We start from the raw sequence: 71,204 nt of genomic DNA, 5'->3' as shown, positions 1-71,204 counted from the left end.
GGGATCTGGTGATGCTTGGGAAGCCTGGCCCAGGTCCTTGGGCTCACCTGCAAGAACATGTCCTACTTAATGAAAAAGGCGGAGCAGTGGATACAGGCCCTGTTGTAAAATGAGAATATGGCAGCTCATTTGGTGCTGTAGTAGAAGGAGAACAGAACAAACTAGACTACTACCCCAATCAAATGATGCCAGCAAAAAAATCTCAGTGAATGGAGACATGAGGCTTACTATGTCAGCCAACAGACATTGGGAAGGTAACATCACCCTTAGATCAGTGAAATCGGCAGCATTTCAGAACTATCCTAACCACTTGGACAGAACCCTCGGAATTTGTACACATTGAGACTCTGGGTTGATGTAAGGTGGCAATTCCTCATCCCTGGGGACTGGGATGTTTGGAAAGTTGTAAATGGTTTCCCCCTTTGTCTCTCCCCTTCCCCCAGAAACAATAACAACAAAAATAGCAAATTTGGAAACAATTAGTTCACCTAATTTTCCCTAAACCTCGATCCTTCCCGCCCTGATCAATCGTGTAATCATTATTTAAAATAAAAAAAAAAAGAGGTGCATACCAGATAGAGGAAAGCAGAAGGAGAGAATGGCACTTAATTGTAGGTCAAGAAACTACGACTTTATGCTGAGAGACCAGTGAAATATGAAAGTTTTTTTTTTTAAATGGACAGTAGCTTGATCCCAGGGCTATTTTAGGACATTAATCTAACAATGACATGTGAAATAGACCAGCTGGGGAAATGTTGGAGCAGAAAGGCCAACTAGGATGGCATTAGATGGGTAGGGTTGAAGATTGGCCATGAACTGGATCAAATGGCAAAAGAGAAGGGACAGTGGGGCCAAATGGACAGAGGCATGGGTGCAGGTGACAGACAGCAGGACCAGATTCCAGCAGACAGTGTGTGACCAAGGGAGAAACACTGACAGGAGGCAAGGGACTGCCACAACCCTATAAGGCACTGGTGTTATCTCCACTCAGTGATCAGTGATCAAGGATAACAGATTCAGGTTGATCTGTGTAAGATTCATCCTGGGACTGCCATGGGCTTCGATTTCTTCATGTCTTCATCTGGAAAATGGGAGTGATGGGATGTGAGAACCCTATAACCAGGCATGGTGTGCAGGTGCAGTGAAGCCACTGTCTGCAACAACAGCATCCTATATGAGCATCAGACTGAATCCCAACCTCCAATCCATCTCCCTACTGACGCACCTGAGAAAGTGTGTGGACCTCTGCCACTCACACAGGACACCCAGATGGAGTTCTTGGCTCCTAGCTTTGGCCTGGCCCTGTCCCAGCTGTGGAGTGAGAAGTGAACCAGTGGCTGGAATTGCACTTTCTCCTCTAACTCTGACTTTCAAATCAATCAATCAATCAATCAATCTTCAGAGAGAGATTAATTTCAGTGCTCATACCAGGTGACTCTTTGACGAAGAAAACAAAAGTAGAATGGCAAATCCTATAACTAGTTAGGCTTTGGTGACAGGAGTGGGCTGGGAAGGAGTGCCCTTTTCGGAGGACACATATTCCTGGACCTGGGTTATCGGATAGAAACCAGAACCACAAGGAAGGACCACGCTCGGGGAAGAACACCTGCTGAGGTCAGTGTGGACCAGTGCAGCGGGAGGAGCTGGCAGGACACGCAGGCGGCGCCCAGAGGATCACGAGGACTCCCGTCTGTGAAGTCACACTTGTGCTCACTGGCATCTGTCCTGCCTCGTCGCTTTGTGTAGCTTCCTCTCCTTTACTCTCCCTCCTTTCCTTTCCCCTCTCTCCCTCTACCTCTCTGGCCTGGCCAGCCACTACTGCTAATGGGTATTTAGAGAATGAACCAGTAGATAAAGCATCTCTTTCTCTTTCTCACTCTGTATCTCTCTGACTTTTGTACAAATAAATAAAAAATTTAAAAAAAAAATGTTTATGGGCCTGGTGCGGTAACCTAGAGGCTAAAGTCCTCATCTTGCACACACCAGGATCCTATATGGATACCTGTTCTAATCCTGATAGCAGCTCCACTTCCCATCCAGCTCCCTGCTTGTGGTCTGGAAAAGCCTTGGGACGCTGCACCCATGAGGGAGACCTGGAGGAACTCCTGGCTCCTACCTTCAGATTGGCGCAGCTCCGGACGTTACAGTCACTTGGGGAGTGAGCCAATGGATGAAAGATCTTCCTCTGTCTCTCCTCCTTTCTGTATATCTGACTTTCCAATAGAAATAAAATAAATCTTTAAAAAAATTAAAATAAAATAAAAAGAATGTTTATTTCAATGTGCCAGAGTGATTTTACGTAATAGTAAAAAAAGAAAATAGAGGTTGAATTTTGTGGGGTTCTTTCATCTTGTATTTTTTTTTTAATTTTTAATTCTGAATTATGTGGTATAATTTCGTACAGGCTGGGATTCCTCCTGAAACTCCCACCCCGACAGATTTTCCCTGTTTTATTACAATGGTGTAGTCCTTCATGAGGAATCATAATTCTACCAGTCTCTTATTTAAGTGTACCCCGACATTGTTGGTACAGACAATGTCAGACAGTCCAGCATCCATTGTTGTGGGTTTTTTAAAATTTTCACTTTTCTAATAATTAATTTCTGCCAAATTCCACAAAAGCATATAATCATGACAGATTGGAAACAAAATAAAATACTGACTCATCATCACAGATAGCAGGAGAAGCACTGGGTGTACGAATGGAAAGCACTTCAAACTGTTTAATAAATGTTAGCTAATAACCATAGCACTGTGTGCTGACAAATGGAGCTTTCACTCCAAAGATACATGTCGCTGCGATTTATCTTCTGTGTCATTTTAAGTCCATCCTCAATTCTATTAACTCTCTCCCACAGTGTAAGCCACTGAAGGAATGGCTGCCATCCTTCTTACTCATCCATCATACATTATCAGATGCTAAATATTTTAACTGCAGGGGTCTGTCAGCTCAGTGCACAGCTACTCTGGAATCTTACACAATGCCCCAGCTGCCTAGGGTTGGTCTCCCTCACTCATCCCCAGCAAGGCAGACACCCTGGAACACAGAATCCCCATCCACCACCACCCCAGGCCACCAGAAGCCTTCCTAGGAGGAGGGCCAGCATCCCCTCCCTAAGGGACAATGCTACTTGAGTGCCTAAGCCTTCAGGGTCCTCCCAGTACCTCCTCACCCTTGTTTGATGAAGCAATGGAGACTGAGATTTCAAACAGGCCAGACACGAATGCTGAAACGGCGATTCCTCTCCCTGATTCTAGGTGAGCGAGGCCCTGACTCACTGCTCCTCCGTGTCAATGTCAGCCCTCTACCCTCTGATCTGAGTCCTGTGAGAATGTCCCTGTGGCCTTTAGGATGATCAAAAGCACAGGGAAGAGCTGCCTTCACAGCCAGAACATCTAACACAGATTCCTGAGACCATGCTTGGCTCACATGGCCATGCACCAACAGAAGCATCTAGAGCAGTAGGATGTGAGTCCTTCCTTCGAGAGCCTTCCGTCTTCCCAGCTGGAGCTGGGGCTGATCTTTGAAGAGGCAGGGCACGGGGCTCACATGCTTCCTCTTTATCGGAGCTGGGGATGCCCCTCACCCACTTTATCTTTCACATGATATTAAAATTTCTTTACCCCAGAGGAATGCAAGTAGATACCTTTTGTTAAGATCTCATTAAAGCCTGCTCTGGCATGTAATAATTTGTTAATAGATGGTAGTACGATTTGGCTGCAATTGGGTTTTCTTTCATATCTTCTTAGCTCTTATAATTGTGGCCTATCTCCAGGGTATTTTGGCTGTCACTGAACTGTGACTGATGCTAAAGCCACTGCATGCCACTGGGTGAGCATCACACATTGATTTCAGGAAATAGATGTCTCATGTGTTTCCTTCTTTCCCTTCTTCCTGTTGCAAACTGCTTCGTCCAAGGAAAACACAGCTATTTCTATACAACCAGAACTAATTCCCAGATATTTTCCCTACCCAGGGTTTGGGGGTGAGTCCAACAGCTAATTGGGGTCTCTTCCTCCAATTGCATCCACCACAATCACCAATGCAAACTGTTTAGATTAAATAAGAAAAAGTGCATTCTAAGTGTTCAATCAAAAGGCTTTGGCTGATTGAATGCTAAGCAGGGAGGGGTGACTCTGGTATCATTTTAAACAGTGACCCTTTCAGTTGTAGCACTGCAGAAGATGGATCAGACACAGGTAAGCCCAGAGGCCGGGATACTGCTTATTGTTGGAGAAGTACAAGATAATACACGCATAAACTGAGCCAAGGTTAGAGCTATGGGATAGAAGGAAGGGGTCTGGAACGGAGATAGTGAGAAGGTTCAAGATTTTGTAGGTAGATATTGGAACACAGGGAAGAAGAAGAAGCTGTCCGAGAAAGTTCTCAGGCTTGGGGTTTAAGCGATCAGATGGATGCTGAGGCCCGTATAAACAATACGGGTAGAAATGCAGGCCCTGAAAGGAAATCTGATTGAGTTCATTTTGGGCTTGCCAACTCAGTCCTGGATGGAGGACCCTGAACTCAGACTGTTGGCCTTACAGTTGCTTGCAGAGCCTGGATGATTAGAGAGTATTGACATCCAAGACTGAGTTCCAGCAGGTTCCAGCCTAGTAGCTGAAATGGGAGCATCCAGAAGCAACTAAGAGAAGAGAGAAAAGCCAAGGACTGAGCAGCACAGAAGGATAAGCTGACATCTAAGAGTGGGGAGTGGGCCCGGCACGGTGGCGCAAGTGGTTAAGGTCCTCGCCTTGCACACCCGGGATCCCATTTGGGCGCCAGTTCTATCCCAGCAGCCCTGCTTCCCTTCCAGCTCCCTGCCTGTGGCCCAGGAAAGCAGTTGAGGACGGCCCAAAGCTTTGGGACCCTGCACCCGTGTGGGAGACCCGGAAGAGGCTCCTGGCTTCGGATCGGCATAGCATTGACCATTGCACTCACTTGGGGAGTGACTCATTGGACAGAAGATCTTCCTCTCTGTCTCTCCTCTCTCTATATCCGCCTTTCCAATAAAAAAAAAAAAAAAACCTAATAAAAATAAATCTTTAAAAAAAAAGAGTGGGGAGTGACCCGAAAAACTGAGTACAATCTTGGAAACTGTGTGACACCCCAGGGTTGTAACATCTCTGTATCCTGTTTTTTCCTGGTGGCAGATAGTGACCCCAGGCTTGTCTATTAAGACAGCAAAGAGGACAGATGATGAGCTCAGTAGTTAGACTTATACAGAAGAGGTCTCAGAAGATGAGTATGTGAGACATCTGTGAGAGGCTAGGAGGACAGGTTTGTCCCTGGAGGGCTCTGGGATATGGGGAGGGGAGGCAAGGCCCTGGGAAGCGGGTTAGGAGAGATGCAGGGAAGAGCATGTCCAGCCTCAACCAGCCACCACAACTGATGGCTTCAGATTCCAAGGCAGTGCCTACAGGGTTTCCCGTTGTGACAGACATGCGTGGTGGTCCCATGAGTAACTGAGAAGCATTCCGTGCCCCTCTCAAAGGATGGCCTGGAGACCTGGAGAGAGAAGAGTTGGGTTCACCCCACCCCAGAACCTCCTTGACTTGGAAGAAAGCATCACATGAAGACCCTTGTAAGTGCATCACTTGACCTTTATGGACAATTCTTACCCAGGGCGCATGGGACGTACCTTAGCTCTGCAAACTCCAGGATGATCCTATACTTCTACCTGTTAAACTAACCTTTACAGGACTGTGCCGCAGGCAACAGCTGTGTGCAAACTCACCATTCCTTATCTCTCTAGAAGTACACCTCATCTACTCTGTACTTTGTCTACATTCCTTTTCCCTCTACTCTGTTCCAGCAGCTCCCGCTTTCATCCTTTCTTCCACCATAACTTATTCACAGGACAGATTTTCACACCAACTGTGCTGATTACGCACCACATGACCGCCATACACAGCTGTGACAGTTGGCACCATGTAATTCCAGAGTCATATGTGACACTTCCAGGAGATATCTTTCACTGGACAGAGGTAAATATCCCACTTGTTCCAAGTGTATCTTGGTAGGCAATGGCGATTAAACTCAATGCCATGTTGCCATTAAAAACGTTAGTTGACATGATGTTGAAAGTCCTGGGTCAGCCATGTTCCTGAGCCACCCTCTACCTTCAAAGCTTTTCTTCCCCACCAAAGTTGGCTTTCCCACAGAGATTTTTGCTTACAGTAGAATCACTGTAGCTCATTGAACCTGTGGAAGTTTCTACCTCCAAAGTAAATAACTGGCAAAAGCAAATCCAGCTCTTTGGAATACAAATCCTGCCTGGAAAAAATTTTTTAAAAGATCTGTTTTATTTTAATTGGAAAGTCAGATATATAGAGAGGAGGAGAGACAGAGGAAGATCTTCTGTCTGATGATTCACTTTCCAAGCAGTTGCAACAGCCAGAGCTGTGCTGGTCCGAAGCCAGGAGCCCAGATCCTCTTCCAGGTCCCCCTCGTGGGCACAGGGTCCCAAGACTTTAGGCCATCCTTGACTGCTTTCCCAGGCCACAAGCAGGGAGCTGGATGGGAGGCAGGGCCGCTGGGATTAGAACCAGTGCCCATATGGGTTCTCAGCATGTGCAAGGCAAGGACTTTAGCTGCTAGTATACCGCACAGGGCCCCTACCTGGAAATTTTTGAACAACAGCTCACTTGGCTACAGAGGCACACAAAATGTGATTTTGTTCATGTGTATTTTCCTAGAAGCTAATAAATGGGCATTATTTTGGAATGGACATACCCTATTACTCAGTTTTGTCCCAATATCACTGGCAAAAAAAAAAAATCCATTTGCTGCCTTAGCAAACAGCTGAATTCATTATGTCCAGCTTCATGAATAATACCTTGACGAATTCCTGTTGACATAGACAGAATGCCAGTCTCCAAGGAACGACAGGGCTGCCAGAGAAGGCAGCTGGGCCTGCCATGGTCTCTCCTGCAGCTCATATGCTGTCCACTACCCAGAAACCGCCTGCTGCTGTTGATCAGGTGATGGATGCCCACTCATGACACCTCATTATTTCTGAGACAAGGAGAGAGAAAAAAGGGACCCCAGGAAGGAACCATTCTCAGCTGAGGTTGGGAAGAAAGGTGCTGCTCAGCAGAGGATGGAATCTGTTGAGTTAACCACACCTGCCATCACCCAGGACGCTGCAAATGAATCAGTGATGAGCCAGGTACACGCGGCAGTCACTGACTCTCAGGCTGAATGGGCTCGCTGCTGGACAGCTGGTCTCCTAACTCCCTTGGGGCAGAATCATCCACACCCCCATACCAGCCTGCGAGGGAAGGCCTCCCTAGACTACAATACAGTCACCTCGTCGCTCCCTCTACAACTTGTGGAACATACTTGCCAAGGGTTCCTGGATTTCAGGGGTGACAACACTGGAGAGAAACAGCACCCTGAGACTTCCAGGCAAACTCTCTTCAAGAGAGGCAGCTTTGCCCTGTGACAGACATGACCCTGCAGAACCACCAAGGCAGGTTCCTTGGCCAGCCCTTGTATCCCTTGCTGCATCCATTTTTCTGACAATTCCCAGATTCCACAGAAGGGAAGTGGAATCTTCCCACCACTTTTCTCTACAAAGAGCTCATTGTCACAGTGTACATTAGTTTTAAGGTGCAGTTCCCACCAGGTATGTCCCTATTGGCTCTCAGCAGGAGGAAGAAGTTGCATTTTACGCTGTCATCCTTGAGCTCCAAGCAAGCACAGCCTCAGCTCTTCTCTAAAAACCAAACCCTTCAACTGCATGTAACCACCCCTCCTTTGTAACCCCATAACAATTTATACTTCTTGGTCACTTCATTCATTCATTCTTTCCCTAGTATCTACTGAGCTCCTACTATGAATGATTCAGGAACAGTTCTAGACAATAAAGACACAATTCTGAACAACACAGGTAATACTTTAATTTCATGGTCTTACCAACTAATGGAGGGAAATATTCCATTAAAACGTTCCACCAGTCACTGCTGAGAACAAGGACCAAAACTCTTAACTAGAGAAAGAAGAAACAGTTTCCTATCTGGATCGTCAAATTCAGCCTTGGTTCAATTTAAATCGAGAGGCTTCGGAGGCATTGAAAGGAATCTCCAGCCTGATGAGCAGTGCTCTTGCTGTTGCTCCAAGTGCCTCCCGGAAGTGTCCAACCCCCTTCTTCGTCAATCAAAATCTGTCTCATAAAAGCACAGCTGCTGGAGTAGTGCCTAGGTGTGAATGCCCGAGTGTCACCTTTTAGTTATTTTCAGACAGGTTGAAAAGGAAGTTACTGAAGCTGTGTCTTGTGATCATGTCGTCCATTACCATTGGGTGTGTTCTGCCCGAGAAGTGCCACTGTGGTGAATCTCCAGTGTGGGGGAAGCATCAGGCCCTCTGCTCTTCGTGGATATCCCTGGGAAAAAGCTTTGCCGGTGATGCGTGGGCTGGATACTGGGACTGGTTGGGTTGAACTAGGCTTCAATGCCCAGTGACATATATGAGAGCTCAATGGGACGTGGGACAGACTGGACCAGTCTGCCGTACATACTGGCAAGCACGAGAACCAGGGCAGGGGGTGGGCCTGGTGGGTGATTCCAACTAGATTGCAGCTCCCACTGGTTTGTGTGAGGGCAGAGTGTGTGGTGGGCACAATCAGCCTGGACTGCAACATCCAGTTGTTTGTGTGGAAGACAGGGCTGAAAACAGAACTGACCCAGCTATTGCAAGCACCAGCATATGCATAAACTGATTGGGATGACAGACTGTGTAGGGTCCTGTATTGGCATGCATACAAGAATCAAGTCTTGGATCACCTCAGACAAAGCTTCTCTGGGGATCCCTCTAACTGAACTGCTGATCTCAAAAACCCAATCAGGAAGACAACTGCAGGTTCCATGGTCTGACCATGGAGAGCAGCTGTCAAAGCTGAGCCTCCTCAGAAGCTCAGACGGAGCAGCGGACAGCATATCCAGGTGCACATGGAGGCTATGGCAGTACGTTGGAGTCTGCAGAGGACACCTGGTACCACAACAGAGGACGGAGGACAGAACAAATCAATCAACTACCCTAGCCAAGTGTTGGCAGTGAAAACCTGGGCAAACAGAGACTCTAAGGTGGACTATGTCAGCCAGTGGATTCTGGAGAGATTTCATCATGCTTGGAATGGCGAGACTGACAGCAATTCAGAACTGTTGGACTATCAAAACCATTTGAGCAGGAGCCTCGGAGCATGCCCCACATCGGGGACCTGGGGTGGGTGGAAGGCTGGGTAGGGCTTCTCCCTTTCTCTCTTCCCTATCCCAGATACAGAAAATAATAATAATAATAATGAAACAATGATCTTACCCACTTTCCTGTAGCCCTTGATCTTTTCTGCCCTAATCAACTATGTAAAGATTTTCAAAATAAAATAATTAGAAAAAAAAAGTTTTGCCGGTGGAATCCACTGGCAATCCAAGGCAGTGCACTGAATGACTGTCCATTCACAGCAGCCCTGGGGTCCTCGGTGACCCTGTGCCAGTCCAGAGGCTGTGCAGCCACCACTGGGATAAGGTTTTGCACTGTGAACTTTGAAGATCAGTCGGTAGTTACCCTGGTCACAGTGGATAAAGATAAGAAAAACAATCGATTCAGTGATGGAACGGTAGATCCTGCAGGATGATTCTTTGCTGGTACCCTGGCCAAGAAGATGGCCCCAGCAGTGCTTGAGTGGCACCAAGGATCCCTGTACGTCCTCTTTCCTGACCATCAAGTGAAAAAGGACTTTGCTCAGGTGGACAACTCCAATGGTTTGGATTGGTCCCTAGACCATAAAATCTTCTATTACATTGATAGCTTGGCCTGCTTGGTGGATGCGGGACTGATCTCCAACAGCTAGAACATTTGCAAGATGGAGAAAGAGGAACAAATCCCAGGCAGAATGTGTACTGATACTGAAGGGAAGTTTGGGGTAGCTGTTACAATGGAGGAAGAGTGATCTGCTTGGGTCCTGAAACAGGAAAAAGACTTCAAACTGTAAAGTCGCCTGTGGACAAGGCAACTCCACGTTGCTTAGGAGGGAAGGACTACTCTGAACTGTATGTGACCTGTGCCCGGGATGGGCTGGACCTCAACAGTCTTTTACAACAACCTGAAGCTGGTAGAATTTTCAAGATAACTGGCCTGGGGATCTAAGGAATCGCTCCCTGTGCTTATGCCAGAGGAGTGACAGGTATTGCTTCGTGCCAGAGGAAGCTTTAGAGACAACAGAATTCTGGGGCCAAAATTGCAGTCAGTCAGTAAAATGAAGAAAGGAGATAGTTAACAAGACTAAATTGCAATCTCACATTTTTTTTAAAAAAAAAAGTATGGCCTTTTTAATATGCAATGATAACATACTATGAGACCATTTGTAACATGCAAAGCAAAAAAAAAAAAAATTGTTCTAATATCCCCCAGCCTCTTGATTCTTTAAAAATTGTTTGAGAGGGTGTGGAAGTGACAAGTGGGACAACTGCTACTCTGCATTCCATAATCAACATCCCTAAGGCTTCAAAATAAAAAAAAAAAAAAACCCACTAAAAAAGGGGGAAAAAAGCACAGCTGCTTACCCAGGAATAAGAGCAAAAGCCGTCTTGTTGCAATAATTCATACCAACATGTGAATGGCTAATTATGCCACAATCCTCAAAGTGTTTTTGACTTTTTATAAGAGCTTCTTCACTAACTCCAAAGAGCTTGTAGATTCAAAGGCCTCATTTTATGGGGAAGGAAGACAAGCTAGGAGAGGCTTCTACTTGGCTGGAAGCTGGAAACTGCCCAAGGACAGGCCGATCTCAGGCTTGGATGCTTGGTGACTTAGACCAACCAGTCTGATCAATATTTCCGGATGTAAGCAGAATGGTGAGATCAAAAAGGGCCAAAGCAAGGGCACAGAAGCAAGGTAAGTGAAGAGAGAGCAAAGACAGGAGCAGAAAAGGAGGAAGGAAGGAAGGAAGGAAGGAAGGAAGGAAGGAAGGAAGGAAGGAAGGAAGGAAGGAAGCCAGAGGGCAAAATAAGAAAGAGAACTAAACATGCTCCGAATTTTGGTACACTTTCCAGTTGCTTTTGCTGTCAAGGCTCTCAGAGAAACTATAGCCAAAAGGAATTTACTTCCAATAAAACTTCTAAGTGCCAATGAAAATGCAGCCAGAGATAGTGAGCCCTAAGGAAAGATATTGATCAAAGCCATTCATTTCTGTTTTGCAGCATGATGCCAGTGAGTGGCAAGGAGGACTGGTCACAATCAAACAGCTTCCCCGAGGGACACCCCATGGTCATCTTACAGTCACAGGAACTGAGGGACTAACCCTGGTAGGGTTATAAAAATAGGATTACTGTAGGTTCCATATAAACAATCTCACCAGTGGAAGGCCACTGTGGAATTTTCCACTGAGGCCGAATTAAAAAGAAAACTTGCAAAGGAAGTAGAAGTCAGAAGGCGGGGCCACCAATTTTCTCTAGTGTGTCTGGAGATTAGGGAAGAAAAGTGAAGCAGCAGCTGGTTGTGGCCACAGGCAACCCCAGAGCCCAGATGTCCTAGATTCCAGAGAGATGGATCCAGAGTTCTGAGTGCCAGAACCCTTGAGCAAGAATGAGCCTAAGGCACCCAGAGCAGCTGGCAGCCTTTTGGCCAAGGTACCTCTCAGGTTGCATAAGCTGTGCACGGTGTGAACAGCCTGTCCTAGACAGAGGTACCAGAAATAACCACTCAGCTCCATCCCCAGTGAAATCGTATGCATTTAAGCTATCACTTCCCTCTGAACAAGCCTTGAGGCTAAGGTGCCTTCAGAATCCTGACCCTCCCACTTACCGCTTCTGTAACTGCCTCGTTGCTGTAATCCTCCATTCCCTCTGCTGTGACACGGGGGTAGGGAGGAATCTCTTCTTTCTCCCATTGAATGAGTGTTTCCTTTTTCCAGTCCTCTCTCACTCTACATGTTCCTGACTCTTCATCCCGACCCTATAGGGGCAGGAGTATTATTGCCTTCACAGGTGAGGATGACCTTGAGGAATCGACCACAATCTGCCCCAGGTCAAGGAGCCGGTAGCGATTACCCCCAGAACTGGCCTCCTCCTGGGCAGCTTCGCTGGTGCAGCTGGGGTAGAAGAATGGTAGGACCTTTGGGTGCTGGGGTTCAGCGGAGGAGCCCCGTCCTGCCTCATCACAGTAGGTAATAAAATGCACAAGGACTTTTCCAGGGGCTTGTTTGCTTGATTTTGGCGCGCATAGAATTATCCTAAGCATACAGATGGGGAAAGACCAATTTCAGTACCCACACCTCCAGCAACACAGAATTCTAAGGAGCAACCATTTGTCAGCTTCCTTGGTTCCTCCACAGGACAAGGGCAATGCCAAAACCTGGTCCCTGCTTCAGCTTTGGAATTCAACCCCGCCAGCTTATGCGAACAACAGGAGTGCCTTCAGATGGAACATGTTCTCTTTTTATGAAACGATTTAATTAGGAGCAATTTTCCCATCAGCTCAGTTGTCAGAGCAGGGCTGCAGCAGCCGCTGAGACCGCACTTGGCCAGGCCTTCTGGCTCCCTCCTTTCTGCAGCCGCCTCTAGGAGAAGCTGGGCAAGCGACAGACCTGGCCTGTAGGCCATTGTGAGACGTCTTGAGAGTTAGCTGTCCCAGGCTATGCTGCCCCTATTTGCAGGCAGGCTTTCCTGCACGAGGACTTTCCAAGTCTGCCTTGTGGGTTCCCCTTGGCGCCCCTTGCCCCCCAGCCAGGATCTCCCGCAGCCCCTGAAGTGAATTTCAAAGGGAACCCTGCTGGAAGTGTGTAACTCTGAAGGATATTTGGAGCCAAAGACAAGTGGAAGGTTCAATCCAGAGGAGGCTAGGGCTCCTGGAAACATTTTGGAATTGCTCTAGAAATCAGAATCAAGAAAATCAGAATGCTTCAATGATGTCCGTGTGGAGCAATCTGATTGTGACACTGTCAATATATGGCACTTTGTCACGGACAGATGCCCTGCCCCTCCTCCCTCCCAGACTTGAGGGTAAGAGGTGACAGTTCCCCAGAGGCCAAAGGCAACTTACCCTAATTTTCCTAGAAGGAAAGGATCAAGGATGAGATTGAGATGATGGTCTGAATGTATTGCAAAAACCATGATACAGTAGGTTAAGCCTCAGCCTGCAATGCTGGCGTCCCATACGGGCACTGGTTTGAGACCTGGCCACTCTATTTCCAATCCAGCTCAACGCCAATTAACTTGAGAAAACAGTGGAGGATAATCCAAGCCCATGGGCCTCTGCATCCCTGTGGGAGACCCAGAAGAAGGTCCTGGCTCCTGACTTTGGAATGGCTCAGTTCTGGTTGTTGTGGTTATTTGGGCAGTAAACCAGTGGATTATAGATGTCTTGTTCTGTCTCTTTTGCTTTCTGTAACTGTTCTTTTCAAATAAAAATAAGCTAATTTAAGAAACAAACAAACAAACAGGCCTGGCGCGGTGACCTAGTGGCTAAAGTCCTCGCCTTGAATGTGCCAGGATCCCATATGGGCACCAGTTCTAATCCCAGCAGCTCCACTTCCCATCCAACTCCCTGCTTGTGGCCTGGGATGAGACCTGGAGAAGCTCCTGGCTCCTGGCTTTGGACTGGCTCAGCACCTGTCGTTGCGGTCACTTGGGGAGTGAATCATCAGATGGAGGATCTTCTTCTGTCTCTCCTCTTCTCTGTATATCTGACTTACTAATAAAAATAAATGAATCTTTTAAAAAAAGGAAAGGCTGAAAATACTAGACAAAGCTGGAGCTTGCTTTACAAATCCTTTTTTCTCTAAGCAAACCGTAGTCACAATTCTTTCTACTCAGTTACATAAGGTGAGAGCGGAATTGTAATATTTCTGAGGGAAATATTCACTCCGATTGCTTAAAGCACCTCTTCTGTAATTCAGTGATTTAGACCTGTGTTTACAGAACACCCGCGGAGACCTACAGTGGGTGTGCTATCAATTTAGTGTGCTGAGTTCAGCACTTTTTTTTTTAGATTTATTTATTTTTGTTCGAAAGTCAGATATATACAGAGGAGGAGAGACAGAGAGAAAGATCTTCCATCCAATGATCCACTTCCCAAGCAGCTGCAATGGCTGGAACTGAGCCAATCTGAAGCCAGGAGCCTGGAGCCTCTTCTGAGTCTCCCACACGGGTGCAGGGTCCCAAGGTTTGGAGCCATCCTTGACTGCTTTCCCAGGCCACAAGCAGGGAGCTGGATGGGAGGCAGGGCCGCTGGGATTAGAACCAGGACCCATATGGGATCCCGGCACATGCAAGGAGAGGACTTTAGCTGCTAGGGTATTGTGCCAGGCCCAAGTTCAGCACTTATTAAAAGGAAATAATCATATAAGAGAGAAAAGGACATAACCCAGTTTGTGACCGAGGCTGTCAACACTCACTCACTGGGGCCCCGTGTAACCTCACCCCTGAACAGGAGTTGTGGCATCAGCAAACCCAGATTCTGACCTTTGCTTTTCTATAACAATGTGACCTTCCTTAAACACCCCTTTTGTTATCTAGTCTAGGAAGGTCTCAGGTCAAATGCTGAGCTTCTGTGAGTCTATAAAATGTGACATACACAGGGCTCAGCGGCAGAAGTCCTTGCCTAGCACCTGCGGGATTCCCAAATGGTTACCAGTTCATGTCCTGACTGCTCCACTTCCCATCCAGCTCCCTGCTTCTGGCCTGGGAAAGCAGTGGAAGACGGCCCAAGAGGATAGTCTCCCCTGGGAGACCCAGAAGAAGCCCCTGGCTCCTGGCTTCAAATTGGCTCAGCTCCAGCCATTGAGGCTACTTGGGGTGTGAAGCAGAGGAAGATCTTCCTCTATGTCCCTCCTTTTCTCTGTAAATCTTTCTGGTGAAGATAAAATAATCTTTTTTAAAAAAATGTAAAATACACATTCCTACAAAGAGGTGCGACATCCTTAGGTCAGCCAGAAAGGGCTAAGGGTGCCTGCGATGAGCTGTGCTGCAGCTTCTTGTGATGGCGCGCAGGTGAATGTGCAAGCCTCACCCAAAGAAACCCTTTAAACCAAATCACTGCTGGCTTTACGGAAGCAATCTATCAAGTCAGGCTGACCTGACAGAAATACACGTCAAAAACAAAATCTGGCCACAGTAACTCATTTGTGGCCCAAGCACCTCATCTCCTTGAAACTACAAATATATCAAAAAAATGCCACCCCGGGGGGTGCCACACTTGGCCACTCACGCGACGGTCCCCAGCCACACCCAAAACGGTGTTTCCCATTCACACAGAGGGTGTGAGAGCAGGAAGACCCCCAGTCTGTGCCCAAGCTCCCTGCATGATGGTGGTTGGATCAGTTTACAAGGAGCGCATCTGTTCACACACTGCACTGTGCCTGTGAAGGCGTTTTGCTATTGTATGTTGATCAAACAAGGAATAACAAAAAAAGAGGATTTTGAAGAACATACAGATCTGAATTTAACAAATCATGAATTGTGGGCCAAAGACAATGCACTGCCTGTATTTTTTTTTTAAAACAATCATTTTTTTACGTATTTGAATGGCAGGGTGAAGACAGAGAGAGAGAGAGAGAGAGAGATGTCTTCCACCTGTTAATTTGCTCCTTCAGTGGTCACAATGGCTAAGGTTGGCCCAGGCCAAAGCTAGGGAGCAGCAGTGCCACACTGGGCGCCCACGCAGGTGGGGGGACGTGAGCACTTGAGCCGTCCACTGCTGCTTCTCAGGCACATTGGCAAGAAGCTGCATTGGAAGTGGCAGAGCAGGAACTTGAAGTGGCACTCTGATTTGGGGTCCTAGTGCCTCCGTTGACCCCCACCTATTATGCCACATCACCAACTCCCATTTCCTGCTTCTGAAAATTGAAGTTGATTGAATTCAGTGCCCCCATCATTGTCCGTGGCTGGTTCTGGTCCACAGCTGTGGAGCTTGTGCCAGGGACTCGTAGGCCCCACAAGGCTCAGGGATTCTCCTGTGGGCCCTTCCCACAGAGCTGGCTGTCCCTGGCTGGACAGCACCACTCTCACTGGATCACTGAGGATACCGAGGGAACGGAGAGGAGATGGCTTGCCCAGGCTGTGGTCTCTCCTGCCCTGTTGCTCACCCTGAGTGACAACAGCTCACTCCCAAGATTCAACACAAGGAGTTGAATCTTCCCAAGGAGCCAGGAAGCCTTCCCGATTCCCTCTCTCACCCTCCCGTGTAGCTGAGGAAGAGCTGAGGTGCCTGAGCTCGGAGCTGGAGGGCACTGTCCTGTCTGCTTACCAGTGTGTGTCCATTTCAAGGAGTGACAGGTCTCAGCACGTGCCATGACTTAGTTCACCTTGGGCTCACGTACCTCCAAGCTTTTCTGGAGAATCGTGCCACAAGCCCCGCTGCTCAAGAGGCCTTGCCCAGGGGCCTCCTATGACAGAGGCATACATATTAAGGGGCAGTGGGTAGAACTGCAGCAATCTGGGTGAGTGTGAAAGGAGCAGAGGACACCACAGGGTGCGAGGCACACCTGCCTGAGTCCTAGGGAGAAAAGGCTACAATAAGAACAGAACGGCTTGCTCCCCAGCAGGGGTGTGGCAGGCACCATACGGCATGGGGGCTGCTCTGCTGCTTCCGGGTGACTTCACAGGCATATGTGGTCCCTCAAATAGAATGCGGCACAGCAAGCCAGAGCCGAGCTAAGCCATGGTGCTGCTGAGATCCCACAGGCTTTCTGTGTACCCTCTGGAGGTCCTGCAACCTGCAGGGAAGAAGACGAAGCCAACGGAGCTGACCCTGAGAAGTGCTGTTTATGGATCCCACGCTGGTACAGCAGGTGGCAGTAATGGTTCCAAGTGATATGTCACCTGCTTGGCTCTTTTGGGCTTTCAGTGTCCTCAAAGTGAATTTGGGCTCTTCCCAGGCCATACTGTCAGAGGTGGACAGTCAAACCTCCAGCACTGCACCACTGAGTCCATCAGTGCTGGCTTATAGTCACTCAACACACCACGCCACTCAATACTCATTGGAGCAGATGGCATTGGTCCAGCCAAACCAAACTTGACTGAGATCCAGCGTAACGGCCTCTAGTCCATGAGGGAAAGAGCAAGGCAACATACATTTGTTTACTAACCAAGAACAGTCTCCAAGCAGGAATCCCTGACTCGTAAATTTAGGACTTTGCCTAAGTCAGAGAGAGCCAAATCATCTCACTCTGTGAGGGCGCTTATTTCCACTAAGCTAAAGAATCCACTTGAGGGCCAGGTGTGACAGCTTAACTGGCTAATCCTCCACCTTCAAGTGCCACAACCCATATGGGTGCTAGTTCACGTCCCAGTGTCCCAGCTGTTCCACTTCCCACCCAGCTCCCTCTTTCTGGCCTGGGGAAGTAATAGAGGATAGCCAAAAGCCTTGGGACCCTGCACACACGTGGGAGAGCCAAAAGCCTGGCTTTGGATAGGCTCAGCTCTGGCCATTGCAGTCATCTGGGGCATAACCAGCGGATGCAAGATCCTTGTCTCTCTTTCTGTAAATCTGCCTTTCCAATAAAAAGAAATAAATCTTAAAAACAAACAAACAAAAAAACTAACGCTTGAAGGTATAAAGATGGCAACAGAGCAAAGGGAGGAAGAGCAGTCAGTATTTGCAGTGTGGACCGGTTCACTTCTGAGTCCAGCAGTACAGACGGTGGCTTTCTTTACAGGAGAGTGACTTCTCACTGAGAGTGGAGCAGTGTGCCAGGAGAAAGGATCCAAAGCTTAAAACTAAGCTAAAACTGGTCCATCCACCATTTCCTAGCATGCCATGGTGGTTAGGCAGACTCACTAGTGAAGAGAAGGGCCCCGAGCCTGCTGAGGGAAAGGGCAATCTGAGAGGACTGCCAAGTTGCAAATTACTTTGTCCAAGAGGAATTCAAATAAATTCTCACAAATGGAAAACATAACCCCAGAGTGCCTGACCTGATAGCCACGCAGGACATCAGCCAGTCTTGGTCTTTGCAAACCTACTGCCCTTGTTTCCTCTTAATGATCAGACAAAAAGAAGGAGAAAAAAAGTCTTTTTTGTTTTCTCCTGTGATTTGGCTTTGATCTTTGACAACATATCTGTGTGAGAATTATGGTTTTAATAGCGCATGGAAACCTACTGTTCTAAAATTCACCAGGGGCTTCCCTATTTAGAATGATACATTCTTGGTTTAAAAAAAAATTGAGAAGCAGAAAGCGCTCCCATGCATTGGTTCATTGCCCAAATGCCTGCAACAGACGGGGCTGGGCTGGGAACTCGATCCTGGCCTTGGCGACAGCTGTCACTGCTATCTCCCTGACCCGCATGGGCAGGAAGCTGGAGTCCAGGCTGGATCTGTGAATCAAACTGAGGCATCCTGGTGTGGGATGTGAGGGTCTCCATGGGCATCTTAACTACAAGGCCAAGAGTCTGCACCTAATTACATGTCTTACTCAGTGTATCCTAACGAATCAGACTCATCTGGCTTGCATTTTTCAGCTAGCAGATTAGACAAAAATGTTCGTGTCAAAAAAGTGAAACTTCCATTCCTGTGTACTCGAAGCCAGTAGACTTCAACATGTTGCTTGGAGACATGTTTGGGCCGAGCAATTTGCTCCAGTGAAAGAAAGGTCACAGACCCTGTCCTTAGCCACTTGCAGCCACAGGGAGAAGATGTGCCAGGTGCCTTAGGGTTCCGTCATCCACTCTGAGACAGTACCAAGCAGCTGACTACCCTGAGCTCTCAGGTTGATCCAATTATATTTCAGAGTCTAGTCAAAAGGGTAGCAGGAAAGATGACTGGAGCTGTAACGAGTTTTAGACCGTCCTGGCTCACTCCCAAATCAATCAGCCTGGGAGATGGATTTTGCTTCCAGCCAGCATCTTGTTCAGCATTTCTGCTCATCGTGCTCCTGGCTTTGCTTTTTCAGAAGGCAGTCCATCATCCCTACAGCATCTCCAGCCTTCAAGATAAACAGGTAGGCAGAGGCTGCGAGTGCAGAAGGGAAACTGCAACCTGCTTACAGTCGCCCCTCTTTCCTGCGAGCTCAAGTGCTCACATCAGAGAATCCTCAGGCGGCTGGGCAGGGAACGTGGACTGCGTGGGTGGGTGGGGGACAGTGGGGGGAAAGCTCTTGGAGAAGAAGAAAGAAGGTTCCCAGGATGAATGTAAGAGAGCCAACCTTCTAAGTGATGCTTTCACGTCTCTGAGTTCTTACAGGCCCATTTTTTGAGGACTATTTTGGGAAACGATGTTGACTTCACTATCTTTGCAAAGGCAGAAACGAAGCCCAGCATGTTCAGTGCTAACCCATGGAGAGCGGGAATGAGGAGCAGGCCTCGGTGCCCGCACGTTCGCTCGCCTGGATCAGAGGCCGACGGCTGGGGGTGGGGCGGGGAGGGGAAGAGGCCAAGTTGGCTGTCCTTCTGAACTAGGTTACAAATGAAAGCCAGCTGGGGGTCTTCCCGCCTTTGCGGATCCAGATGAAGTCTGTGTGAATTATTAGGGGCTGTATCAGATCTTATTAGCACTGGCTCCAGCTTTCCGCCCCAGCTGAGTTCTTGTTCTCTGCCCTATATCTTATGGCAGATCCTTGATTTTCTCCCTGGCTTTAGCCCAACATAAAAGAGCTTGGCCCTGTTCCCTGACTTTCTACAAAATAACCATTCCCACATGCAGCCGAGGGAGGCTGATATGCAGCAATAGTATTCAAAATGGAAGGGTGGTTGGTCCTCTGGCCACTGTGCCTTCTGGCTCTGCCATCCTCCGAACCCACTTATTCTTCCATGCAAAGGCAGTGTGTTCTCAGGTTAAGGGCAGAGAAGCTCAAGTCCATGCCTGGTCTTTGCCTCTTGGAGCCTCATTCTTCTCATCTGTAAAATGGAAAAAGTAACCTGCCTACTTCATAAACTAGTTGAGGCTACGAAAAGAGGGGTGAGCCAATGGATAGAAGAGTCTCTCTTTCTGCCTTTCAAATAAAACAAAGTTTAAATATTTTTAAAAATGATGCTTTACATCTTTAGTTACCGAGCAGATATAAGTCAAACCCACACTGAGATAACATTTCACACCCTACTAGGATGGTTGGAATCAAAATACCAGAGAATTCCAAGTGTTGATTAGCATGTAAACACATCAGAGCCCTCACACACAGCTGGTGGGAGCACAAGGTGGTACTGCTGTTTGAAAAACAGCCTGCCGAGGCCTCAGAGGGTAAAACACGAAGTTCGTAGATGAATCAGAATACCCACCCCAAGTGTCCACTGAGGCGAGGGAAAGCATGCGTTCCCACGGAACCCTGACTGTGATGTCTGCAGTAGCCCAAGGCAGCAGTAGCCAGCGTCCCCAGCGGTCAACGTAACCTGCGCATCCGGTGCAAGTTGGCAGGGTGACAACAAGTGAACGCCATACTGGCAGGAGCTACTGCGTGGAGGAACATGTTATGCAACATGAAAGGAGCCAGTCACAAAGACCACATTTGATTCATCGAAAGGATCCAGGACAGGGAACCTCCAGGAAGTAGCTGGAGGTGGGGCACTTTCAACAGGCACTGTGAGGTCATTAGGTTGAGCTCTGAACCAAGAGAGGACATTAGGACACAATGGGAAGCCATAAGGAGACCAGGGTGAACAGCCATGCCTGCTTCTTTTTATTTCCTTAAAGCAGGTTTAATCGGCTGTGTACCTCATCTTTCCTCGTTGGCCTTGCTCACTACCAGCTGTTTAACCTTGGGGGACTTACTCAACTTCTTTGAGCATCTGCCTGGCCTGCTCTGTTGTGATGGGTCCCAGGTTGGGTTTAAGGGTTGTGACAAGATAGTATGCATGAAGCACCTGGCTGGGCACGGGTGGTCAGTAAGTATCCATTCACTTATCTTCCCTGCCAGCTCCCTGATGGTTGTTAGAGAAATCCTGCTCCAGAGGGGAACCAAAAAGGAAGGCAGTGCCAGGAGGACATACTCCTTGCTACAGGTGCAGCTGGGGCGAGTGTGAAGAAGGAAGGGACGGACAAGTGATGGCGAAGAGGCTAGGAAAGTACCGGGCAAGGAAACCACGAACCCTTCTGGAACTACCCAAGCAACCGGAATTCCAGGGCGAGTACGTGGCACAGCATGTTAAGCTTCCACCTGGGGTGCCTGTACCTCATGGCAGACTTGAGTTCTGACTACTCTGCTTCCCACCTGGCTTCTCGGCAATGCATCCTGGAGGAAGTTGATGATACGAGCCCAAAGGCTGGGATCCCTCCTCCCACATGGGGCTCCTGGCTCCTGCCTTGGGTGTGATGGCCCCACCACTGCGCCCATGTGAGGAGTGAACCAGAGGGCTCTGTCTCTCATTAACTGTCTTTGAAGTAGATAAACACAAATTTTCAAGAAAAGTGGAAAGAATTCTAAGGGATTGTTGCCAATCTCCTCTCTGCAAAAAAGGTGCATCTAGAGTCTCAGAGGAGGAAACAATGAGTCATTTGATGGGGCGTCATGTGTGTGAACTTGGCCACAACTCCAATGACATTGTTCATAAACTGCTCATTTTGACCTTGTATTCACAGCTGAGTTGAAAAAAAAAAAAAAACTTACAAGTTTGAATGTCATAGCACCTATTGGAGAGTTCTTTAGTTTTTAGTTTTCAGTATTTTTAAAAGATTTATTAATTAGGAAGACAGAGTTAGAGAAGGCAAGACAGAGAGAGGCTTTCCATCGATGGCTGCAAGGGTTGGGTTGGGCCAGGTGGAAGCTGAGAGCTTCTTCCCAATCTCCTACATGGGCGGCAGAGGCCCAAATGCTCGAGCCACCTTCTGCTTTCTTGGGCCACTAGCAAGGAGCTGGAGCAGACATGCAGGATGCCAGCATCATAGGCAGGAGCTTAACGCACTATGCCACAGAGCTTCTGCCAGGTCTTGAGCCATCCTCCATTGCTTTTCCAGGCCAAAAGCAGGGAGCTGGATTGGAAATGGGGCAGCTTGGACTAGAACCAGCACCTATATGGGATGCCAGCTCTGCAGATGTTCAGCTTGCTGTGCCACTACACTGACCTCCATAACATGATTAAATACAGGTAATTGAATTACATCACATTTTAAAAAACTGCTTGGGGTTCTGCATTTCCTATGCATCAAAGTTGTGAATATAAACAAAGGATCTGAGTGTTTTCTAGCTTTGAGGCCTGCAAGGCTCCACCCCTGCTCAAGCCGCCCGCAATAGGGAGAGGTGGACTTCATTATTAGACCTGCTTGTTTAAAGCGCCACCTGGTGTTCACAATGGGTAAAACCTCAAACTGCCTCTTAACACAGTGTTGGGATTTGCGGAGTAAGATCTCACTGTTTTCTGAGGTATTGTCTCTCAAGATATCTTTTTCTTTACTTCAGTAACTTGAGGCATATAAATAAGAATAATATTCTAAGACTTCTTTTTTAGCTTTGTAATCTACATGGAATGCCAAGCAAAAATCTGAGCCTTCACCACGTGCCAGGTACAAGCTCTCTACACGAATTAAGCCACTTAATCACGAAACTCTAAAAATGCACACTGTTATCATCACAAGCCTGATATTTCTCCCGTCAACAGAGGCGGGAGAGTTTAGGGAAGCTGCAGACACAGACGGATCCAGGCAGCCCGGTGCCAGCGCTGTGAGGTGCACGGCGGTTGGGCCGCATGACCGTGTCCGTGGGGCTGAAGGCAAGGCGGCTTGTTCACCGTGATGAGGACTGACGTGAAGGGCTGCAAAGGAGTTCAAGTCACACCCCAAGAATCCCACAGTGCAGATGGACCTTTTCCCCCTTAGACTCTCACCTACAAGGTCAGCATACAAGACCCCTCCACGTTTACGACCACCCTCCCCAACAGAACACGCAACTTCCCTTAAGGACTTCAAGAGCCTGACAGTCCAGATCGCCCCCCTTCACACGCCCGCTAACCACGGTGAGTTAGCTGCTGCCTTCTGCTTGGGGAAAAGTAATGATGTAGTGAACAGCTGCCACTGGGCTCAGATCCCGCCTCGCCGCTCACTGGCAGGGCTTTCGCCTCTGCAGCGGTGTGTTCCTTCTCTGTGGGATGCAAAGAACCATCTGGTCACCTGAAACGGTGCGAGGAGAGAGCCTGGGACAGTCTTGGGCACTTGGGAAATGCTCCAAAAACAGTGCCTGGTGTTACGACATACCAAGCACATTGCCCTTTGCGTAAGTCTGTATACATAAATGCCTTTTGTTAAGTATTAGGTAGACTGCTGGCAAAACGAGCCCTGTGTACAAAAGTCCGTATGATAGCAACTATTGGCTCTGACTATTCATGCAGAAAAGTACTTGGGGGACCTAGCCAGGCATTAATAATCACCATCACATACATACAGTCTGGCTGATGTTTTTTTCCACTCATTTTATTGAATGAGCATGAATTGACTAAAAAATAACTTTTGGGGGGGCGGGGATGAGTGGAAGGAAATAAGGCTGCCGAGCCTGGAGGGCTCTCCCAGGGTGTGGCTGCATCACCCTGGCGCTGAGGGATGCAGCTCCTGCCTGAGATCTGGGCCTGCTAGAAGGCACTGCTCAGAAATGACCAATGGCAAGGCATGGATCAAGGGCAAGACCACATCACCAGGTCTGAGTCATGCTCTGATTTCGCTTTGAAACTTACCAGGAGGCCCGGCGTGGTAGCCTAGCAGCTAAAGTCCTCGCCTTGAATGCACAGGGATCCCATATGGGCACTGGTTCTAATCCCGGCAGCTCCATTTCCCATCCAGCTCCCTGCTTGTGGCCTGGGAAAGTAGTCGAGGACGGCCCAAAGCCTTGAGACCCTGCACCCGTGTGGGAGACCCGGAAGAGGTTCCAGGTTCCCGGCCTCAGACTGGCACAGCACCGGCCGTTGCGGCTCACTTAGGGAGTGAATCATCGGACAGAAGATCTTCCTCTCTGTCTCTCCTCCTCTCTGTATATCTGGCTTTGTAATAGAAATGAATAAATCTTTAAAAAAAAAAAAAAAAGAAAGAAAGAAACTTACCAGGAGAGGACAACAGTACTGAGAGTAGAAATCTCTTTTCCTGCCAGCTGCTTTTCTGCAACTACGACTGTTTCCATGAACCTAAGCAAACACCTGTCCCACCTGCCGGCGTCCCAGAGGAGCCCTGGCTGTTTCAAGTCCCTGCTGCTCCACTTCTGATCCAGCTCCCTGACCGTGTGCCCCGGAAAGCATCAGAAGAGGGTCTGGCAACTGGGCTCTTGTCATATACGAGGCCCTAGGAGCTGCAGGTTCCTGGTTTGGGCAAGGCCAGACCTAGGCCTGGTGGTTGCCGCCATTCTGGGAGTGAATTAGCAAATGGAAGACATCAGTCTTTCTGTAACTCTGCTTTTTAATTTTTAATTGGAAAGGCAGATTTACAGAAAGAATGACATACAGAAAGATCTTCCACCCACTGGTTCACTCCCCAAGTGACCGCGATGGCTGGAGCTGAGCCAATCTGATGTCAGGAGCCAGGAGCCTCTTCCAGGTCTCCCACGTGGGTGCAGGGTCCCAAGGCTTTGGGCCATCCTCGTTCTCTCAGGACAAGCAGGGAACAGGATGGGACATGGAAATGGGACATGAACCGGTGCCTATGTGGGATCCTGATGCATACAAGACAAAGACTTCAGCCACTAGGCTACCATGCTGGGCCCATAAATAAATCTTTAAAACAAACATAGTGACAGCAGACTGCTTAGTGCTTGCTCCTCAGTGCCACCAAATGGGCCGATGTGGCCTCAGCCCTGGAGCCCAGTCCAGCTGTGCGTGCCTGCAGAGGATGGCAGAACGCATGGCAGTGTCTCACCTTCAGGAGTCCCTGCTGCTGTTTCATCTTCGGCATCACTTAGGACGTACTGACAACAGATGCCCGGCCTTAGGGGCTGCGTCCAGCCCGGGCTTGCAAAGGGAAGCATGCAAAGGGAGGCCGGCTGGGTGGCTCGGCAGCTTGCCGCGCTGTGCCGTGCGTTACTGTGCAGAGCTGCCACCCCTTTATTCCAGGCAGGCGATGGGGAAGAACAGGATGCAAAAGGCATTTCCTTCCAGTTCCGCCTGATGGTGAGCGTGGGTCCCACGGGCCGCATGTTGCCGCAGGCGAGAGGTGGGTGACAGTCATCCCCCTCATGTCCAAGGCCGGCACAGAGCGGAGCGTGGACAGCGGGTGAGCGACAGCAGCCCCTGGAGGACAGTGGGACTTCCCCACTCCATAGGGAGCAACTCTGAGCAATGATCCCGGGACGTCAGCAGCAGTGTGGGCACCCACACCTCGCTCACGGCTCGCTCTGACAAGAGACCCCAAGCACAGGAACTCACCGATGACTGTGGACGAGCCCAGGGGACCTCTCCCTAGGGAGCCAGACTGGCGGGGGAGGCGCTGCCGAGCCCAGCGAGGAGGAGCACCACAGGCCGATGGGGTGGACATCTGTGGGGTGGTGCTCCTTGTCACTGCCCGGGTCGGCACAAGGTAGACAGCTTGGCCTTGGCTCAGCCGGGAGAACAGATGGGCAGGAATTCAGCCAAGCAGCAGACTGCCTGCCCTCCCTCCCCATGTTGGCCTGGGCCACAGTCCCCACCTGGTCCCAGCCAGCTGCAGAGCCCACAGGCCTGACATCCCGGCCAGGAACATGCCATCTCTCGCCTCACTGTGAGGGGCGAGATGACAGGCAAGTCGAGGGGCTTCTCCCAGCAGCAAGGGCACACCGGCCTTGCGCTGCCCACATGGGTCCCATGACTTTCTCTGTGCCACATGAACAAGCGCTGTGGGAGGACGGGCAGCCCCACTGTTCTGTCTTCTGCAGCCTGTACCTCCCAGGACCCTGGCTGAAGCGCACCTGTATCAAGCCCCCTTCCCATGACAGCAGACAAACAGAGGCCAGGCCGACCTGATGGGCTCAGCTGGCACCACAGGAGCAAGAAATGCAAGTTTAGAAACACACTTTGCCCTGTCAGCTGAATGCAGTGGTGCCCAGATGGGGGGGCAATGGCCAGGCCCCCCCAGTCGTTCACCTCCCAAATACCACCACAATGTGGACGATCCACATATCCACACCACGCCCACTCACTTAGCTCCATATTTAAAAGCTCCATGAAATTTGTTCAGAATTCGACACAGCCTGGCTTCCCCGAGCAGGTGTGCTAGCGGATGACACATCCCGGGGGGGCAGGATGACAGCTCAGGGCTCAAGCTGCTGGCCCTGCCGCCCGCGTGGGACGCCTACATGGGAGCCTCTGGTTCCCGGCTTTGGCCTGGCCCGGCCCTGCCTATGGTGGGCATTTGGAAAGTGAAGCAGATCGCTCAACCTCTTAAAGAAATAGATTTTTTTTTCCTAAACGATAACTCTGGAATAGAAATGAGGGAAACGAGGTGATGAACACACTGCTCTATTCATTGAAGAGAGAGTGGAGGGAAGGGTGAGAGGGGAGCTAGCTGTGAAGACCCTGAGCCCATGGGGCACAGCCGGAAGCAGCATCTTTCCGTGATACTGGAGGTACTGCACTGCCACCTGCAGGCTGTAAGGCCCGCCTCTGGCCCTCCCCCAATCTTCCCCCTGAACCCCCAGACCTCCTCTCTCCCGTACATGGGCAGCCTTGAGCGCTGCCCACATGGCCTTAGGAGGGCAGGGCAGGGCAGGGGCAGCCAGCAGGGTCTGGCATCACCTGCCTCCTCGCGGGCACCATGAGGGCTGAGGGCCTTCGCAAGCGCCCCTAGGAAGGTACTCGCAAACCCGCCAGGCCATCTGTGCTCAGCCTCGGCAAGGCAGCAGAGGGCGCTGTGGCTGCCGGTCCCGGGATCAGCGCAGCCAGGGTAAGACGCACACTATTCACAGCTTCTCCTGCTCAAAACGCCAAATACTACCTCACTGTGATTACTCGGGGTGTGGAGGGAGCTAAGAAGCCTTCCTTTCTGGGTAAATTCTCCTCCCCCGGGATTGGGACCATCCTGTGCGTCCTTCCCACGGTCATTACCCAGGCACTGGCTGGCTGCAAGGAGGCTTGACTAATACCCCAGCTTCCCATGCTACCCAGAGCGCAACAAGCCTTCCTCCCTCCCTTGCTCCGTCTGAGAGGGACCAGATGCTCCACCCTGGAGTTCCGCCCCGCCAAGCCAACCAAGCAGCTCTACCTTGTTCCTGCATGCTGAGCCAGGTACCAAGCAGGACTGTTCTGCCCACTGCCCACAGAAAACCCTCAATATTCTCTGCTCACAAGCTGGCTGGGTCTGGCTCTAAGCCAGCATGACTATCACTAGGGATGCCTAGTAAACCACCTACCTCCGCGGCTACAGCGACTTGAATCCCAGGTCCACAGCGCGAGGGGCTGAGAAGTTGAGACGCGGGAGTACTGTGAATGGTCATATCAAAAGCTACTTGCTGAGCCATGATCCATAGGGAATATAGTTCCTCTGCTTGTTTTCCCAAGACAATAAGCTCATTGCTTTTTCTTTTTTTCAAAATATACAGATTAGACAGTAAATAGCTGCACAAATATGCCAACCACCAAAAGGCATATGTATGGATACAAAAAGTTCTTTGTATCACGGGTACAGCAGGTGTATGTGAAAGACCTTCAGGAAATGTATAGCAATTGAATTAAAAGGTCACGTGAGGGGCCAGTCGTTACAGCTCAGCACGTAAAGCCATTTACTTGGATACTTGCATCCCATCTCCAAATGCTAGGTCAAGTCTGAGATATTCTACTTCCTATCCAGGTCCCTGCTCATGTGAGGGCAAATGATGGTTCAAACATCAGGGTCCCAGCACCATACGGTTTGCACAAGAGTCAGGCCTTGGGGGTATGCTGGGCTGAGCCGGGCACAGCACCTGCCAGTTTAAGTGAAAGTCAGGGCTGGTGGTGGGGGTGGGGTACTGGCCAGCCAATTGCATCCACTGGTACATGCAGTTGGCTGGTGCAGGGGGTGAGCTGAGCCAGACACACGAGAGCCAGATCCTCAGATCTCCAAGGTAAGGTTTCTCAGGAGGCTTCCCAACTGGACCACTGTGCACATTCCCTGACCCCAGGCTAACAAGGACATGGGTGCCCACTGTGGAGCAAACACTACAGGTCTGGGCCACCTCAGTTGCCAACACCTGTGCAACAGAGAACAAAGCCAGATGCACATGAAAGACAACACAGCCAGCTCACTTCAGCCGACACAGAACTTCTGAGTGTCTCTTCAGAGCATGCAAAGAACAGGATGCAAACTACTCCAGGCCAGGCTCTACAGCAAGTATTTAGGTCTGCAGACACACTGAGATAACCACAATGAGATAAACAGCCAATAGGCCTTAGGACTCTTCACCTCTTGCACAGGACAGCTAACTTCTCAGAACAACAGAGATCACTCAAGTAACACCCTCGAACATTCTTCCCCTCACTGGGATCTCCAAGGCGACACCAAACAACCGTTTCCATCCCCAAGAGTAGACACAGACTGACTGACAGGTGTACTGCACTGCCCTCTGCCACCCCCAACCCTTTCAGTGGATTCAGGAGGGAAAATTAAAACATCTATCTCACCCATCTCCCCACACCCACCCTAACCCTCTATCCTAATCAGAGGCCCAAGTGGGTCTGCAACTCCCTCAACCTTTGCAACAAATATTAAAGTCAGGGGGGAGAACCCCAGACTCTACGGAATTGTATCATAAAACTCAAAATTTAAAAAAAAAAAGATGTAATTAATATATGTTTTAACATCAAGCTTTCACAAAATTGTTTCTTGAAAGAGTAGAAATTATTTTATGTAACATTTCGATAATAAAACAAGTTTAAAAAGATCAGTGAACGAATGTACTCAGTTAAATTAGGGTAGAACCTTGAAGGCTTGAAACAAGTTTGGGACAAAGTCAGTCCTCCAACTTCAAAACTCGTGCCCTCCAAATTCAAGATGGGAGACACGCAGAGGCAGGAAGCATCCCGGCTTGTCATAGCCAGTTCGCACGGGCAGTGATGGGCTCCTTTACGGAAAGGTCAAAGAGGTCACCCTGGGAGACCTTACCAAGTATAACAGAGGCAGAGTTATAAGCAATTGTTTACGGCTTAGAAAATGCGTCACAAGCACAAGTTGCTTCAGAGCCCTAGGCTCCGTGAACCCAGAGATTTGAGTTACCACTATCTGGTTTACACTGAACTTTTCAGGGACACATGACCTGAAAAGCAGAGCAGGTGGCACAAAGCTGCCTGGCTCCTGCCCCACCTGGTCTCTTTCCCGTGTAACTTGTCAGACGTGGGGCCACCGTGTGACACAGCATCAGGCGTCAGGATCGCGCTGCGGCTCCTGCCCAGCCCAGTCTCATTTCTCCCCAGTGACAAAGAGGTGCACACTCTTCTTGGACTGCAGCATCTGCGCTGCCCTCTCGGCCCCCACCACGGCGGCCAGCCTCTGCGCGTCGTACTTGGAGTAGAGGACGGTGCAGGTCCACGCGGCCTCTTCTCCTCGGCTCGTGGCTCTCAGCATGTTACAGACCTCACTGTAGAAGTGTGGGTATGTCGGCAGTTCATAGAAAATCAGGTTCCTGATGCCTTTGATTGTATACCTGTTAGAGTGGGAGAGACAGAGGGCTCAGGACACGGGAAATAACCAAAGAAAAGTCAGCTAAGAGCTGTGTAGGGGCCTAGTGCACTCCAGATGATTCTTGCTAAAAGAGAAAAGCAACGGCACAATAACACAGCAAAGCCTGCTCCATTAGAATGAGAAGGGCCAGTGGATTCTGGGGAGATTTCATCGTGCTTGGGATGGCGGGACTGGCAGCAATTCAGAACTGTTGAACTATCAAAACCACTTGAGCAAGGGACCAGCACAATAGCATAGTGGCTAAAGTCCTTCCCTTGAATGCACCGGGATCCCATATGGGTGCAAGTTCTAATCCCGGAAGCTCCACTTCCCATCCAGCTCCCTATCTGTGGCCTGGGAAAGCAGTCAAGGATGGCCCAAAGCCTTGGGACCCTGCACCCGAGTGGGAGACCTGGAAGAAGCTCCTGGCTCCTGATCAGCTCAGCTCCAGCCGTTGCGGTCACTTGGGGAATGAACCATCGAATGGAAGATCTTCCTCTCTGTCTCGCCTCCTCTCTGGATATCTGCCTTTCCAATAAAAATAAAATCTTAAAAAAAAAATTTTTTTTTTGAGCCGTGCCCTCAGAGCATGCCCCATGTCGGGGACCCTGGGATGAGTGGGAGGCTGAGTGGGGCTTCTCCCTTTTCCTCTCCCCTTACCCTAGATGCAGAAAAAAATATATTAATAATGTGGAAACAATGGTGTTACCCACTTTCCTGTTGCCCTTGACCCTTTGTGCCTTAATCAACTATGTAATTATTATCAAAATAAAATAATTAAAATTGTTAAAATAAATAAATAAATATTTTTAAAAAGAAAGAAAAAAGAAATGAAAGAGCTTATTTTTATGACAACATATTTGAATTCCTAATGTTTGGCTTAAAATAATGACAAACTCAATCTGTATTTTCTGAACTTACTCTGGGTAGGGGAGAGAAGGCAGAGTTAAACACCTGCCATGGAAAACTTAGCCAGGCACATACTTTCATAATATCCTTATTATGATCAAACTAAAATAGAGACAAGGTCAGAGCCAAGCCGTACAGTAGCTGCATGAAGTGTCAATACACTGCCATCATTTCTGCCTTGTCACGCTGCAGACATGTTAATTCCTCGGCAGATGTCCCAAGTTCATCCATCCATAAGAGCCTGCCCGAGGACCCATTAGGCATCCTGAGGAAGCAATTAGCTGCCACGGTGTCTGTGCTCCCACCTCCTCACCACGGCAGCTCAGTGCCACACGTCATCGGTGGGGCTGTGGACCCTAGAGACTCAGCACACAGTTCAAGTCCAGGTCAAACACTCTCCCTGAGACTCAGAACCCAAGGCTTTCAAGGCTTTCTAGGCTGCAGACACTGCACACTTTCCCTCAAACTGCTTCACTGCTGCCGTCAGATTGCCTCGGTCCTGTCTTCCTGGTCTCTCCGTCTCCTGCTCCTCCCCACCTCTGGGACTCTTCCTTCTAACAGCAGCTGCTTCACTGTGTGTTTTACCTTCAGCATCACCTTTCCATAAGGCAGGGGCTCCCAGGGCTACCGGCCCTCAACCTGCCGTTTTAATCTCACCAGGCACCAAAGCGAACAACATTTAGCTCCACTTGTGTTTAGGATGCTAAACAGGTTCTCACAGAACTCTGTCCACACAGCAGAGAGAAGCAGCCAGCTCACTGCACAGAAGCATCCCTGTACTTGAGGCCAGAGCGCCGCGGGCCTACGGCGTGCAGGGGGGCTGCTGCAGTGGTGGGTGTGGCAAGCAGTGCTGGACTGGACAGGCGGTGCCAGTGAAGTCCGTGCCTTTCTCTGGTGCTGACACCCACCAGGCTGGACGGCTGCAAGCAAGAGCCAGAGAGCAAGGGGCGCTCTGAGCCAGCAAAAGCCAGCTCCCGTCTGCCAAGGAGGGAACTGAGCAGCGTGACAGGCCCTTCTGGAGAGAAGCAGGACACACAAGCCAGTGCGTCTCTGACAGAGGCTGTGGCTGTCAGAAACGGCAGTGGGAGGAAAATGCCACACTCTGAACATGTTGTTTCTTTTTTTTTTTTTTTTAAAGATTTATTTTTATTGGAAAGTCAGATATACAGGGAGGAAGAGACAGAGAGGCAGATGTTCTGTCCAATGATTCCCCAAGTGACTGCTGCAACGGCTGGTGCAGCGCCAATCTGAAGCTGGGAGCCAGGAGCTCTTTCGGGTCTCCCACACGGGTACGGGGTCCCAAGGCTTTGGGCCACCCTCGACTGCTTTCCCAGGCCACAAGCAGGGAGATGGACAGGAAGCAGGGCCCAGCGCAATGGCCTAGTGGCTAAAGTCCCCTCCTTGAACCCGCCAGGATCCCATATGGGCGCCAGTTGTAAACACGTTCTTAAAGCGCAAATGTCTTAGTGTGGTTTTTGTTGGCCTTAGAAATGCTGACTCAGCTCACAGTACTGGACCATGTGGAGAGGGTTTCTTGCCTCAGTAACATGGCAATGGCAGCACACCACAGACAGCTGGCTTCAAAGCAGAACCACTCATGGTAACACATCCCAGTCATCTCCGAGAGGTCTCACCTTTCCACACTGCTGCACTGGGGACCAAGTTTCCAGCGCATGAACTTGCGGGGGCTCATTCAACCACAGTAGCAGGCAGGATCTTGTGCGACTGCTCTGAATCCCTGGATGTTCCGTGAGTTCCCTTCCACTCACAGACTCTTTTCAGGGCCTCCCAGGGTAGTCCTAGCCAAAGACTGCAGGCAAGGGTGCAGATCCAACCGTGGTAGCAGGCATCAACGCCCACATCCTTCCTAGCCCCTCGTCCACAAATCCACGACAAACGCCTGAAGCAGACAAGCAAGGGGCAACCTGCTCATCTCAAGCAAAGGTACACTGGCCAGGGGAGGGAGGCAGAAGCCACTCTCTGGTACCAAGTGAGGGATGGAAGAGGGACGGGAACTAAACCGCCTCCTCCCTCATCTCTGCTCACCAATAGCATCTGCCCTTGAGAAGGGGCAAGAGGCCTGCTCCGCCCAAGTTCCTAGACTCTGGCCAGCAGGGGATTGCTGCCACTAGGGCAGAAGCTGGTGACTCCCTCCCATCCAGAGCTCTTGCAGACACAATGTAGAACATGGCCCAGCCAAGGGATGGGAGTCATGGGAACTCAGCAGAGGCTCCACCCTGAAGCCCAGGATGATTGTCGCCTGCCTAAATCTGGGCCAGACTCAAAGGTGAGCCCCCAACCCAGCCCCCACCTCCAGCTGTGCAGGGAGACCAAGCTCCCTGCTGGGTGGAGAGGTGGTGCGGTAAGGCCCTTCTCTGGCACAGGTGCACAGCACTTGCTGACAGCGGAAAGGGCAGGACACAGAGAGCAAGTCATTGGTCCCTGGGGGAAATTGGTGGGGGTGATGGGCAGTCACCATAGCAACAGCTGACCTAGCTGCTCAAGAGGAGGGCCCAGCGCGGTATCCTAGCGGCTAAAGTCCTTGCCTTTCATGCACCGGGATCCCAAAAGGACACCAGTTCTAAACCCAGCGGGATCGCTTCCCATCCATCTCCCTGCTTGTGGCCTGGGAAAGCAGTCGAGGACAGCCCAGAGCCTTGGGACCCTGCACCCACATGGGAACCTGGAAGAGCACCAGGCTCCTGGCTTTGAATCAGTACAGGGCCGGCCACTAAGGTCACTTGGGGAGTGCATCAGCGAACACAACATCTTCCTCTCTATCTCTCCTCTCCATATGTATCTGATTTTGCAATAAATATATATTTAAAAAAAGTGGAAATACGCCCAGATTTAAAGAATTATTTACCTCAGCTTTGATATGCAAGCAAAAATGATTCCAAACACCAAAACGTGAGACTAGGACATGAGGACAATGATGGTGACTGTTAAGTCACTTTCAATAATTTTAGTCAGTGGGGTTTTACAGCACAGATCAAGGCAGCAAAAATCGTTTTGTGTGTGAATGCCTGAAGGAAAGAGAAGAGAAGCCCAGGACAGGAGGGAATACATAGGTGGCAGCAAAAACTGCAGTGTAAATGTGTCCAGCCCTTGTGCTCAAGAATTTTTCTCAAAACCTAAACAATTAGGCAAGTGTGTTATCAAAATGTATACTACAGTTTAAAACACACGTACTTTAGGGACCAGCGCAGTGACAAAGCAGATTAATCCTCTGCCTGCTGTGGCAGCAACCCAGAAGGACAAGTCCTGGCTGCTCCACTTCCGATCCGGCTCCTGTTACTGGTCTGCGAAAGCAGCAGAGGACGGCTAAAAGACTAGGGCCCCCTGTGTCCACTTGGGAGATCAGAAGAAGCTCCTGGCTCCCAACTTCACAATATATCTCTCCAGCTCTAGTCATTGCAATCATTCAGCGAGTGAGCCAGTGGATTGAAGACCTCGTCTCTGTCTTTCCCTCTCTCTCTCTAACTGAATTTCAAGTAAAATAAATAAATCTTTAAATAAGTAAATAAAATATGTGCATTTTCTCCAAGGCCAAACACCCACCACTGCCTCCGTGGTCTCTCTAGCAAGCAGTTGTACAGTTGCAGACCAGGTCATCAGTGCTGCCTGAACCCTGGAAATACCCACACACCTGACCCAGAGCACAAAGCAAACAGCACCCTGCTGAGACTGGTCTTCCGTGACTTCGAGGACAAGACGAATTGGGAAACTGGCAAACAGAATGCGACAGGGCACTGTGCTGACTCTCAAGGGCTCCTATGGCAACCATGCCCTCTCCCTGAAGAGCTGCTGAGATCTGAAAGGCCAGCTGAGCTCACATCTGCTATAGACAAACATGCTCCCAGTCTCCCAATCCACCCACTTCACATAAAGGGCTTGCCTTCATTTGTCAAGCTGATGGAAAGCTAAGGGCTTTCAATCCATGGTGAGGGCAACTCCCTGCAAATACTCTCAATGTGAGCTGAAGCAACTCCTTACTAGAACAAAACAAACCATCACACTAACAAGCCGGCATTCATTAGCACTCTTGGAGCAAACAGCTTTGAGTAGCCAAGAACAAAGCTGGAGAAATGCAAATTTAGTCAAGTCTCAGTTCCCGTGCACAGAGGAACTGGTCACGGAATGCCTAATGAGGTGCTATCACACTGCACCCAGGCAGGCAATGAGGACACATCCGTTGAGTGCCGCCACCTCATGTGCTCCGGAGCCTGGAGATCGCTGGGGTACATGTCTGGGACCCTCAGAGCACACACACCCACACAAGCATCTATGACTGTGGGTCAATCAAATAGGAAAGGCAGCATAAGATTTCTCTGCGCAATTACTCAGAAATCAGAAGGAAGAAGTAACAGAAATCAAATTCTCTCTTTCACTACAGATGAGGGTTTAAAACATTTGCCAACTGTTAACCGGGAGACTTGGTGCAACAGCAAAGTATCTGAGCTCTCGGCCCAGTAAGGGCTGCAACTTTCCTGAATGGTACAGGCAGCTCACCACAGCACACGCTACCCAGGATTTAAAAAAAAAAAAAAGGTCACTCAATCAATTTTGTCACGATCACCTGGAAGGGAATTTATGCAAACACTGAAACTCCTCCTCCCCTTGCCTCCTCCAGAGGTCCACATTGTGGCTTTCCTGGTTCCCGTGTGCACACTTTCTGGGGAGCACCTCAGCTTTCTGAACCCCAATGCACTGCCCACGCCACCAGCCAGCTCAGGGCCAGCTCTCTCTTCCCTGTAGCATCTTTCCCGTGCTATCCAACCCAAGACACTCCACATCTATAAATGGGTTCTGGTTTTATTTCTGCAACCGCTGCCAATAAGGTTCATTATGTGAGGAAACCCACCAACCAAGATCTTTCCAGCCCAGAACTCTGAGCTTCTCTGAAGAGTGGAGCAGAGAGGACTGACCCGGTAACGCCACAAGGGCTGCGTGTGTGCTATGTGTGTGCTGCGTGTGTGCGAGGCGGGACACTGCCCTCCTGGACACCTGCCCTCTCCTACCTCTTGTAGAAGTGGAAGCGCTCTGTGAGGAGCAGGAACTGCTTCTCGCCTTGCAGGAAGAAGTGTCTGGCCCTGGAGACGCCAGACTTCTGGGTGTACTCGCAGATGTGGGTGAAGTTCAGATCCTCCTTCTTGAAGTAATTTCGGAGACGCACGAAGTCAAAGTAGGAGGGCACGTAGATGAGTGTGTGGGACATGACAGCGTCGCGGTACTGAGGCAGAATCTTGTTCACAAAAAAGTTGAATCTGATTCCAAAGGGCAAAGGGCAAAGTTAACAGTCTTTTGGGAAGCTTACAGTATCCACTGACTTAGGAACCGCAGGGGAGTCACAACTCCAGGTTCAGAGAGTCCCTCGGAAGCCGCTAGGACTTGCCTACTCCCAGAGACGACACAAGGGTAAAACTTAACGGGCACATTTAAAGACAAGCGCTAACACTAACGTACTGCAATCAGAAGGTGTCCTGCCATTTTATCCCAGAGAACCGTTTCAGGAAGCACACAGCACACCATTCACGTGGCTGTCACATCAACACCTATCATTTACCAAGCACCATTCACATTAACATAAAGTGCTCCAGATAAACATGATGAGGAAAAGCGGAAAATATGTACAACAGTACAAAAATTAAGCGACTGACATGGGATACTTTGTGGTGCTAGGCAGCGTAATAGGATGCCACAGTCCAGGAAGAAAGAGCTTTGATTTATAGTAAACCTGTCACTCTCACAGCTCTGACACCCGGGCCACATCACAGTTTCTTTCTGGGAGTCATTGTTCTGTTAAATGCCAGGTCTGAGGTAAATGACAGAAACTCAAGATGGTCTTCAATAAAAGCAACTATTCACATGCCAAAGTCAAGCTGTCCCAAGGACAGAAGCAGTGGCTTACCTTGTATCAATCGCTGAGGCCAGGCTTTCCACTTCCATCTTCTGGAACACATGTGGAAGCTGAACCAGGACGTGACTGATGGAGCCTGTCATGGGGGCATTCCTGACCGTCACCTGCCAGTAGCCAAGGAAAGCATTAAGCGAGGAGCCAGCTCTGTGCTCTTCTTCAAACTATAAGCAGTGTTTCATGAAATCCAGATGAAAGAAACAAGAAAACAACCAACCTGGCCTTGGAAATTGACACAGTACTGGTTGAACACTGAGTTGATCTGGGCATCCTGCAGGCCCCCGAACAGCAGTGTCTGGCGGTAGTACTTGGCCCAGTTATGGAGACTCCACATTCGCACTCGAGAAAAGTCCACTCCATGGGAGTCCAAGGGTAGCAGGTTCATGTGCTTCATCAAATGCTTTAAGCAGAAATAGCACTCTCACTGGAGTTTACTCAGCATTTATCCACTGGGTAATAATAAGCATGTTACAACCCTATTACTTCCTTCAGTCCCTTGGAGCACAAATTATCATGTCCCAAATGATACAATGAATACTGAGGCGTGAGGATGACGGCCTGGGCCTCCGCTAGTTGCTAGTTGAACACCTCTAATGAGAAAACAAGCAAAAACCGCCCACAGCCTTGAACTTTTTAAAAAGGATCAAAATGATACCTATTAGAGTATTTCTTTAAAAGGAACTTCTGAAATTCCACGCTGGTCACGCTAGGGACCCCTGAATCCCAGAAATGGATAAGAAAGGAAATGATACTGGAATCCAAGCTGCTGTTCTCTGATGACTTGGTTCTCCAAACAGGAGCATTCTTAGTCACTACGCCTGCCTTTCCTTAAGCAACAGGACTCCACTGTCAATAAGCCTCTTCTATGTTACTTTCACTTTGCAATATATGAATATATCAGAATAATAATGGATACTAAAAACGTGTTCCCCACTTAAACTTTCTTCAAGCTACAGGTCCTCAGGTAGAAGAGGTGAGTTCTAGTATGTTTTAAAAACATAAACTGGGGCCAGCACTGTGGTGTTGCAGGTAAAGCCATCTGTAACACCAGCATCCCATATGAGCAGCAGTTTGAATTCCGGCTGCTAATGCCCCTGGGAAAGCAGCAGAAGATGACCCAAGGCCTTGGGGCCCTGCACTCATGTGGGAGACCCCAAGCTCCTAGCTCCTGCCTTTCGTGTGGCCCAATCCTGGCCATTCTGGTCACTGAGGCCTCTCCCTCCATCTCTGTACTCTGCCTTTCAAGTAAGTAAATTTTAAAAACAAAACATAACAAACATCAAGTCTATAAGGATATTTAAAAGTATGGCTTTCCAAACCTAAAACTGACCTCACTGTAGGGTATGTGCAGAAGAAAAAAAGAAAAAAAAAACATGGCACAGATAACAGTAACGGGATAAATAACCCACATTTCTGTGTGGGCTTTCCATGTTTGTGTACAACAAGCTCTGTGGGTTTTCTAAACAATGTTTTCCCAACTCCACTGAGGCCAAACAAAGGAGGACGATCATGAGGTATCATGTCCAAGGCGCTCCTGGTGAGGAGGATTTCTATTCAGTTGTCCATCTGTCCATACATCTAGCCATCTAATCCACCAACCAGAGTGAAGTGCACTAGCAATATTAGAAAAAACAGAGCTGTGAGAGTATCTTCTCTGGAGACCTAAACATGCCAATGAGCATCTTTGCCTCTCTAAACAATTTAATTATTGACTAATCTATGGGTACAAGAGGGTGCTGAACACTTCTTCAAGTTGGAAAATATGAAGGATCTCCCCGTTTTCAAACTTTTAATCTGGGCTTAAACGACCCTTTAAGACTCAAGCCAATGCACTTCTACCTCTTTAAGTACATAAATGTTCAGTGAACAGCATTACCAGGACATGCTCCCAATTCTGCATCAGATAAATGTCAGCTTGGTCAATGATGAGAAGCTCAATAGAAGACAGAAAGTCAAAATCTCTCTTCTTCTCTCCTTCTCCACCGATGATGGTCCTCAGGCCCAGAGGGGAGGCGATGAGGATGTCTGAGGAGTAAAAGGGGGCGTAGAGCCGGATGCTTCGCTGAAGTATTGCCACTCCTGCACAACACAAGCAGGCACCTGTCAGTTCATCAGTCACACCAAGCACTACCTCCTCCCTCACCTGCACCTCCACTTCTCTATGTTCCCCTTTGCACCAAGTGCACTCAAGTTGTTTTCGTTATTTAATAACGCTCCGTTCTTTCCATATGTGGTGCTTCCTTGGCTCTCACTTTCCCTGCCCTTCTTTTGCTGCCAAGCTTCTCCAGAGAATTGTCTCCACGTTCGAGTAGCCCATTGTCTCACGATTCTGTGGTCTCTGAAATGTCTGACTGCTAAGGTCTCAACTGCCCTCAGCTACCATGGTCAACCCCCAGGGCTCCTGCCCAGGAACAGTCAAGCAGCCTATTAAAACCTCCCTTCCCACTCCCCCCATGAAATGCTATTCTCCTTGTGATGGCTTCTATCACTGCAACACTCCCTTCTGCTTCTCTCACTCACCTAGCCCTCATCTTTCCAGAATCAAATGCTTGTTTCACATAATCCTGGATTCACCACAACTTTCATTCTATAAACAGCTTTCAGTAAATTTGTATTTCCAGCCCACATCACTAGTGCAATCTAATATTGATGGCACCTCTACCAGAACGCCTTCTTTGTCCACTTGGCCCACTCCAGCTTGGGGACTGACTTTTAAAGCTGCCCAGAATACCTGCTGCGTATTTGGCATGCCATGCTGTCCAAGGCAGAGCTCTCTCAATCATAGGAACCACACTTCTGAACTCTGCCTCTCCAGCACCAGACACTCTCCACCCCTCCCCCTCCCTCCAGGCAAACATGTCTCAGACGCACATGGATTCTGCTGGGAGGCTGAACAGTGGTCCATGGGGAGAGGACCTAATTCCAGGTTCCCAGCCTCCAGCTACACACAAGTCCATAGCACAAGTCCCGAAGGTGCCAGGTTCTGCCAAGAAGGAATTACCAATCCGGAAGTGGTCATCGATGTTGCCCACAAACACAGCTTCATAGTCTTCAGGTCTCTTCAGGTTGGGTGGCCTCTCCTCAGGATCGGATCCATACTCTCCCTGAAACCTCTTTTTGTTGCTCACAATGATCTTCTTCTTGCTGTCCCCCTCAAGGAGGCTGATGAAGAGCTGCACAATCCTCAAGGCAGCTTCCCGGAACGGCACCACGATCAGCACCTGCGAAGGGAGCAAGAGCAGCTCGGGGTGAGGCTGCTGAGGAAGCAGAGCTCAAAAGCCAGAGACCACACCTATGCCATCGCTTCACACAGGGCCTGGCCAGCATCATTCATCCTGGAATCTAGTCCCTCAGTTTTGTGGGAAAAATCTCCCAACCTGCATTCAGAAATGCTTAATATAAACCAATGCCTAAAACAGATGTCCCTGATAGCAAAAATTCAAGAATGCAAACACACAAACTTTGAGGGTAAGGAGCGTTACCTTGCTTCTGTCTCCCACAGAGCTCTGTAAAGTACTCTTATCCATGAGACCCAGCTAACTAAGCACACGCTCAGTAAGTGAATGGACCAAAGGAGAAACAAAACAGGCAAAAACAGGGAAAGAAAACGATTAGCCCATCCTTACATCTCCAGTACATTCCACGGAAAATTTTTCAGAAACAATAGTAAGGTATTTCAAAAATAAAACAATAATCCAAAAGGAGAAACAGGACTTGGTCTTCAAGTATTTCCAAACATGCTTACAATTACTGCTGAGAGCAAAAATGGAAGACACTTAATAAATGCTTCATTTCAACTACTGTTTTATAAATAACACAGTCAATGGACACAAGCCCAGTCCAACCATGTACCAAACTAAGCTATGCTTCATGGGTAATCTACTTAGTCCTCTATGGAATTTTATGTGGAAATAAACTTATGATCTTGAAGTTCAAACAACTCTGAGGCAATGAGCATGGTTGCTGGAGCAGTCACTCAGCCCACACAAACATAGAGAATGGACCAAGATTTAGAAGACACGTTTACTGGGGCTGGCACTATGGCATGGCAGGTTAAACTGCTGGCTGGGGCAGCAGCAACCCATACAGGCACCAGTTTGAGTTCCAACTACTCCACTTCTGATCCAGTTCCGAGCTGACTGCCTGGCCCACTACAAAGGCCCAGTCAAAAGGGCTCACAATTTTAGACAATTCTTAAAATGTGCAAGCACCTGCTAAGTGCCAAGGACCCCAAGCGCAGTACCTTTCAGCCCATTCTGGAGGAAGCAGCTTTCCTGCTGCCACTCACCTTGGGCCTTGTTAGACCTTGGTCCCTGAAGTCATCATCATCACCCACTCCAAACTTCAGGCTTCGGCGTCTACCATTGTTGCCAAGCACCTGGGCGTTGGCTTTGAGCACGTGATTCAGCACGTGCAGGCAGTACACGTGGCGGATCTCCTCCCCGTTCCTCAGGGCGGTCCGTTCGGGGTAGAACAGGTCGTGGTAAGAATTCATGATTGAGAAGAGCTCTTTCTGGAGGGGGGTGAAGCAGCTACTTGAGTTTTGGGGGCCAGATAGGAACTGGCTGTTAGTCTTGGCCCAGGTGGCTTCCAGAGGCTTCTGGAGATGCAGTGACTCTGTGTTAACATCCTTTGGCGGTTTAAACGTTTCCAACTTCTGAAATCTGGATGAGAAGACAAGCTGGCCCAGAATGGGCCACTAGGAGAGAAAGAGAGAGAGCAAGAGCTAAGTTATTAAAGAAAAAAAGTAACAAGACCTTATGCTCACACACTTTGCCAAGCACTTTCATGATTTACAGATACCTCACTTAATTTCCACGATCCTGCAAGAATATCAATATCATGAACAGCTCAGGAAAAGCCAAGCTGAATGATTCAGACAGGTGTCAGTTACGCAGGTGACTGGTCTACCGAGTTAACACATCAGCTTCCCGTGGAGCAGGACCCGGGTGGACCCCTAGCTCTGGCCGCTGAGTCCCATCAGCTCCCGCCTGGGCCCGGCTGCGCTGCAGGCGTCTGGAGTAGACCACTGCGACCGAGAGTATCTGTCTCTGCCTTTCAAAGAACAATCAAAGTGCTTTACACAAAGAGGGAATGAAGCTGAGGGCAAGGATCCATGACTTGGGACTTGGTGTGTAAGCTCTTCACTCTGTCAGTGGTTCCCACACAGTTCTGTAGAATACCTTCTGAGCAAAAACCCATTTCAGAGGAAAACAGCTCCACATTGAGAAACTCTGGGTTCACAGTTTATATTATGCACTAAGGTTCCAGCACATCCTAGGAGAACTCAATTCACTTCATTTAACCTAAAGTTTTCCAAAAGCACTTGAACATGGAAAGAGGTTTCTTTTAAGAATCCTAAAGAATATTTGGTAGAAAAATCAGTTTGGGAATTTTTGCACTACAAAAACTGCTGATTCAAAATAGCAAAAAGGATGATCTCAGAAACCAACTGATTGGCAAAACAGAATGAATAAATCTCCAGGGAACTATGATGCTGAAAAAAAAATGTCATTCTCAAAAGATTACCAGTAGGGGGGTGGGCGGGTGGGTGCAGCACGGTGGCCTAGCGGCTAAAGTCCTCGCCTTGAATGCACCGGGATCCCACATGGGCGCCAGTTCTAATCCCGGCAGCTCCGCTTCCCATCCAGCTTGCTGCTTGTGGCCTGGGAAGGCAGTCAAGGACGGCCCAAAGCCTTGGGCCCCAGCACCCATGTGGGAGACCTAAAAGAAATTCCTGGCTCCTGGCTTTGGAACAGCTCAGCACCAGCCACTGTGGTCACTTGGGGAGTGAATCATCGGATGGAAGATCTTCCTGTCTCTGTCTCTCCTCCTCTCTGTACATCTGACTTTCCAATAAAAATATAATAAATCTTTAAAAAAAAAAATTACAGGGCTTGTGCTATGGCATAACAGGTTAAACCCCATTCTGCAGCTCTTGCATTCCTTACAAGTGCTGGTTGTAGACCTGGCTATTCCACTTGCCATCCAGCTCCCTGTTAAGCCTCAGAAAGTAGTGGAAAATTACCCCCGTGCTTGGGCTCCTGCACCCATGGGGAGACCTGGAAGGCGTCCTAGACACCTGCCTTGGCCTGGGCCAGCACAGCTGCTGCAGTCACTCAGGGAGTAAACTAGTGGATGGAAGACTGATCCCTGTCTCTCTCACTCACTTTCTCTCCTCCTTTCTGTGTAACTCTTTTAAATAAATATATATATTTTTAAAAAATATATTATACACTGTAAAATTTCATTTGAAATGACAAAATTACAGAAATGGACACATTAGTGGCTTTGAAGAGTTAGCAGTGAGCTGTGGGAGCCGAGGAGTGGCTACATGTAGCCATAGAAGGGAATAGGAATATGCCTAACTGATGCTGGAAATGTCCCCATGTTGGCCAAGGACAGTGGCCACAGATACACAAGGCTACAGGTATGATAAAATCGCATCAGATTCTGAGTTCTGGCTTCCAGTTCGAGTCCTGCCAGGGCAGACCCCGGCAAGCAGCAGCTGACAGCTCAAGCAGTTGCTTCCCCGCTATCCATGTGGGAGACATGGATTATGTTCCCAGCCTCTGGTGTGGTCATGGGCCTGACCTGGCTACTAGGGGCCTTGGGGAGGGACCCTACAGATAGGAGCTGTTTCTCTGACATTTGAATATTTTAAAAATTGCAATTATGAGCACACACTCACAGTAGAGGAGCAAAATTGATGAAAAATATTAGGACAGGTATGTTTTTTAAAAGTTTTTATTTGAAAAGCAGAGTGACAGAAAGAGAATGAGCAGAGAAAGGGAACACAGATTGACTCCATAAACAGCAGCAACAGGTGGGGCAGGGACAGGCTGAAGCCAGAAGCCACAATTCTATTCAGGTCTCTTACACAGGCAGCAGTGGTCTACGTACTTGGGCCATCTTCTGCTGCCTTTCCAGGTACATTAGCTAGGAGCTGGACTGAAAGCCAAGGATCCAAGACTCAACACAGCATTCCAATATGAGCTGTAAGAAGAGCCTGATGTGCTGTGCCCCAAATCTTGCTCCAGGGAGATTTTATTAATGTCAATTTCCTGGTAGTAACATTTGATAATGACTGAGAAAGTCTCTGTATGAATTCTTACTACTCCATGAGTATCACTAATTATTATTACAACAAAAATTCCAATTAAAAAAGGATAATCAGGGCCCAGCGGTGTGGCCTAGCGGCTAAAGTCCTCGCCTTGAACGGGCTGGGATCCCACATGGGCGCCGGTTCTAATCCCAGCAGCCCTGTTTCCCATCCAGCTCCTGCTTGTGGCCTGGGAAAGCAGTCAAGGACGGCCCAAAGCCTTGGGACCCTGCACCCATGTGGGAGACCTGGAGGAACTTCCTGGCTCCGGATCGGCACAGCACCGGACGTTGCGGTCACTTGGGGAGTGAATCACTGAATGGAAGATCTTCCTCTCTGTCTCTCCTCCTCTCTGTATATCTGACTTTCCAATAAAAATAAATAAATCTTAAAAAAAGAAAGGATGATCAACCTTCATGAACAGTATCAGTTGTGAAAACAAAGAAATAAAAAAAACTACAATAGTTTAGCTGTGAGCAGTTTACAAAAACGGAAAACAATAAGTACTATTTCACTAAACACTAATGATGGACACAGAAAATACACATAAAGAAAAAATACATACGAATTGTAAACATCTTTTGCACCAAAATAAATTTTGATTGTTTTCCCTGAGCTTTTTGAAGTACACTACATTCCCTTAGTTGGAGGTGGCGTTAGTGTCTCCTCTGACAGGTGAAACCAGCTAAGAGCAGAGAGATGGGTAAAGTCGTCAGGCGACAGCACCTTGGGGACTGTTCTGGCTCCCACTGCATTATGTGACACCCACCCTCCAGGTTCCCAGTGCCCACCCGAGCGACACCAGCGTCCCACCAGGCATTCCCTGTGCCCACTTCTGACAGCCTATCTTTACCAGTGCACATCATGCACTCTGGGAACCAACAAAACCCAAGGACACTGTGGCTAGGATGATCATGTAATACTTACTTTTATCTCACGAGTAGTTTTGGGATTTGTGGCAATAGCCTGAATTTCCTTTTCTTTCAGTTCTTTATTCACGTGCTGCAGAAATGGATCTAATTCAGAAATAAAGATTGTCAGCCCATGGTGCAAAGGGCAGGGATATTGGCTCTTCCCCTGTGAACTACAAGCTGGTCTTCATGGTGCCAATTCACTCTTCCCATCTCCCTTCCCTGTTCTCTATCAAAGCCAAGAGCTTAGAAGCTTCAGAGAGGCTCATCTTCCTAGATCATTTCTCTAACCACATTTAATTTCCCTGCCCAAAAGCCTTTGACTAAACTTTTCAAATTGAGATTCAAATGGTTTTATAAATGTACCTCCAACCAGCCTCTCCATGAAAATTTCTGAATTGTATGGCCTTTAAATTCTGGTTCCTCTGTATGTGTCCTTCCTGAAATCACAAATCCCAACTTCTGCAGCTCAGTTTTGCATACTCAGTCTCAGTTCAATGTTACTCCTCGGACTCACAAGAAATATTTCCCAGGAAGAACTAGTATTGTAGCACAGCAAGTTACGCCACTGCCTGCAAAGCAGGCATCCCATATCAGAGCTTGTTTGTATCCTGGTTGCCCTGCTTCAAATCCAGCTCCCTGGTACTGCATTTGGGGAAGCAGCGGAAGAGAGCTGAAGTGTTTGGGCTTGTGTCACTCACACGTGAGCCCCAGAGAGAATTCCAGGCTCCTGGCTTCTGTCTGGTCCAAGCTTGGTCATTACGGACACTGAGGAGTGAACCAGCAGAAGGAAGACCCCTTTCTCCATCTCTCCCATTCAGTCACTCTGTCTTTCTTAAAAAAGAAAAAGAGTGTGTCCCAGGAGCCTGTTACGCCAGGCAGCGTGGGCCCCAACAAGAGGCCGTCACTGGTCCCCTGAAGTCAGTCACCATTCTGTTATCTCAAGCCTCTTACGCCACCTCACCCATCTCAACACATGAGAATACTTCAGAAAGTTTGAGACATCACTGTAGTGAAGCCACCACCTGTTCCATTTCCAATCCAGCTCCCTGCTAATGCACCTGGGAAGGCAGCAGAAGATGGCACACGGACTTGGGTCCCTGCACCCACGTGGGAGACCCAGAAAGCTCCAGATCCCTGACTTCAGTCACTGTGGCTATGTGCGGAGTGAACCACGAGATGGCAGATTACACTCCATCTCTCCCTTTCAAATAAATATAATAAATCTTAAACAAAACAAAGGTTACCTTATTTTGGTACAAAAATTGAAATCCATTCAGTTCTTCATAACATATTTTCCATGAACTTGTGCATGGATTTCAAAACTTGTGCACCAAAATAATAGTATCTTTAAAGTTACTTATTGGAGAGGCAAAGAGAAACAGACAGAAAAAGACCTTCCATTCACTGATTCGCTCCTCACACATCCACAGCAGCCAGCACTGAGCCTGGCCCAGCTGAGGCCATCACCTTAGACCCCAGCCTCAGGTGCACACCAGCAGGAAGGCAAAATTGGGAACAGAGCCAAAAACCAGAACCCTGGCATTCCAACGTGGGACATGGGTATCTTAACTAGTACGCCACATGCCTGCCCCCTTGATTTATTTTTTAATTCAATTTTCCACAGCACCTTCCTGTGGGCCTATCGTAACCTGTAGACAAGGTCCCTGATGGCTGTTCTCTTTCTGACTGATAACAGCAGGACACCAAAAATGCTCCACACACAGCACAGACTCAGAGCAGTTTCCAGAGTTCCAAGCCCGCTGCCTAGTCTCTCCCAGTCCCCTGTAAGAGACTGAACAGAGTCAAACGACCTTCTAAGGAACCTAAATGGTCAAACTTCAAATGAAATGCACCAAATAAGAGGTTCCTAGGATTAAACAATAGGACATAACAACTCAAGCTGCAAATGTATTTGCACAGGCAAAATAGTCAAAGAAACAGCAGACTTGGCAAGCTTCCGCATGTTTCCTCCAGTTTCTAGGTTTTTATGGCTCAGAACGAAGTCTATGCTAAAATTCTGTAATGTCACCAGCTGTTTCTCCCTGTCCTCCAGCCAGCGAAGATCACAACTTTGGGTTCACTGATGGCAAATCTGAGATGAAGAACGCTTTCAGCAGCCACGCAGGCAGCCAGCCTGGGATAACCTGACTTGCCCAGCCAGGCACAGGCTGAGAAACTGCTATGAATGGCACAGACCTGGCTAAGCCTGCCATGGGCACGCCATGACTGAGAGACCGCCATCTGGTTACCAGCACAGTCAAGACAGAGAGACCACGCAGGACAGGTGGCCTTCGAGGTGCTCCCTGGTAACAGATGCCATCAGGTTAGCTACTCCTGGGCTTCGCAAGGCTGCAAAACTACAGCAGCTCCAAACATAAACCAAAGGAAGGCTAGAGAACAAACTGGAGAGGATTCCTCCTCTTCGTTTTTCTGTCCTGCTTGAGGAAATCAGAAGTCTGCCTCAGATTCCCATTATAGAAATGGGAGGCCTGGGCCCGGCACGGGGGCATAGCAGCTACAGTCCTCACCTTGCACACACTGGGATCCCATATGGCTGCTGCTTCTAATCCCGGCAGCCCTGCTTCCCATCCAGCTCCCTGCCTTTGGCCTGGGAAAGCAGTCGAGGATGGGCCAAAGCCTTGGGACCCTGCACTCACATGGGAGACCCGCAAGAGCTCCAGGCTCCTGGCTTTGGATTGGCGCAACTCTGGCCATTGAGGTCACTTGGGGAATGAATCATTAGACAGAAGATCTTCCTCTCTGTCTCCCTCCTCTCTATGTATATCTGATTTTGCAACAAAAACAAATCTTTTTTTTTTTTTTTTTAAAGATTTATTTTTATTATTTTTTCATTGGAAAGGCGGATATACAGAGAGGAGAGACAGAGAGGAAGATCCTCCGTCCGATGATTCACTCCCCAAGTGAGCGCAACGGGCCGATACTATGCCGATCCGAAGCCAGGAGCCTCTTCCGGGTCTCCCGCGCGGGCGCAGGGTCCCAAAGCCTTGGGCCGTCCTCGACTGCCTTCCCGGGCCACGGGCAGGGAGCTGGAAGGGAAGCGGGGCTGCCGGGATTAGAACCGGCGCCCATATGGGATCCCGGGCGTGCAAGGTGAGGACCTTTTTAACCACTTGCGCCACCGCGCCGGGCCCACAAAAACAAATCTTAAAAAGAAAAAAAAAAAAAGAAAAAGGAAAAAAGAAATGGGAGGCCTGGGGAAGCAGCCATCCCCACCAAGAATTTGTTCTTGTTTCCAGAGGAAAAAAAACTTATTTACTTGAAAGGCAGAGCAACAGACAGGGAGAGACAGATCTTCCACCCACTAGTTCACTCCCCGGTGGCCCCAACAGCCAGCTGCTACAGTGCAAACTCCATGGTGGTTCTCTCTGTGAGCGGCAGGGGCCAGGTCTTCTGGCCATTTTCTGTTGCCTACACAAGCACATGAACAGGGACCCAGTCTGGAAGCTGGAGAGTTGGGACTCAAATTGGCAGTCCACTAAGGGAAGTGACAGCTCAGCCCGCTGTGCCACAACACTGGGCCCTCCTACTACCAATCTTAAGCTGTTTGTTCTAAACATCCCTCCTCTCCTGGCCTCCAACACGTATTTGTGAGAAGTATTTTTCCCCGAGCTCTGGATTCAGCCAGCTGCTAAACCTTCCGTTTTTACTGCTGCTTGTTCCAATGACAGAACATCTAACATCTACCCACCTGGCACCTGGCAAACTCAAACACCACACGCTGAGCTCTGACCTTGCGCTCCTTCCTGAGCAGAGTTCCCTCCGGTCCCATCTTCGAGGAAATTGGTCTCCAGGCTAAACAGTGACTCATGCTTCGCATCGGTGAACTCCTCCGGGGATTCCTGTGACGGGCCAGGTGCTCCTTCCCCACCTTTCTCCTTAGGGTCATCAGATAAGGCCACATCTGTAATTTTAAGAAAACATGTTATAAAATTCACTTGTAAATACACCTGTACTTCTCCGATAGCACTGAAATCCTTAGCCTGCATTAGCACTGAGAGTCACTGGGGTTCATCACTATTACCTCCTTTTAGATAATCATAAATCAAGTGGAAGATATTAAGTTCACTAATTTAGTGTAATGGTTGCTTTCACGTGTGAATCTGGTTGGGCTTCATGGCCCAGATATGCACAGAATATTATTCTGGATGTTTCTGTGACAGCGGTTTCAAATGGGAATTCCATTTAAATCAGCGGGCTTTAAGCAAAGAGTGGACTTCCCACTGTGTGAGTGGACCTCATGTAACCAGCTGAAGGCCAGACTGGAAGAGAAGGCCGATCCTCCCTCACCAAGTGGGGATGCTGGCAGCAGTCTGTCTTTGAACTTCAGTTGTAACCCAGACTCCTCGTGGACCCAAGATACAACTGTTGGGCTTCAAGTCTCCCAGCCTCTCTCCTTTGAGACTTGCTAAAATCACACCATAATCACACAGCCAGTCCCCTAAAATAGGCCTCTTTCTCTCAATACACACATTCTGTTACTCCGTCCTCCTGGAGATCTCTAGCACACTCAGCTGTTACCCTAAAACGGTAACCAGACAAAACACTCTAAGATGCACATGGTCCACGTGGCACTGACTGCTGAGAAATGACAGGAAAAAAGTGAGAGGCCTGAGGGGACTAATGAAACTTCCACATACCACTGACAACTGTGTAATCACGCAGCAGTGAATTCACATTCACAGACACAGTACAATCTATGGCACGCTATTAAAGACAACCAATAAATTAGATATTCGAACCATCATACACACCCCCCACCACACACACACACTTACACTCACACAACTGTATCCAGAAAAATGGGAGTCTGAAAGGCTGTACACAATGTTTGAGGTGTTTACCTAATGGAGCTTAAATTTTTGCAGAAAGTAAGTCATAATAAAATAAACATTTTCACTGTTAACAAACCAAGTGTGTCACAAAACAAAAATAAACCCTAAATCTGGGGCAATAAATTGTATCTCACTGAAATGGAGCCATAAGATACTCAGGTGAGTTCTTAACACCTTAGAGTACAAGCAAGAAAAACAGGATGCAAGGCAAAGACGTCAGAACTGTGAGATGCGCGGTCACCCAGATCCATTCAGACAATGGAGCACTACTACACAATAAAAAAGTGACAAGCTACTGGGACATCAACCACACAGACGGATCACAAAATCACATCCAAAAGAAGCCAGACACAAACGCATTTATATGGGTGGTCTCATTAACCTATAGTAACAATTAACTAACCTATAGCAACAAAGAGTAGAACAGGAGGAAACATGTCAGAAGTTAAGGAAATGTTTTGTGTCTGATTTTGGCAGTAGCATGGGTGAAGACAACTGTCAGACTCACCAAATTGTATACTCCAACTGACATACTGAATTGGATGTAAACAATACTGCAATGCACTTGATTTTAAAGTTAAATAAAAGTCACCCAGAAGTGAGAGTTTCCACTTTGAACTCCGCTTCTTCCAATTAGTTCCATAACTGACGCTGGCAGCTGGCGACCAATCCACAGCTCAACACACACCTGCACATCTACTATGCGTGTGCATACACAGCTGTTCATTGTAACTGTAGGTTTCTCTTCCATCAAACCCAGTCTCCCTAAGACCAGTGACTTCTATAAATGTAAAAACCTCATTTCTTCTCTATACCAGGAAGTCCTCCACTGGCACGGATGAAGTCCCTGAAACTGTACGTACAAACACCATTGCTGCAGTATTCCGGTGGGAGAGGGAGACTAGCGACGTCCACGGGCTGACTTGAGTTCACCCAGCCCACACAGCACGGGCCTGTGCGGCCATCTGACAGCCACCTGACAGCCACCCACAGACACTCACCCTCCTGCAGCCCTGTGGGCCCCGCGGCCATCTCCTCCACACTGGCATCACTATCAGCATCCTCACCGCCGCTCACTTCTGCATCATCCCCATCACTGTCTTCATCTTCTTCATCTTCCTCCTCCTCCTCCTCCTCTTCTTCCTCAGAAACATTCTTCAGTGTAGCAAGGAGCCTGTGGTACCCAGAGATGTGTTCAGGCTCCTCACTGCCCGCTTCGCTTTCAGAATCTGAGCTAGCGGAACTCTCGGACTGCAAGAGAAACAGGATGTCACAGACAAGCATGATGCTGCTGTGACCGCCACCCAGCGCTGTCACCAAACCAGCAGGTTCAGACTGCAGACACTGGGACTCTCATCTCTTCCCCCAAGCCCAGCACCAGAGTTAGACAAAACAGATCGTTTAGCCTTGAGTCTAGGAGCGCTTCATATTCCCTGAACTGCTCATACCCCAAGTGGAAACACACTGATTGTTAAAACATAAAATTTGAAGTAATAATGACATTTTAACTTAAATGAGACATTCGGCTACACGCTTGAAGGTACAAGCAAGGAATGAATCCAGCCTCCGTCACATGAACGGCCCTCCACGCAAACTGAAAAGCTTCCCCTCAGGACTCCTCATAGCCCTGGTAGCTGCTTTCACAGGGCCCAGGTCTCTCAGCACAGCTTCAAACAACCGTTTTTACATTAAAAAAATGCCACAACACATTTGGAAAACGGATTATCTAAACGTAAAGCTAGTCTATATTCCTGAGATGGCAGCTTACACCTGACATGCACTCGAGTTTTATTACTGTAAACAGCTTGGGCTCCTCAACTCAAAAATTCAAAATGCTCCAACATGTAAGACTTTTAAAAAAAAACAAGTTTAATTATCTGAGAAGGAGGGGAGGAAGAGAGCCAGAAAGTGAGGGACCTCGGCAAACGCCTGCCATGGCTGGCACTGGATCAGCCAGAGCCGGTGGCTGGGAGCGGAATTCCCACGTTCCCTTTGGGGACAGGTGCCCGTTGCTCCAGTAACCAACATCACACCAGGCAAACCTCAGCATGAACTGCAAGTGTACGCTTGCTTTCATTCTAGCAGAATGCATGCTGACCTGGTAGGGCTGTCTTCACACAGATGACTTATCGCATGGTATCCCCATCTAGGGCCTGTTCACAGCACCAGTTTATTTCGGTTCAAAAAACTTTTTTTTTCATTTAGGTACAACTTTTTTCATAAACACATTTCCAGTAGTTCTTTCAGAACTTTGAAAATCTAAAAAAAAAAAAAAAAAAACCTGAAATCTGCCATACCTCTGACCTCAAGCATTTCGGAGAATAGATCATCAACCCGTATCATCTTAAAAACAGTAATCCACGGCCAATTATTTTAAAGAAAGAACAACGCATTACCAGTTGACAAATCTGTGGTTTTTCTTCTCTTTTGGAAACCCTGAAAAGAACAGACAACGTTAAGTCACTGAGAGTCCGTCAGCGACAATTAGGAAAAGCACTCAGGACGCAAGTTTTTAAAAGGCAGACGCCGTCGGTTCAGTAAAAGGTACGCGGGCGCTGGCACAGGGCTGGCCAAAGCACACAGCGGCGTCCCCCATTAACTGCTTCTCACCCCCAAAGGACTCAGACAACACCAGACAGGGCGCGCCCCTCCGGACCTGTCGTAGAAGGGGTGCTCCTCGCCGAAGTCGCGGAGGTGCTTCTTCTGCTTCTTGCTCAGCGTGCTGAGCAGCTGGCTCTGGCCGCGGCGCCCGCGCTTGCCCATGGCCGGCACCCTGGGCACCCTGGCCGGCGCCCCGGCCGCCCTGTCTCCCCGGAAGCCGGCACCCAGGCCGCCCTGTCGCCCGGAAACCGGCACGTCAACACTCGCACGTGGGCGCTCCGCCGGCGCTTTACGGCAGAAGTGCAGTGCCGTCAAGCAGGTCGGCGTTACGTCGTCTCGTACGACAGGCGGGGGGCGTGTCGTCCCTGCCCAGCATCCCGGAAGTGACGCGCCCTTGGCGCGGTGGGCGCTGCGGACCCGTCCGGCTGTGGGCATCAGCCTACGCCAGCGGAGGTCAACTACGGTGACCGTTCTACTGTGAACAAAGTGCCAACCCTGCCCTCGGCCAGCCCACCGAGTGCGGATTTGTTCTGTCAGCAAGCCTGCGCTGGAGCTGCAGGAAAGGCCACTGGCCGGGACCCCGGAGTGGGAGCCGTCCCGGGGCCTGCCCGCTGCGTGGCCGGTGACCAGAGCGCGGCCTCCGCCGCTGCCCGCCCTCTCCCACCCCTGCCAGGTCTGAGGGCCGTGGAGGGGGACCCTGGCAGGCCTGAGAGTCTACCCTTGTCCCTCTGAGGTCAGCAGCAGAGGCACATCCAGAGTGCTAAAGTTGTGAGAGGCGTTAGACTGGGTAGTAGGCAGGTAGGGCATTCTGGGTCCCCACGTCATATAAAATATAAAAAAATATAAATGTCAAATATAAAAAAAGAGTATTTTCCCCACCACATCTTGGATTCACCAGAGCACGTCTCTCCTGAGACAAATTCATATCTCACCAGGAATGCTTCGTTAACATATCTATTCCCCTCCTGAAGCCTCAGCCCTATTCTGTCTCCAGCCAGTGCCAAGGGGGAGGGCTTCAGACTGGCCTCTTTATCATTAGAAAGGGACCAAGGAAGTTGGCCTGTGACACTTTTCTGGCCTTTTGTCCCAAGGATAGGTACCATGGAAACCAGGAATTTTCTTTGTTTATGGAGAAACATCTTTGAGATAAACCTTTAAAAGATGCTTTCTCCACCATTAATACGGTTTTTTTTTTTTGCTTGCCTTTCCTCCTGCCACTATGGCAGAGGATCCAATAAAAATAAACTAATCTTTTGGAAAAAAAGAAGAAGACAGCGAGCAAGCCACAGGGGAAATATTGAAAGTAGAACTGCGGGGCCCGGCGCGGTGGCGCAAGTGGTTAAAGGTCCTCGCCTTGCACCCCCGGGATCCCACATGGGCACCGGTTCTAATCCCAGCAGCCCCGCTTCCCTTCCAGCTCCCTGCCTGTGGCCCGGGAAAGCAGTCAAGGACAGCCCAAAGCTTTGGGACCCTGTACCCCCATGGGAGACCCGGAAGAGGCTCCTGGCTTTGGATCAGCATAGCATCGGCCCGTTGCGCTCACTTGGGGAGTGAATCATCGGACGGAAGATCTTCCTCTCTGTCTCTCCTCTCTGTATATCCGCCTTTCCAATGAAAAAATAATAAAAATAAATCTTTAAAAAAATAAATAAATAAAAAAAAGAAAGTAGAACTGCGGCCTGCTTCTGTGGGCACCTCTGTGGGGTACAGACTATGCTCCCCACTGTGCGCTATCGTGGACACCCTAGAACCAATTCCTGTCCATTCTAACACTACTCACTGATTTTTTAAATATTGATTCTTATCTGAAAGGCAGATTTTATAGAAAGGAGAGACAAAGATCTGCTGGTTCACTCCCCAAATGGCCACTACACCAACCCTCACCAACCTCTCCCGATTAGGCTCCAGGGCAGCTGGGTGGGGAAGGGAGGACAGGCTGACATAGGCAAACAGCACGGTTGTTGCTGAGTGGCTGGCCCAGCCAGGGGCCCATAAAACAGACATCTATCTTCAAGATTAAGAGTACAGTCCCTGGGGTCAATAAAAGGCTACTTGTGAAATGTTACCAGCTGGCGCAGAGCACAGTATATCCCGGCTATAATCATACAGACCCATGATTTTCTCCTCCCACCACAGCTCTACGGGCCCTGGCATCCCTCCCCAGTGGCCACCAGTGCCCTGGGTTCAGCTAGGCGTCTTCTGTGCCAAGCCACACTCTTGAGCACTTGTAACGCTGCCTCTGAGTTGCCACATCCCTGTGGGCCTGTGTGTGTGCAGACCCGTGGGGTTCTCAGGTCATGGAAGACGCTGGGTAGCCCTGTTCCAGCAGCCTCATCCCGGACTCCCTGAGCAACAGAAAATCGGCCCCCTTTCTTCTCCCAAAGATGTGGAGATTGAACTTGGAAGCCAGGTGGCTAAACATTTTTCCCACTCCCAGTGAACATTCTTTCAGAACAACCAACACGAAGGTGTGCATGCAGAGAACGGAGGTGCTGGACAAGTTGTAATAAAAATGTATTCGTTTCTTCTCTTTCTCCCCCGTTTCCTCTCCCTCCACCCCTCTGCCCCACCTTGTTCTCCTGCCTCTTCTGTTGTGAAAGAGCTATGAATTGGGGGAGAGAGACTCTCCCATGTGCTGGGTCACTGCTCTAATGGCCGCCATCCCCAGGCTGGGAGGGCTGGGCCAGGCAGAGATCTTTCTTTTCTTCTGCCCTCCCTCGGCCCTTCCTCCTCCACCCCGAAGGCAAGAATTTCTTTTACCTTACCTCAAGGACACTTGTATTTTCAGAGTTAAGGGTGATCCAGGAGTGATCTATATTAGTTTACTAAGAAATACTAATAAGCCTGTAAGTTACTCTTCTCAGGGCATTTGCAGTTTCTGCAGACGCCTGGCTGCTGATCTCACAGGGGGAGAGGGATGGCCGTCCCTTAGGACAGGAATAGCTAAGGGCATTCGGGATTCTGTTCATAATGTTAAAGAAAAAATGTCTCTATGGAACGTTGCGTGTAGAATACAGAAAAGCACACACACACCAAAAATAATTGGTGTCATGAAGTGCCACCTGCTGATTACTCAGCTTCAGCAGTCACCAGCTCAAGGGCACCTTGTTCTCGTGTCATCCGCCCGCAGTCCCTGACCCACTCTGAATTAGGTTGAGCAGGGTACCTAGGACTCAGGCTGGCCCTTTGATGTGGATCTGGCCTAACCTTTAAGCCACCTGGCCTGTCCCCCAATGTTTTGTTTTTTATTTTTAGCATCATTATAAACTCACACAGTTATGCAAAAGGATGTTTTCATGCTTGCAGATTTTGGAATGCGAATCCTTTGAAAGCTAATACGAAAGACCACTAGGCAAGAATGTGCCTGCACGCTGACACGGAAACACACAGCTCACACACATGCCTTCCTCACAGTCAGGGAGGGCGAGCGGGGGTCCTCCGGTGACTGTCACAGCTGGGAGGGGCACAGCTGAAGGGTGTGTTTTAGATACTAAGGATTGAGATGTGGAATTTGTGTAATATCAAAAGCATGTGATTCCCAGAGGAATGAAGAGAGAGTCATGTGCCAACTAAGTTATGACTCTGCTGGGGGAGAGTTGAGACACTTCATCTCTGGCTTGGAAGGAGTTTGGAAGAAAGGCGTGTGTGTGTGTGTGTGTGTGTGTGTGTTCTCCAAGGTCTTAAATCAGGCTCCCACATCCTAGACCAGCTTTCCCCAAACACGTAACAACATGCATCTCACTAAGAATGCTCTCACTACGCTTGTAGAATAATGAGATCAGCCTATTCATTCAAAACATTTTACTGTGCACTTAGTATATGCCAGATGCTATACCAATTGGGTTTCATCTGGGCATAGATAATAACCATACAATTACAATCCTTCTGGCAAATGCCAGGCTGGTCGATGACAGCAAAGGCATTAAACTGAAGGAATCGGCTTTCAGGCTTAGCATTTGTCCATCGCATTCATTAAAAAAAAAAAAAAAAAAACTTGTTGGGCCCAACGCAGTAGCCTAGTGGCTAAAGTTCTTACCTTACATGCACTGAGATCCCAGATGGGCGCCGGTTCCTGTCCCAGCAGCCCCACTTCCCACTTCCCATCCAGCTCCATGTCTGCGGCCTGGGAAAGCAGTTGAGGATGGCCCAAAGCCTTGCGACCCTGCACCTATGTGGAAGGCCTGGAAAAGAAGCTCCAGGCTCCTAGCTTTGGATTTGCGCAGCTCTGGCTATTGTGGCTGCTTGGGGAATGAATCAACAGATGAAAATCTTCCTCTCTGTGTGTCTGACTTTCACACACACTTACATGAACACTCACACACTTTTTAAAAAAAGAGTTATTTTTATTGGAAAGGCAGATTTGCATAGAGGAGAGACGAAGAGAATGATCTTCCATCAGCTGGTTCCTGCCCCCAATAGTGACAACAGCTGGAGCTGAGCTGATCCGAAGCCAGGAGCTTCTTCCAGGTCTGTTACATGGGTACATGGTCCTGAGGTTTTAAGCCATTCTTTACTGCTGCCCCATATGACACGTAGGGAGCTGTGCCCATATGCGATCCTGGTGCTTGCAGTGGGGGGATTAGCCATTGAGCCATCACAGCAGAGCCCGTCACATTCCTTGAACACCAGTACTGAACGCAGGGTTTACATTCTCAATCTGAAGCTTTGCACATTGTCTGCCTACTTCCTGAAGCACACACACTGGGGTGGGGGTTCAGGATTTGAGGGTTGTACAGACAGCAGGAAGTTAGGAAGCTGCACACTTGCCAGATTCCATGGCATTTATTGGGTATGGAGCAATAGGTTTCTAGGTGGAGTAGATTTTACAAAATGAGATTATGTCTAAGAATTTAAAAAGAGCTTTGCGGTTCAGTCTGTGCAGTGTAGAGATGTAACATACTGCCACATAGAAATGTAAAATAGCCCTACCCTCCTGCTGACCTGCTCTTACTCGAGGACCTGTTAGTAAACTATCCTGAATACAGTGACCTTTAATGAACAAGTGCCCTTAGGATTTTCAGGACTTGGTTTACCTTGTTAGGGTCCAAAATCGCCCCTCTGTTGCATAGCAAAGAACCAGACGTGGATGCAATCAGCAAGCAGAGTTTATTGAGCTGGCTAGCCAGGGTCAAGCTCCTCACATGGACACGCAGGACCGGTGGATGAAGCAAGACCCCGAGCTAGGGACAAGCCAGATTCTTATAGGCCAGTTTGGCCGTTACAGCAAAGCCCGCGCCCGCAAAAAACACTCCAATCATTTCAAAGCAAATATGAAACACTCCAATCAACTAAAGGCCCGCGAAATGCCTCAAGTCCCTATTCATCATGACAAGACAAAACTGTTCTAAGCTAAGGGGTTACAGATGCAAGGCAATAGGTGAATTATAGACCATGGGGCTATTTTTACCCTCATCAGGGCCACTGACCCTTACTTACATCCTGAGCCTGGCTGCGGTGGACAGTGGGCTCTGGCTCTTACTCTTATCAGTGCCTGCAAAAAACCCCACTGACCCTCACAGCCTAAGCCTGGGAGTGTCAGTTCAAGTTGCTTTTGACTTACTCAACCCACTTCTAATATATAGACCTTTTAACATTTTGGTTGCCTCTAACAACCTTAAGTCTAGCCTGATACTGAAAATATAGGATTTTTATTAATCTGATTGAGAACAAAATTAAAAGGCGGGAGCCTGGTACAGTAGCCTAGTAGCTAAAGTCCTCCTCTTTGCAGTGCTGGGATGGCATATAGGCGCCAGTTCTAATCCTGGCGGCCCCACTTCCCATCCAGCTTCCTGTCTGTGACCTGGGAAAGCAATGGAGAATAACCCAAAGACTTGGGACCCTGCACTCACATGGGAGACCCGGAAGAGGCTCCTGGCTTTGGATTGGCTCAGTTCCAGCTATTATGGTCCTTTGGGGAGTGAATCATCAGGTGAAAGATCTTACTTTCTGTCTCTCCTCTTCTTTCTATATCTACCTTTCCAATAAAAATAAACAAATATTTAAACAAAACAAAAAAACCAAAAAGGCTGTGTCAGAAATGATCAAGTTTAATACTTCTCCCTCTAGTGGAATATTTGTGTAACTACACCCCATTTTTCACCTGTCAAGGGCTTAGCGTGCTAACATCCATAAATTCATCAAACATTAACCAAGCAGTTACCTTGTTCCAAGCATGACACAAGGATCAAGAACTAAAATAGTGGGCCCAGCGCGATAACATAGTGGTTAAAGACCTTGCCTCGCACGCACCAGGATCCCATATGGGTACCTGTTCTAATCCCAGCAGCCCTGCTTCCCATCCAGCTCCCTGCTTGTGGCCTGGGTAAGCAGTAGAGGATGGCCCAAAGCCTTGAGTCCCTGTATCCATGTGGGAAACACGGAAAAAGCTTCTGCCTCCTGGCTTCAGATTGGCGCAGCTCTGGCCATTGCGGCCAGTTGGGGAGTAAATCATCGGATGAAGGATTTTCCTCTCTGTCTCTCCTCCTCTCTGTAAATCTGACTTTCCAATAAAAATAAATAAATCTTAAAAAAAAAAAAAGAATTCAAATAGTGCAAACCTCAGACCTTTTCCTTGAAGATCCTTCCCTAAGTGTTTACAAAATAGCTACAATGCCATGGGCTAAAGATATGCAAAGAATTACAGCTTGTTGTGGTGGTCTAGCGGCTAAAGTCCTCGCCTGCCTTGCAGCCTCGCACACACACACCGGGATCCCATATGGTCACCGGTTCCTGTCCCAGCATCCCTGCTTCCCATCCAGCTCCCCGGCTGTGGCCTGGGAAAGCAGTCGAAGATGGCCCAAAGCCCTGGGACCCTGCACCCACGTGGGAAACCAGGAGGAGCTTCTGGCTCCTGGCTTCGGATCAGTCACTTGGGGAGTGAATCATCGGCTGGAAGATTTTCCTCTCTGTCTCTCTTACTCGCTCTATATATCTGACTTTGCAATAAAAGTAAATAAATAAATAAATAAAAAAGGAATTGAAAGAAATTTGGGTCCCATCTTCTTAAAGGTCAGAGGCCCTGGAAGACCCCAAGGCAGGAGGTGACACAATTCAACTTGTTCTTCAGAGAAATGGTAATGTTTGGTGTGGATGATAAGACTGTAAGTCTTCCTTGTGGTTCTTAGCAAGACATAGAAGACTCCCATGCATTTACCAAAATGTCTCCTCCCACTGGCTGACATTTCTGGAGAACGGGATCTCACATCTCACAACCATCATCACTGGAGGCTACAGTGAATCCCGGTGACCAGTCAATGCCGATGAGTGGTCTCCACACTCACCCTGCTGTTCAAGGTGTGGATCGGCTTACTACAGGATGGACCCACGTGGGTAACCCGGAGATCCAGCTCCTCATTGCTCTTAACGGTTGTGCCCCCCTTTTATCCCCGTGGGCTCAGCAGCCCCACATCCATCTGCCCAGCAATTGTCCAGGTGATTCATTCCATGTCCTAAACTTGAGATTCCTGTTGCACAGCTAAGTGGAAAGGGCCCAGGAGGTTGTCAGGCAGGTGAGCACATCTGGAGCGTAAGGGAAAGCTCCCTGATGCCAGGATGCCTGTGCACATCTGGGAGTGGCCAGCGCTTGAATCACACCAAATGACATCATGCAGAACAGCCTGGGAATGGAGCTGTAGGGCCTTGCCAGTCAGAAGCCGGGGAGATGAGGAAGAAAGAGGAAGGGGATGGAGAAGGAGCAGTCATCAGAGGTGGAGGGAAGCTGTGTTGTCCCCTCATTCATTCACTGATCCTTCTCAGGAAAGGGGTTCGCACCAAGCGGGCTGCCCTCAGGTGAGTTCTAATCACATCTCAGTCACAGTGTAACGACTCTTCCACTGCACATGCGCCCCCCGCTGTAGAGTAGGACTTGGAGCTTGTTTGCCAAGTGACATAGAGTAGGCACCCCTACCCTCTGGCCACACGCTGAGGGCCAGGGAACTTCTACGCCACGCCCCTGGCCTCAGGGAGCCTCTAATCCAGACAGAGAGCAATCACAGAAGTTGATGATTTCCCCCAACATCGTGATGCCATAAAGTCTTTAATGAAATCATGAGCCAGATGTTGAGAGGACAGGAAGGAGGGTGATTAATCCAGGGGGACGGCCTGACTTACCCCGTGGGATACACTTCTCTCCTGATTCATCCTTTACGTGCTGTCTTGCCTACGAGACTCGTGACCTTCTGAGTGCCACCTACCAATCTGTGTGATGACTTATGAGATTTTTATTTCTTTTGAGGGAAACAGAAACGAACCTTTAGGGGACCGATTGTGGTCTACATCATTCTTTCTTAAATTCCCAACTACAATCTTGAGTAAAACGGGATCTGTCACTGGCTGTTAACCCAATCAGTGTTCCCCCACTGTGGACAGTCATCAAGTCATTTGTCCGAGTAGCCCTGCTATGCCAGCCTTACCTACTGACCCAACTGCACCTGGCACAGATGGTGTGATGGTTCAGTCTTGTTCTTTGGGCAATATTTACTCCTGATTTAGAATCCAGCTTTTCTTCATTGCATAGTAAAGCTCCCCCAAACATTAATTTTTTCTCTGATTTATCATATTTTTCTTCACAAACAGGATTTTCTATTTTCTTTTTGGGGAAGGGGGAGAATATTTGTTTGTTTCCTCTTGTTTCTTTTTTTTTTTTAAGATTCATTTATTTTTATTGGAAAGGCATACATACAGAGAAGAGGAGAGACAGAGGAAGCTTTTCCCTCTGATGATTCACTCCCCAAGCGGCTGCCATGGCCAGAGCTGAGCTGATCCAAAGCCAGGAGCCTGGAGCCTGGCGCCTCTTCCAGGTCTCCCACATGGGTGCAGGGTCCCAAGGCTTTGGACTGTCTTTGACTGCTTTCTCAGGCCACATGCAGGGAGTTGGATTGGAAGCAGGGCTACTGGGATTAGAACTGGTGCCCATACAGGATCCTGGCATGTTCAAGGCAAGGACTTTAGTCACTAGCTATCACACTGGGCCCTTCCTCTTGTTTCTTCTCCATACATTCATTCTGGCCAGAACTAAAAGCTTAAGAAATAAAACATGTACCTAAAATGTCCTTTAACGCCTCCAGTGGAAATCACACAAAGCCAGCTGCAAAGCTGCAGCTCAATGCGTGGAGTATGCCACAGTGGAACCCTGTGAAATCATGAGCCCTGTGAACGTAGAACTCCTCTGGCATTGCCTGAAGGCATTGCTGGGGATTTTGGAGTCAGAAAAATGGATAATTTTGTTCTTCAGCTTAAAGGTAACTATAACCATAGTTCTTTTAACCACTGAGGTTGCATGATGGTGAATATATTTGGGTCAAGGAGTTTTAGTAAACAGAGATGAGGGCAGTATAAATAATCCACTGGGATCCAAGAAAACAAATTCTTTTTCAACCACACAGGAATATACTCGAAACCTGAAGACGCCTGGAAAGTCAAAAAGATAAGAAAGCAAGAGAATTGTGTATCTCTGATTTAAATGAAAATACTAGCCTTCTCTCCAAGAGAAGGTAAAATTGTTTTGTTTATGTAGAGTATATTGTTTTAAGAATAATCAGTCTTCTAGGGAAAGGTACCCACTGGCAAAGGTTGGGGATGGACAAGGCTGAACCAGTTCACATTACCCATTGGTGAATTCAAGCAGCAGAAGAGAATGTGGGTCTGGCCAGGTTCGGTCGCAACACATACCAGTACACATTCCAGCTGGGATTGGGTGCCTGCTGGGCTGGGCTAGGCTGTCACCCTCACCAGCGTCAGCTGGAATTGAGGCTGGGCTGCGCCAGACTAAGGCACCCACTGGCAAATGCTGAGGCGAGGGGGGCCATGGCAGACTGGGCCACAGCACCCAACCAGGGAGGGAGAGGACAAACGTAGGGGGAATGTGGAGGGTTCCGCTGCTGGACAGCCACTCCCACTAGAGTGAGTTGGGATGGGAGCAGACCAGACCAGGCAGGACAACAATACCTATGGACCTTGCGTGAGCTACATCAGGGAAAAGCCAGGCTGGGCTGACTGTTCCTACTGGTGCAAGCATAAATCAGAGTGGATGAGGGTTGGTTGGGCTTTGCTACAGCATCAACTGGCACATGAGGGGGCTAATTCTGTCAAGTTAAACTGCAGAACCACCTGGAGAGTGCATGTTGTGGGAGTGGGAGTGGCCCAGTAGGGAAATAGTGGGCACCTCACAATCGGATTATCACTCCCACTAGAAAGCAGGACTGGGGCAGGGGTGACTAGACAGCATGGCACCTGCCATGTGCGTGGGCTGAATAGTGGGGCTGGTTGGGTTGAACTAGGCTTCAATGCCCAGTGACATGTATGAGAGCTCAATGGGATGTGGGACAGATTGGACCAGTCTGCCATACAAACTGGCAAGCACAGGAACCAGGGCAGGGGGTGAGCCTAGTGGGGATTATTGTGGGTCGTTCTGACTAAGCTATAGCTTCCTTGGGTTTGTGTGAGAGCAGAGTGTGTGGTGGGCACAATCAGCCTGGACTGCAACACCAATTGGTTCGTGTGGAAGACAGGGCTGGAAACAGAACTGATCCAGCAATTGCAATGACCAGCTGATTGGGGCAATGGACTGTGCCGGACCCTGTACTGGCAAGCACACAAGAATCAGGTCTTGGATCACCTCAGACAAAGCTTCTCTGGGGATCCCTCTAACTGAACTGCTGATCTCAAAAACCCAATCAGGAAGACAACTGCAGGTTCCATGGTCTGACCATGGAGAGCAGCTGTCAAAGCTGAGCCTCCTCGAAGGCTCCGTAGGAGTAGTGGACAGCATATCCAGGTGCACATGGAGGCTATGGCAGTACGTTGGAGTCTGCAGAGGACATCTGGTACCACAACAGAGGACGGAGGACAGAACAAATCAATCAACTACCCTAGCCAAGTGTTGGCAGTGAAAACCTGGGCCAACAGAGACTCTAAGGTGGACTATGTCAGCCAGTGGATTCTGGAGAGATTTCATCATGCTTGGAATGGCGAGACTGACAGCAATTCAGAACTGCTGAACTATCAAAACCATTTGAGCAGGAGCCTCGGAGCATGCCCCACATCGGGGACCTGGGGTGGGTGGAAGGCTGGGTAGGGCTTCTCCCTTTCTCTCTCTACCCTTATTTCAAATACAGAAAATAATAATAATAATGAAACAATGGTCTTATCCTCGTTCCTGTAGCCCTTGATCTTTTCTGCCCTAACCAACTATGTAAAGATTATTAAAAAATAATGAATTTTAGAAGTGATATACAGAAAAAAGAGTAATCAGTCCTTTCAAATATTTATTTTGAAAGTGGAGTGATGGGCCTGGTACGGTAACCTAGTGTCTAAATCGTTGCCTTGCACGAAGAGGATCCTATATGGGTGCTGGTTTGTATCCTGGCTGCCCCACTTCCATCCAGCTTCCTGCTTGTAGCCTGGGAAAGCAGTTGATGATGGTCTGAAGCCTTGGGACCGTGAACCCACATGGGAAATACGAAGGAAGCTACTGGCTCCTGGCTTCGAATCAGCTCAACTCTGGCCACTGCGGCCCTTTGGGGAATAAACCATCAGACAGAAAATCTTTCTCTCTGTCTCTCCTTCTCTCTATAAATCTGACTTTCCAATAAAGAAAATAAAAAGCTTAAAAAAAAACAGTAAAAAAAAATAAGTGGAGTGACATGCCAGAGGAAAGAGAGAGAGAGAAACAAAGAGTGATGTTCCTTTTGTTGGTGCAGTCCACAAAGGGCTGCCATGGCTGAGGCTAGGCCAGGCAGAAGCCAGAAACGCCATTCTGGTCTCCTGCCTGGTCTCCTCTGCTGCTTTCTCAAGCATATTAGCAGGAAGCTGAATCAGAAGCAGAGCAGCGGAGACTTGAGCTAGCACTCTGATGAGAAATGCCAGCTCTACTCGCTGTTGCTTCACACTTCGCACCATGCCATCCCTGAAGGGTCATCAGTCTTAAGAACTGCCTTTTGCTTTAATCTTCAATTAAAAAGGATTGAGTGTTTTAAAATCTAGAGAAATCCTGCTGACCCTGAGCTTCCAGGTGATTCGATTAGCAAGAGGCTCATTTGTTCCTGCCCTGGCTGAGCCTCTCAAAGATGCTGAGCCTCTGGATGCTACAGGGTGAAGTAGACCTCTTCCTCTGCTCTTCCCTGTTCTCCCAGCTCGTCATACACAGCTTCAGGTCTACCATGCTGGAACCAGGAATAGTACATCTCTTGGGGAGCAAACGCTTCAGTTCACACCCTTACAGCCATCTCCCCAGCCCTTCCATAGTTTCAAGTGGGTGAGTCTGGACGGGGCTTCAGTCTCAGCCTCACCCTGTACCCAGAGCCTGACCTCCCCTCTAGTGACCTCTTGGCTCTGTGACACCAGACGGAATTCTCCTTCTCCTGCAGTGACACCCATTCCAGAGGCCTCATTGCAGTGTTGTCTTGGAGCTTGTGTCAGGGCACCACCAGTTCGTCTGGTGACTCTGACTCGCCAGGAGGATAGGTCAGGCTCATTCTGCTGGCTGGGCACCCTTTGCCCTGTAAGCACTACTAAATTACTCTGCTGCTCCCACGTGACTGCGTGTGTGCGCGAGCCTGTGTGTATGCAGGCTACCTAAATGGGTATCGTCATTCAAGAGAATCTAGGGCAGGACCAACAGAGAGCATTAAAGATAGATTGTGATTGGCAGAGAAATTTTACAATCACTTGCTCATATCATCAGTGTATATAATCTAAAATCCATTATAAGGAAGGCTTATTTATTGGAAAGGCAGTGTGACAAGGAGAGAGATAGGGGTTGGGGAGAGAGAAAGATACCTCCAGTGTGCTGCTCACTGCCCAAATGGCTGCAACAGCCAAGGCTGGGTCAGGTCTAAGTCAAGAGCCTGGAACTCCATCTGGACCTCCACAGAGTTAGTAGGGATCCAAGTACTTGAGTCATCTTCCACTGCCTTTCCAGGCTCATTAGCAGGGAGCTGGCTGGGAAGTAGAGCAGCTAGGACTTGAACCTGTACTCGATATGGGTTGCTGGTACTGCAAGCCGTGGCTTAAAGCCCCCTATCACAATGTTGGCCTCAGTCTAAACTTCTTGAGCTTTCTGGCCAGTGTGGGGAGAGGTCTTGTACTGCCAATGCTGCATAATCATGTAACATGTTTCTGCAATTTTTGAAAATCCTGCCAGATACCAGACCCATTGTGGGTAAGCTAGAAACCTCTCGAACTGCCTGCTAAGAGCCCTGAGAACCCAGATTAATTTTCTGGACAATCTTGAAAAGATTAATTTGGTGCAACCCAATGTGCAAGCTCATATTTCTGCATACAGTTAAGGTGACAGACTTTGGCTTCCCTTGTGACCACAGGTGACCCGCCAGCTGTGTTAGGAGGGAAGTACTTGTGCAGTTGTGCAGAGTTCCAGCCTAACTCTCAGAAACCAGAGTTTGCTCCTAGTGGTCGAGGCATTTGGGCTGAGAGGTGAGATCATTGCAGCTGGCATCCCTTCCATTTGGGGCCAGAGCGAGGGTTGAAATGGTGACTCTAGCTGGGCATCACCCTTCAGCAGGTGTTTTCATCTCAGGAGTGTAGACAGGGACAGGTTCCAGGAGAGGGTAAGTATGCCTCGCCTCGCCAAAATGTCATCCTAAACCATACAAATCCCAACCAGCCTTAGGAGGAGGTGAGAGCGGGGACTGGTGCTGAGCTTGGAGCAGTTGGCCCTCTCCTGGGAGATCCAGGAGAGCCCTTTCTTCAAGAACTGAGCTCCCCAATTTTCTACGGGACTATGAAAAAACGCGCTCCTAATTATGTTAATTACAACAGAGCATTTCACGTCTCAGGAAACTTTTCATCTTCAAAGGGGCTCCAGGGTGGAGCGTTAATGGTTGACATGAAAGTCTCTGGTGTTTGAGAATGAAAGTTGGTGGTGGGGAGGGGGACTGCGGTGGCCAGCTGTGCTGTCTGGGTCCCTGGTAGTGATAACCTCCAAAGGAATTCCTTTGCTTCAGGTTGAGGAGTGGGTCGGGGTCTGGAAACCAGAGAGGCAAGGGAATGGAGTCCCTGGCCCCTGTGTTGGTGTTGCCAGAGAAAATCAAGGGGACGCCACGACATCTGAATGGCAGATAAACAAACGCATGACTTTCTTCAAACATGGGTATCCTGGCTTGCAAACACACACAGGCAGAGCCCAGCTTCCTAAGAGACCAGCAAGCTGGGGCGTGTTCCCCCAAGGGGGCACAGGAAACAAGAACCTTCCTGCCCAAGTTCAGCCTCTTTCCCACCCTCGTCTAGACCTGTGGGAAAGTCCTCCTGGCACTTTGTAGCGGCAGGGACTCAGGGCTGAGCTGCTGGTTGGACAGCCCACCCTTCCCAGCTTTTTATACCTTGGGGTTTGGAAATGACGCAGCCTCAAGAACTGGTTCCCTCATGTGGTCCAGCCTGTCCCTCCGTCTTCCCTTCTCCATCCCCTCACTTTCTCCCTTCATTCTGTTGGCCACCCACCCCCATCACCCCAAACTGTCATAATGGACATTCCTCTGTGACAAAAACCAGGGAGCTGTGGTGCCTGTGCTGAGATCAGCTTCCTGCCCAGGCGGTGGAATCCTGGCTGCCAGGACGGGTCTGGGCCTGAACGAGCAATGTTGCTGGCTTCCCTGGCTGGGTGGGGAAGGGAAGGCAAGCTGGTACTTGCCACAGCCCTGAATAGTATCTGGGAGTTTGCAGTGCCTGCTCTGAGCCAGAACGAAACTCGTGCGGCCTCCAGACACGGGTGTGTTAGAGAAGTTCCCAGGCCCCTAAAAGTCAGATCCAGCCCCGAGGCTCGGTCAGGGTCAAAGACAGCATGTCACCTTCTTCACAGTCCCAAGACAGGCAGATAATCACGCATTTTCACATCCTGGGATGCTTCTGAGGCCTCTGGGCAAGATTAGCATTCCATGGCCCCCATCCTTGGGTTCCCCTCCATGACCTCATGGAAAAAGCATGGAGTCAGACCCATCAGGTGGCGTCAGCTCCTTCCTCACAGTTCGCCAGCTGTGGGACCTTGTTAAGGCTTTTTTTTTTTTAAAAATCAAATTAAAAAAAATCCCCTGATGAATAAAACTATGTGTAGCAAATGGGAGTATCCACGTGGACTCCCATTGACTGTCTGGCAGTGTTGTGTGGGGGATTCCTGGGTAGCTGCTTCTCCTTCCAAGGGCAGGATTCTGGGAAGATTCCAGAAAAGCTAATATTGTTGTATTGAGAAATGACAATAACAGGTTTCCCCCTGTGAATCCCTGCCGTTGGTAAAACATGCCAGTCCTTCCTTCCTTTCATAAATCAGAAGTGCATGCATTTATGAATAATGCATGATACACTCAGCTTATGGGCATCATTGGAATTGTTGCCTGCCAGTTATGGAGTGTGTGGAACATGGAGCCTATTTATTAAATGTTTATTGACTGACCAACTAGAGGAAAGGTAAAAGAGAGAAAGGAAGGGAAAAAGAAAGGATTGATCTTGTTTCAACCAGGTACTTCTAAGTAGGAATCTTGACTGTTTTAAAAGCCTCTAGGGCTGGTGTTAAATTTCCTCAGGTGCCCTTTGATAGAGCTACTGTTTTCCCATTTCCCTCTATTTTTGTTTTTGCACCCATCATGCTCAGCTTTGCAAATAATGTTTTGTAAGTAACGAACTGGAACAGAGAAAGACGGAGAGAGTTCTGCGACTTCCAGACTTCCCCAAGGGAGCTCGCTGGCCAGGCACCTGGCCGGTGTAGGCCTGCTGGAGTCTTTTGGGATTCAAAAGGACTCAGAGAAACTGCTCCCACCAGCACCTCAACATTCTGCAGGTGTCGCTGTGCTGCGCAGGCACAGGTGGTGTGTGGGCTTCCTCATCTCTGATTCCAGGCTGTAAACAAAAAGAGGAGAAACGCTGTCCAAGATCCATGGAGCCAGAAGTTTCCTTGGGGATTTAAAGTTCATAGAGCCATGCACAGGGTATCGGGAGGATATGGAGACACCTCAGGAAGGGTGGGTGGACTCATGGCTTGCCTGACGGGGAACTCTTACTGCTCTGATCTCTCGCACAAATGAGCTTGTCTCTTTAGGTGTTCAGACATTTGGACTTGAACCTGAGTGTGGCCACTTGTCATGTAAGTTAGGAGATGATGCTCTCTGAGCTTCAGTATTTTCAAGCGTAAGCTAGGAATGCTATGAATGAATCCGTACACGTGTGGTTAGCGACTGTGTGTTGAATAGCTGCTTTGTGCCAGGCCTGTGGAGCTCAGCAGTGAGCAAGGAGCGGCTCCTGCCTTTTTGGCTGGAACTCTGCTACACGTCAGAGCAGAAGACCCCAAATGGCAGCTTCCATGAGTATTTTGTATGGTTTATGTGATTTTTTTAAAATGTTTAAAACTTGTTGCAAACATATTAAAAAATAGTTGGATTTCATACAAATATTTCTTGATAGCAAAAAAATATATATAGCTTGTATTTCTGTAGGGCCACCATCAGGCAATGCTTGGTATTAACTAAACACCAAGACATTAAATAAGATAATGTCTGTTAATGAAAGTATATCATGTATGCAGAGCTTTTGATCTGAATAAGCAATAGCTTATTATTCTGGTTATTATTCATGTAACATTGGTGGCAGCTATCCTCAAGGATAGTGAATCAGCAGGTGCAAAGCCTAGTCAAAAGGAAGACACACCTGTTATATGATTGAAAGGCAATGGAATGGAAAGAGAAGTGTCTGGAAAAGTAGGCCAGGGCTGGAAAGGTCAGTCTCCCTGCCTGACCTTCGCTCCTTGTTAAACACAGCCACCAGTGTGGTCCTGCAAAGCAAGTCCCCTCAAGTGACATGTGCCTTCCCTGCCAAAAAGCCTATCCAGCAGTCCCCACCACTATGAAAGTGTAAGTCCTCACCTTTTCCGTCGTCCTGCACCCCATCCGTCTCGCCTCCTTCCTTCCCCACTCTGCCGGTCCTTAACTGATCATGCAGCCTCCTGCCTTGGGGCCTTTTCACCTTGCAGGCTTTCTTTCTGCAGTGGCCTTTGCTCTGACGTCCACACAGCACCCTCTATCACATTCTTGGATCTTTATTTAAATTTTGTGTCTCCCTGATAAGTCTATCTAGAATTTTACCCCAGCCCCACTCCTTCCTAACCTCTTGAGTTGTCTTATTCTTCTTAGAACTTAACCGTCAACAAACTTGATTCTTATCTTGTTCCTTGTCTGTGTCTCCCGCTATAATAGAAGCCCTGTGAGAGACACATTTTTCTTCTTGTTGTTGACAGATCTATCGCCAGCTCCTAGAATGGACCCTGGTACACAGCAGATGCACTGTCCACGGTTGTTGGCGAGTGGATGAAGTCTCTGGATTCACTAAGCATTAGGACACTGGGGACTATTTCTGAGCAGGAGGAGGACGGAATCAGAGCTCGCAGAGGCTCCAGATGAAGTGGAGTTGGGCTGGTAGCTGAAGGTTAGGACGTAGTCACAGCAGAAGGACAAACAAGTGAAAGTTTAAACGGAGGGCTAGAGTACAACAGAGAGACAAGAGGAGGCAGTGAGTCTCTGTTTTGAATGGTAGGTCTCCAATAAACATTGGCTAAAAGATAAACGAAAAGGTGATGCTCAGGTGGCATGTGGAGTGAATCCAGGGTGTGCGGCTGAGGGTGTCTCAGCCAGGCTTGAACCCTTGAGCTTCTTCAAGGCAGGAGTCCAATAAGATCAGTTCCGACCTCCTGTATGTGTGTTCTCATCTTGCCTTCCTTCCTCAACTGGGATAACTCTCCAGAGGCACTAACAACTGTTTAGGTCTCATCTTAGCTCAGACCAAGCTGGGATTCAAGCTGTGGGAGCCAAGGAGGGTTTGGGGCAGTACTAGTTGTCATGGCCTGGTGAACTTGGGTAGTACAGAGACATTTGTGTGCAGGCTAGCCTGTAAGACCTCTCTAGCCAGCCAAGAGCTAAAGAGTGGCCAGCATCACCATCTTCATCTCCCACAGAACCATGAGGTTACTGGACAGCAGGCCAACCTAGAAGGAGGATGACCATATACCTACATTCAAAGAAAGTCCCCACAATGGCGAGGGATGGCACTGCTTGGCCATGGCCTCCCTCGTTGATTCTCTTCCTTCTGCATCCCTCTGTGAACCAACATCTTCTCAAGGGATTGTTCATTCACTGGTTTGTGAGTCCACACTTGGCCTGGCTCCCAAACCAAGCAAGGGAGAGAGGCTTTCACACCCTCTCTTTCCCAAGCACCAATACATGCTGGCATATTTCTGAGTATCCCAGGTATTTATAAAGGGAACACTGAATGCCCAGAACTGTGCCAGGTCCTTGACTAAAAATGGGGCTGGCAGGAAATGGATATAGCAGGAATGGCTGTAGTAGTAGAGGAAAGTCGCGTTGGCTGGCACCTATCACTGTTTTATTTTCATATAATCCTCTTGTCAATCCTGACAAACAGGTAATATTCTATTTTATGAGGTGAGGAAACCGAGGTTCAGTCCCCCCATAAAATTTGAGAAGGAACCCTCGGAGCCAGCTTCACCTCTTTCCCAAGCACAGTTGGCCTTCCGGGGAGCCTTAGCACGACGTCTAACTTAATCACAGAGCTCGGCATTGTCAGAGCTAGAGGGAATGGAGGAAATTTGTTCAATTCTTTGCAGGTGCCGTTTCTTCTTTCCTAAACAAAAGAAATGAAAACAGTATTTTTGTTAATTACTATATATATCTACTTTAGAGATCAAATGAAACTGAAAAGCTTTACAACCGAAACGACCTCAGCTTTTGGTACTCTCTTTCTGTGTGGAGACAATATTTCGTCTCCTGGTATTTCTGTTGGAACTGTTCATCTGCCTGTACATTCTCATGCTCTGTGTCCTCTCTTACTCTTTTATTGTCATTGTATGGGGGTAGTCCACGGAGGGAGAGGAGATAAAGACCTGGCCAACCTGTCATATTGTATTTTATCTTATAAAAGATATATTTATTTACTTATTTGAAAGAGTAACAAAGAGGATGAGAGAGAAGGGGGAGGGGCGGGGAGAATGCAGAGAGAGAGAGAACATCTTTTATCTGTTTGTTCATAGGGTCCGAACTAGACTGAAGCCTGAAGCCAGGAACTCTGTCTAGGTCCCCTAAGCAGGACGTAGGTGGGGCCCCAGCACGTCTCTGATGTGTTAGCAGGAACCTGGATCACAAGAGGAACATCCAAAACAAGAAAGAAGAGGAGCATCCAGAACTTGAGCTGCCACTCAGATATGGGATTACAGTTGGTTGCTTAACCTGTTGTATCATAATTCTGGGTTCAGCTTCTTATTTTTATATAAATAATTACTTATTTGTCTAAGACTCAGAAAGAGATAGAGATGGAGAGAGAAATAAATGTTGTGTACCAGCTAGTTCAGTGTTCTAATATCCGCAGCAGCTGGTACTAGGTCAAGCTGAAAGTAGGAGCCCATAG

General features: G+C 48.7%; 1 protein-coding gene and 1 pseudogene across 2 annotated transcripts; one reads left to right on the top strand and one right to left on the bottom strand.

The window, feature by feature from the left end:
• The first annotated feature begins 8,282 nt into the window (after nt 1-8,282).
• LOC121160109 lies at nt 8,283-10,210 on the top strand (annotated as a pseudogene).
• Nucleotides 10,211-29,146: 18,936 nt separating this feature from the next.
• Nucleotides 29,147-51,978, bottom strand: UTP25 (UTP25 small subunit processor component). Of its 2 annotated transcripts, none has more exons than XM_040985613.1 (12): nt 51,847-51,978; nt 51,587-51,626; nt 50,192-50,441; nt 48,089-48,259; nt 44,351-44,439; nt 40,610-41,020; nt 39,323-39,542; nt 38,198-38,400; nt 36,539-36,721; nt 36,316-36,428; nt 35,426-35,671; nt 29,147-29,478 (listed from the first exon to the last, which is right to left on the bottom strand). In XM_040985613.1, the coding sequence occupies exons 1-12, from the start codon at nt 51,951-51,953 to the stop codon at nt 29,235-29,237; spliced, it is 2,277 nt and encodes a 758-aa protein (XP_040841547.1). In that variant the 5' UTR covers nt 51,954-51,978; the 3' UTR covers nt 29,147-29,234. The 2 variants fall into 2 exon arrangements, with proteins under 2 accessions (XP_040841547.1, XP_040841548.1); XM_040985614.1 differs by having other exon boundaries at nt 38,198-38,346.
• Nucleotides 51,979-71,204: the final 19,226 nt, after the last annotated feature.

The sequence above is a fragment of the Ochotona curzoniae genome, unplaced genomic scaffold, assembly GCF_017591425.1.
Source record: "Ochotona curzoniae isolate NIBS_2020 unplaced genomic scaffold, NIBS_Ocur_1.0 contig_430, whole genome shotgun sequence".
NCBI classification, from domain to species: domain Eukaryota; kingdom Metazoa; phylum Chordata; class Mammalia; order Lagomorpha; family Ochotonidae; genus Ochotona; species Ochotona curzoniae.
This window is presented reverse-complemented; position numbering and strand designations above follow the sequence as displayed.

What these genes read in the sequence shown, in the direction of transcription:
- UTP25 (XM_040985613.1), bottom strand. Translation starts at nt 51,953, where the DNA reads ATGGGCAAGCGCGGGCGCCGCGGCCAGAGCCAGCTGCTCAGCACGCTG. An exon ending in AACCACAGATTTGTCAACTG is followed by an intron (nt 50,442 to 51,586) that starts GTAATGCGTTGT and finishes TTTCTCTTGCAG; the next exon opens with TCCGAGAGTTCCGCTAGCTC. An exon ending in CGATGACCACTTCCGGATTG is followed by an intron (nt 38,401 to 39,322) that starts GTAATTCCTTCT and finishes TGTGTTGTGCAG; the next exon opens with GAGTGGCAATACTTCAGCGA.